The sequence below is a fragment of the Arachis hypogaea genome, chromosome 15 (genome assembly GCF_003086295.3).
Source record: "Arachis hypogaea cultivar Tifrunner chromosome 15, arahy.Tifrunner.gnm2.J5K5, whole genome shotgun sequence".
NCBI lineage: Eukaryota > Viridiplantae > Streptophyta > Magnoliopsida > Fabales > Fabaceae > Arachis > Arachis hypogaea.
In genome coordinates, this window is record NC_092050.1 from 139,119,029 (window position 1) to 139,191,117 (window position 72,089).

Below are 72,089 nucleotides of genomic sequence, written 5' to 3' on the forward strand. Positions count from 1 at the left end.
TGACATCAATAAAAAACCAAATAATAGAAGAATTTGCAACAAAAACAACAGCTTATGATAAGATATTATATATAATGATGATTCTATATAAAGAATTTTTTGGAAAAAATATTATAGATCATAAACAAGAAGTCTATAATAAAGAATATCAAGAAGCAAAAAATCATTTAGCTAACATTCAGATATATGATCTATGTAATGTGGAGTCTTATATATGTGAATATAGAATACATTATTACAAATTAAAAGAAGAAGATAAAAATCATTATCTTAGTATGTATATAACAAAACTTCCATATCCTGCTAATGAATTTATTATGGGAAGATTTATAAGAGAAATAAATAGAGGAACAAGTGAAAATAATTTTGGTGGAGCAACCTCTGCAATAAGAGAGGAAATAAAAGAACGTTGTATGCAAGAAGCAACTCAAAAAAGATTTGCAAATATAATTAGAATTTGCTGTCAGGATAATGAAGAGATACCTCAAAAATATGGTCTTAATAAAAATTTTCAAAGAAAAAGAAAATATCAATTTAGAAAAAGAAAATACTATCCAAACTGGAGAAAAAAGAGGTATTTTAGAAAAAGAAATAACAATAAAAACAAAAGACAAAAAAGTGATTATTGCCCGAATAAAAAAGAAAATTGTAAGTGTTGGTATTGCCAAGAAGAAGGACACTATGCAAATGAATGTTCGAAAAAGAAGGATAAAAAGGATCTTACTAAACAAATAGAAATTGCTAAGTCCTGTTTCATGGAACCATTAGAAGAATCTGATGATAACTTAGACTATATTTTTGAATATGTCTCGGAAACAGACTTAGAGACTGAGTAATAATGCTACATTTATTACTATAAAAATAACAGAAAAGTTTATAAATGCTTTCATAGATTCTGGAGCAACGCAATGCTTTGCTAGTTCAAACATAAAACTTGATTGGAAAAAATTAAAGAAACCATTAAGAGTTAGAATAGCTGACAAATCAATACATAAAATTAACCAAAAAGCAGAGATGGTTGAAATTTTTATTCAAAATTATAGGTTTATTGTTCCATCTATATATATGTTAGACTCTGGAATGGATTTTATCATAGGAAATAATTTTTTAAAGCTATATCATCCATTCATTCAAGAATTAACATATATAGTTTTAAAAGCACCACACGATTCTTCAATAAATCAAAAATCAAAACGTATAAAAATACCAACTACCACTATAGATAAGATCTTAAAATTTAAAATATTTTCTATATTAGAGACATGTTATTTAAATTTATACTTTCAGATAAATATCCCAAAAAATAGTCTTGAAATAAAGATAGAAGAACTTTTGGATGAAATTTGTGCTGAAAATCCTTTAGATGTTAAAAATACAAATAACGAATTAGTAAGTATTAAAGAGATAAATGTTCCAAATAAAATTCCTTATTCCGCAAGAGATAGAGAAGAGTTTTCATTAGAATGTAGAGATCTTTTGGAAAAAGGAATTATAAGATTAAGTAAAAGTCCTCATGCGGCTCCAGCCTTTTATGTCGAAAATAATAATGAAATTAAAAGGGGAAAACGAAGAATGGTTATTAACTATAAGAAGATGAATGAAGCAACTATTGGTGATGCTCATAAACTTCCAAGAAAAGATTATATTTTAGAAAAAATCAAAGGAGCAACTTGGTTTTCATCTCTTGATGCAAAATCAGGATATTGGCAGCTTCGTTTAGACGAAGAAACAAAGAAATTAACTGCTTTTACTTGCCCAACAAAAAAATCAACAAGTGTGTTACTCTATGAATGGAATGTATTACCATTCGGATTAAAACAAGCCCCAGGTATTTACCAAAGATTTATGGAAGAAAATCTAAAAGAGTTAAATGAATTTGTTTTAGTGTATATTGATGATATACTAATTTTTACAAAACAGGATAGAGAAGATCATCTTCAAAAATTATTAATAGTTTTAGAAAGATGTAAAGAAAAAGGATTAGTTCTTAGCAAAAAGAAAGCAAGAATAGCAAAACAAGAAATAGAGTTTCTTGGATTAATTCTATCCACTCAAGGAAAGCTAAAATTTCAACCAAATGTCCTAGAAAAGGTAAACTTATTTCCTAATAAAATAGAAGATAGAAAACAATTACAAAGATTTTTAGGATGTATAAATTATATTTCTGATTAAGGATTTTTAAAGAATATAACAGAATACACTAAAAGCTTATTTCCAAAAATAAGTACTAAAAAAGAATGGAAATGGGATGAAAAAGATAGTATGCAAATTCAAAGGATTAAAGAATTATGTGAAAAACTTCCAGAACTTTATATTCCAGAAGAAAATGACTACTTAATAGTAGAAACAGATGCTTCAGACATAACCTGGTCAGGATGTCTAAAAGCTAAGAAAGCTATAAAAAGTTTGGAACAAGGAAAAGAATCACTAGATTCTAAAGATTCCCTAAAGGAATTACTTTGCAGGTATATTTCAGGGACTTTTACTCCAACAGAACAGAGATATACCACTCATGAAAAGGAAACTCTAGCAGCAATTAAATCTCTTAAAAAATGGAAAATTGATTTACTACCAAAAGAATTTACATTAAGGACAGATTCAAGCTACCTAACAGGTTTCATACGATATAATTTAAAAGTTGATTATAATCATGGACGATTGGTAAGATGGCAATTATTTTTGTTACAATATCCAATAAAAATTGAATATATTAAGGGTGACAAAAATGTTATTGCAGATACATTAACAAGAGAATGGAGTTCGTCTACAACGCATTAGATCAAGAAATTCAAAAATATGAGCAAGAGCTCGAAAAATGCAAGCATTGTCAGCAAATAAGGACACAGATCCAATCCCTCAAGAAGGCCATCGAAGCAATGAAATCAACACAATAAGCAAAAACATCATAGTTTAGCCAGCTAAGCATGGTGGACAAATCAGGTGAAGAAAAAATTTCAGAAAATAAAACAATTGCTGAAATCATTAAAAAATTCACCCAAGATAAAAAATATTATGTAATTTATAATGGCCCCATGAAAGGAGTATATGATGCCTGGGAAAAAGCAGCACCATTCACACACCAGTCAAAGATAATTCATAAAGGAGGGTTCCTAACACTGGAAGAGGCAAAGAAATCCTTCAAGGAATATGAAGCTCTCCATCCAGAGCAAACCCTAAAAAGAGCAGATAAAGCTCCAATTCAAACCCAGAGAACAGGGATAATAAGAAACATTCCTACAAGGGCTGAAATCAAGGAAAAGAAAAGGGTCTGTAGATCTAATCTCAGAGAAACCCTTAACATAGTCCTGAATTGGACTGAAGAAAAAAGGGCAATTTTGGGATATTATCCTGTTGCCAAAGAACAGCTAACAAAGCTAGTTATATTTCCAGATGCTTCCCCATCTGACACCTATCAGTTTTTCCAGTATGGATTAATTGATACAATCTTAATTTTTAATGATCTAAAAATTATTAGTGAGTTTCCTGCAGGATTCGTTGATGCAGTAAAGAGATTTAAAAATATGATTGACAATGTAAATCCAAGGGATATATCCCTAAAATTTACAAACAGTCAACCTATTTTTAATGAAGAAGAAGAATGCTTGGTTCCAGCACACCAAGTAATATTCATGTCCGTCTTCCCAGGAAATTTTCAACCAATTGATCAAATTCAAGATTTAACAATTTACAGTCATGAAGGAAGGCTAGCCAGCACATTAGCAAGGGTCTTTGAAAGAACTCAAAAAATAACGAAAGAATCTCACACAAGGATTAATTATAAAAGTAGAAATACTCTACTTGTGTCCAGTAAAAGAAATGAAATTGAAGAAAGAGAGATGAGACTCTTGGTAGAATTTGAATCAGCATTCTACAACTTATCTGGACTTTTAGAAAAGCTCCCTGAAGGGATAAAGAGGAATCTCTGCTATTTGATAAAAGACAGAGAAGACCACAAGTGCCAGCTATGTGCCTCAGAGTTATCTGAAGAAAGCAATAATGAAACGGAATCAACTGACATGATGAAGGAAGAAGACAATACATCTGACGGTCACATGATAAAAGAAGAGGACAGCACATCTGAAGCATCTCTCAACATTATTGCATAGTGACGTAAGCACTTAGGTCATAGAGCACCAACAATGTAGCTGGTGAAAGAGAACAAACAATGACGTAAGCAATGACGTCATAAGAAGGGTAAGGATGGGAATTGTCCATCAAACCCAACTATTATAAATAGGCTGCTTAGGCAATTGTAAAGGCATCAGACAATAGGAAGCAGGAGGCTAAGAGTACTCATATGCTAGGAGAGCAAGGAGGAAGCTGCCGAGGCGATTCTATAGTCTGAGGAAGAATCCCCTTAGGGAAAAATAGTTCTAAACTCCCCTCTGGAGTTAGTATCTACAATCTCCCCTCTGGAGATAAAAACCCCTTATGTAAAATATACTGAATAAAGGAAGTTTTTCTCCAGAAAGGTACATCTTCATTCTAGTCGTTCAATTATGAATTATTTAGAAAGTTTAGAATTAACAGAAGAATCTGATTATTATAGATTAACTGCTTTATTAGATAATGAAAAGCAGGCTGTTCTAAAAACAGAATTAAATCTCAAATCAAATGAAAATTTTAATAAACAAAATCTTTTAAAAGAAGTTTTTAACAGAAAAAATATAATATACTATGGAAAAATTCAACTTGAAGCTCCTATAAAAATAAAATCTGCCAATGGAGAACTTGAAATAGCTTTGATAAATAATGAAGAATTGAGTAAACAGATTGAGAAAATTAAGGATCAACAAAAAAGATCTAAAATTGGATGGATTCATATTAATTAAATCTACATATATGAAAGGAATTAATTCACCAATAAGTTTAACAATCTGTGACAAAAGAATTACTGATGACCCAATAGATCAAATAATTGGAATTGTTCATGGAAATTTGGCAAACGTAAATGTTAAATTTAATGCCTATCTTGGATATGCTATACCTTTATCAACTGAAAATTTTGGAAGATCTGTAAGTTTGGCTTATAAATTTCATAGAAAGAATCTAATGGAACAAGATGATGAACCATTTTCAATTACATATGCAATAAATTATGCTTTAACAAATAGCCATCATAGTATAATATTTAAAAACAGAGAAAGAATTTATGTCGATGAATTATTTCAGAAAATTGTAAAAACAGAAATACCAAAATATAAAGCTATTGAAAACTCAGTTCTATTACTAAAAGAACCATCAGAAAAATTGGTTTCATCAAATTTTCAAATAAGAGAATCTAAAATTAATAGTCCCTTAAGTTTATCTAAGTTAAAGATTAAAGAAGAAGATTCTGAAATAAAAGAATTAACAAAAAAGGTCAAAAAATTAAATAAAACCCTAAATACTAAATTATGACAATAAATAAAGAAGAAATATATGTAACTTATCAAAATAAGAAACAAGAGCTCTTTGAAAGAGAAAATCGTTTGAATTATTTGCAGAGCATTTAAAGCTCTAAAAATAATCTATGACAAGTTAAAAAGAGAAGTTGAAGAGTTAGAAAAATTAATAGAATCTCTAGAAAAAAGTGATGAAGCAATGATAGAATTTGTAGAAATTCTAAAATAAATAATGAAGCATACAAAAATTGAAAGACCAGAAAATAAAATAAAAAGAAAAAGAGCGAAAAAATTAAAAAGTAAAATAAAGGAGTATAAAAAGGAATTAAATAATCTTCAGATCGAAATTGATGACCTTATAATAAAAAGGATAGAAATAAGAATAAATATAAACAAGTTGGAGTTAAACTTAAAAAATTTATAAATGCCTGAAAAACCATATTATGACTTAAAAGAATTAAAGCTGTTAAAAGAAAAAATGGAGAATGAGGTTGAAAAATTAAAAAGATATTTAGAAACAACGGAAAGTGTAGAAATAAAAGAAGTTTTTGAAAATTTGAAAAAATATATTAAAGAAAAAGACAAACAGATAAAAGATTTTATAAACAATAATTCATGCAAAAAAGAATATTATAAACTAAAACAAGATTAAAAAACTATAAAAATGAAATCAGAATTATAAATACTAGTAATAATACCAATTTTCAACATCTTTAAATCTATACACATTATAAACATAAAAGAGTTAAAAATTGGTATCAGAGCCAAGTTAACGATTAAGGGTAACACTTTCTCTTTAAGCAACACTTTTAGTGATACACTTTTAAACCAAATAAAAACAAAAATCTGTAAATCTGTACCAAAATGCATCTGTATACTAGATGGACCTTAAACGAAGACTAGACGTAGAATTAAAAACTTGTAATGCACTCAATCCATATATACCTATATATAATAATATAAACTTAGGTTGCCTGCTTATTCCCAACATATATTTAAATATTATATATAAATCTCAGCTCATATTTCATCATTATATATAAACAGTTTCATAGTATTGTATTGAACTTGACTAATTCAACACAGAATGAATTTTTATAATGGGTTTATTTAATTATAACAATTAGGTATTAACTAAATCTGATGAGAAGAATTTCATGAATTTCTCGACAAGTGTTCAATTGACTCCAACAGAATATTAAACAGGTTTTAGTCTTGAAAAACCTTGTACAATTGCAATTAATTCTAGAGAAATAAAAATTTCAAAACGAAGTTAACTATAGAAGCCTCACGTGCGTATGATTCCACCGATTTCGTTCGTTTTTATCTTATGATACATTTTATTAGAAATATAATTATTCATATAATTTTTTTATAATTAAAACTTTTATAATAAAAAAAGTCTAAATATCAATTCTTGTTGTTTTTCAAAAAATGAAAAAAAAAATCAACATTAGACCTAAAAAAATGGAAAAGAAAAAAGTTTTTCTAAAATCTATTCAAAAAAAAAATTGTATAAAAAAATATATTAAAAATATAATTATTCATATATTTATCTTCCCTCATCAACTTAAAATTTAAAAAAAAAATTATTGAAAGAGTTAAAAATATTTCACCTCATCGATATGAACATCTAGAAGTCATAAAAATTATTCACAAATATAACTAAAGTATTATCACATGGTATATGACGGATCCTCTTATAATTAATTAATCAATTAATTTTGAAACTCCATCATTAGAGATAGAAGTTGGTCTAAACTCTCTTCCCCGTAAAAGAAAAGATATTGATAATCAACTTTGCCATTTTATTAAGTAATCAACTTTTCTTCGGGATCTTTTACCTGTGTGTGATAACAATATTAATAATTACTATTAATTGGAAAATATTATTATTCATGCATTACATTGCAACAATAATGATATAATATTTACCTGGAACAATATTGCTCATGTATATTTAAAGAAATATTTTTGGTAAGTAATTTTTAATATTTTTTATTATCATTTAACTAGCACAAATTTTAAATTATTTTTAAATAAATAAATTTTATTAATTTATGTGTATTAAACTTAAAAAATAAAAATATAAATTATATTTATTTATGTATATAAATTCTGATAAATATAAATACAAATTATATATTTTTTATATATAAAATTTTTATAAATATAAATATAAATTATTATTAATTAAATATTAAAAAACAATAATAATATTTATTAGTCACATAAGATTGTTCATATTTAAATGACCTAGTTTTCTTATCCCAATATTCTAAAATATGTTCTCCTTCGTTAAGCTAGCATGTAGTGGTTAATAAATATTAGAGTAAAATACCTAGATAAATCAAATGCATCATAAAATTATTTGGATCATCCAAAATGAAAATTGATACCTATATCATTCAAAGTTTAAATTTATGTAAATCAAATTATGTTAATTCAAATTACAATTTGTAGCAGAAAATCGAATTAAGTAGAGTAGATTTAGTAAGTAACGTTGTATTTAGAGTAAATCGAAATAGGCTATTTTGATTTATGCAAGTATGGGATAAATTGAATTAAGTGAAATAGATTTAGCACATAGTTTTACGAACCCATAATATTTTGAATTAGGCTTGTTCAAATTAGCCAATAGTTTGTGTGCCCATAGTAAATTGAATTAGGTGGTTTCGATTTATCCTATACTAAATCTAACCAACCTAATTCGATTTACCCTTCAACAACGTTAACGCCTCTATATAAATCTAGCTTGCCTATTTCGATTTATATGTGCATTGTCTCTATATAATTCGAATTCACTTCATTCGAATTACAATTTACCACCCATACCCCACTAAATCCAGAGAAAGCGATACAGCCAACCTTGATGGGAGACGTCCCGGACCGAATCTATTGCTTGGATGAAATCGCACATATCGCTGGCAGTGTGCATGAGGAGGTTAATAATATAAAATATTTATTTTGGTGCCCTTTTATTTGTTTATTGTAAGAAATAAAGAAACTATGTTTTAGTTTTGCTTAAATCAGTTATATCTAGTTTATTAGCATAATTAGAATGTGTAAACATGAAGTATTAGTTAGAGTTTTGATTTAAGGGTTGACATGTGTTAGAAGCTATTTATTAATACTATACTGTTTAGAACATGAATATTATATTTGATAGAATATGTAGATCTTAAACGCGGTAATAGTATTGATAGAATGATGGTAGTGTGTTAAAGTATACCAATAAAAAATAGATGTCAGAAAAGAGATTATGAGAGTTTAATACAAGTATGGTTAAGGTAAAAATATAATAAAAAATTCGTCTTAGATAATTTATTTTTGGTAAAATTTTTGGATTGTAAAAGTATTTTTTTTCATGCACACAGTCCCAACGCTGCATCTCGAGTATGAGGAGGCAGCACGATATGCTGTTAGACAAGAGGATCATGCCGTACGTCCAAATAGCGGGGCTGGCCCATCTCCCAAACACATCATCGACTATCGCTACAGTATCAACCCATTTTCCCTCACGAGTGCGGTCCAGATCAGCAGCGAAGGACGGGGAGGCCACCAAACCTGCATGAGTCTCAATTACGGGCAGAGATGAAGAGGCACCAATAAGCCTCAAACTCTACCAGGCGGTCGTGGCTGAAGGCAGAGGAATGCGGTTAATTAGAACCTCCTGTGCTAGAGATTACATCTACAAGCTTGGCCAACAGCTCACGGGTCCTCACCTCCGAAAATTGTTGACGACAATGGAACAAAATTTTTAAATTTTCATCGCTGCCTATGATAAATGAATCATACTTCACATCATCCCGCAAAACCGAGATCGAACTTCTGTGGGTATTTTCCCCTCTAATAAGTAGTAATACATTCTTTTATAAATAAAGAAAAAGTATAGGTAGACAATGAGAATACTAATTAAATAATGTGAATAATAGATATATCAGATGTTTAATTTAATAAGTATGCAGATGATTATGTTCACTATTTTTAATTGGATGGTTATTTCTTTTGATTCGATATACTCATGCACAGTTAATAATGGCTGGATGTTCAATTCACTAGGTGTACAAATAGTTATCCTAATATTAAGATTTAGAAGATAATTTGGAATAGAATATTTTTTTTACGTTATTGGGTCAATTCTAAAATCTATTATTCACGTTATTTACAAAAATTATTATTTACCTAGTAAAATCGTAAGTAAAAATGTGCTTTCATCTTTTGCATATGGCAGATGAAGTTGCTTGTTATTACTCATCCAAACATATATTAATTTTTGTATACAGTATAAAAGAGTTTTCATTTTTATAAAGATCAACCATTCTATCAAATTATTAGGATTATTTTTAAATAATATTTTTTATTAAGTAAGACGTAATACACTATTTATTAATTAAATAAATCTTAATTTTTATTTATTATATTTATATTAATAATTTAAATTTAAAATTTAAAATTTAAAATTCAAAAAGCGTTTAGCTCTTAACTTTTTTTCAAGCATTTGGCATTCGCCATCAAATTAAAACTCCAAAAATGATATACACGTTAAGGATATCACGTCATAAAAAAAAAACACCAAAAAGTTCTTCATATGATATATATAGAACACAAATTTATTAATAAGCACTTATGCTCAATTTACATAAATATTAATATATAAAAGCACAATTGAATATATAATAATAAAAGGAAAAATCTAGGGACTAATAATTTTTGTGTTTTGTGGCCAGCACTTAACCATAAAAAAAAAGTGAGTGATCTCTTACTATTGGATGTAATCTCACACCATTAAAAAAACTATTAATGACTAATTAATGGTTATAAAACACAAAAATTACTGGCCCCTAGAATTCCTCGTATTAGAATGTGAAATTCATTATTGAAAGTGTCCTGCCTTCTACTTCCTCCGCCATCAAAGAAACTAATAAGGATATTGAATAATAACATGACCATTTTATTAATCCATCAAATTTCCTATTGTCATCACGTATTAAAACAAAATTAATTCTTTTTAAGATTCTTTTACCTGCGTTGTAACAAAGTATCATTAATCGTTAAATAACTTTATATCTTTTCATAAGTCATTTAGATCATGAATTCATCATGATGAATAATTATCAGGTTTGATGATGATGATTCATAGCGAAGTTACAAATCATTTACTCCTCAAAATAGTTATATAAAAAAATTTACACTATAATGTACATCGTAATTAAACTCTCCCTAAGTCTTAATAATTAACCGTAAAAAAATAAAATTGTTTATAAACTTTTACTGATGACACACCTATCTATGTTAGGGTTGTTACGAATACTTCAAACTAAAGTATATATAGTATAGTATATATCAAAAAGTCCAAAGTCTATATAAAAAAAAAATCAAACTAAAAAAGCAAAAGAGAGAAAAGGGAGAGGGAGGGGCATGTTACCAATATGCCATGGCGTGTAATAAAATATGCATAAGTGCGTGTTTGTGTTGATCTTATTCAATAGTGGAAAGCGTGTGTCACTTAGTCTAAACTCCAAACACACCCCAAAATAACAAAACTAACGTATTTTGATTCATATTTGTTTAATTGTTTTACCCATTCCCCTTCCGTCCCCTTTGACGGTTACAAGTCTCCATTTTTTTCAACTCTTTATCTTCAATGGTCAATATTCAAAATATATCATATCATCTCACACACACACTAACTATTACAAATTAAGAGTTTAATTGATGAGTTTTATATTATCGTTTAATCATATATATATTCTTTTAAATGATTATTTATGTCGTTAATATATAAAATATTTTTTTTTACATAATAATATCTAATTGAATATGCATTAAAATTTAATTCTTAAATTAAAACTAACCAAAAAATATATAAAAAATATCCATTATGTGTCTTACTCTTCTTCAATTTGAATGCTTCTGGTTAGAATATTTCTTAATTCTTTTCTGTTCTTTTGGGTTATGGTCTAACCTTTGAACACACATTGTATGAAAGCAAAGACCCATGACTCTCAACTTATATAGCTACCAAAAAACACACACACATGAGATACATGACATATATGATATATCTACAGGTGTATATATATAAAGAGAGAGACAGAGAGAGAAACACCAACTATCCCAAATTGCAAGACCCATCAAAATATTCTTGCAAAGTTTCAAACTTTGATCATCAAATAGCACAGAACCAATAAAAAAAACAAAGAAGCACCATTGCTACTACTATTTCTAGCTTGATTTCTATTATCAAGTTGGTTGTGTTTGAACCCTTTGAGATGGTGCTAGGTTGGAGTAGAAGGAGGAAGAACAACAATCACAAGGCTAATGGAAAACCAAGCATGGAGCTAGTGATTCCAAACCATTTCAGGTGCCCAATTTCCTTAGACCTAATGAAAGATCCTGTGACATTATCAACCGGCATAACATACGACAGAGAAAGCGTTGAAAGATGGTTTGATGATGGGAATTTCAAGTGCCCTGTCACAAACCAGATTGTGAAGAACTTTGACATGATCCCAAACCATTCTCTGAGGATGATGATCCAAGATTGGTGTGTGGAGAATAGGCAGCATGGTGTTGAGAGGATCCCAACACCAAGGATCCCAATTAGCCCAACCGATGTCTCTGATCTTCTTCTGCAACTTAAGGAATCTTCACTGCGCTTGGAACAGTTTACTTGCCTTGAATTGATTCAGAAGATGGAGAGATGGGGTGCCGAGAGTGAAAGGAACAAGAGGATTATAGTTGATAATGGAGCACCAGCTGCATTGGCATCAGCATTTGATTCATTTGCAGGTAAATAAAATAAACCCTTTCATGCATTAATAGTAGCACTTCATTTTATATCTTTTCATGAGTTTAATTTTCATGCCAGTGTAAAATGTTTTATATAGTCGTGTAATCATATTTGTTGTTTCGGATGACCATTCACATGGTCAATATAAAAAATAATCATTTTTGCTTATGTGATATTATGTAATTGGATGCATGTGTAGAACTACTTTACGCATCAAAATTAAATTCATCTTTTTCAAGTTACATGACCAACTTGGATTCTTATTTGTGCAGGTGATTCGGTTGAGAGAAATGTGGGTGTTCTTGATGAGATCCTTTCAGCACTGAAATGGATGTTCCCACTTCAATTGGAGGCTCAGAAATCATTGGGGTCCATTGCATCATTGAGCTGTATGGTTTGGTTCTTGAAGCACCAAGACCTCCCTGGAAAAGAAAAATCCATTGTTGCATTGAAGGAGCTTCTCTCCTTTGGTGACAGTAATAATGTTGAGGCACTTTCAAAGATTGAAGGGGTCAACGAACTCTTGGTGGAATTGGTCAACAAGAGAATTAGTCAAACAATAACAAAGAACTCACTGAGGGTGATCTGGTACATGGTTTCATCATCAAAATCTGAATGTGGTGAGAAGATGAAGATTTCATTTGTGGAGTTGGGTTTTGTGAATACCCTTTTGGGAGTCCTAATTGATTCAGAAAAGAGCATTTGTGAGAAGGCTTTGGCAATCTTTGATTGTCTTTGTAGCAGTGAGAAAGGGAGAGAAAGTGCTCTTGGGAATGATCTAACTATTCCTGTTTTGGTGAAGAAGGTTCTGAGGATTTCTTCACTCAGCACTGATTACTCTGTGTCTGCAATATGGAAGATGTGCAAATTTGGAGAAAGAGGTGATGAAGAAGGGAAGGTTCTTGTTGAGGCTCTTCAAGTTGGTGCATTCCAGAAGCTTCTCTTGGTTTTGCAGGTTGGTTGTGGTGATTCCACAAAGGAAAAAGCCACTGAGCTTCTCAAGTTGATGAATCCTTATAGGGCTGAATTGGAATGCATTGACTCTGATTTCAAGAATCTTAAGAGATCCTTCTAACACTTTTCATACACAACAATACATAGAAAATTAGACAAATTTTATCTCAAAGATATCATTTGTTTCTGTCTATGTTTGTCACATTTTTTTTAAAACAAAAATAATTTACCAAACATTAAGTATCTCTGAAACACCTCTTTGAACCAAAAGTTTGCTTTAGGATTGCCATTGATTTTATGGATTAAATGCATGGATCTGTGTAGTTTGTATCATAGGATTCAAAGGATTATAGATAGGGAACATAGAGAAAGATTATTCTTTTTGTATATTGTAATAATTACGCTAAAATATTATATTAGTCTCCAATGTTTGAGCAAAGTCCTAATTTGGTTATTAAGTTTCTTTCAGTTTCGAAAAATTTTGAACGGGTTCAATGTTGTCTCACCGTTAAATTTGATATGAATAATTAACATATTGAAGAGCTAATAATATTTTATTTTAGAATATAACTAAATCAATCTATTAATGATCACTAATATAAGTTTTTTCTTTGATTCTAGAATATTGATGATTGATTGCTAGAATTTAAAATTTGTTTACAAGCAAGAGATCGAAAAAAGAGATATTGCAAAAAGTTTTAGTTGTGTTTTTCTAATACAAAACAAAAATCTACTAATCTTCTAAATTCGGATCAATTGTCCCAGATCAAAAAATAAGTATTCGCTATTAATATGTCTGAGCTAAAATTAATTGAGGTGGATAAAAACGGTTGCCTAACTTACTAAAAAACTCTTTTATGCCTTAATAATCATGTTATTAACGTTTACATTATTTACTTTATTAATTCTTTGTGTTTAATTATAGGATAATATTAAATTTATTTAAAATTTTTTATGATAAAAATAAAATATTTTTAAAATATTAAAAACTAAATTAAAATTATTTAATTTAAACGTTAAAAATTAAAATAGTATTTTATCTTCATAATTATCCGTAGTAAGATGAAGTTTGATATATATCAAAATGTGTTTGTGCGTGTACTTGAATATTCCCAAAGGAAGATTATCGAGTTTGAACTTTGAACCCCCAAAACAGGGCTCCTACTGTGGGGGTGAAAAAATGAGAATGCAGGCGTAAATATATTTGGTAAAGTTTTTATTTTTTAAAAATAATTTATAAAAGTTAGTTTTTAAAAAGTAATTATTTAAAAATTATAATATTAATATTTAATAAATTATTTTTTAATGGATTAGGTACGATTTTAGTCTTTAAAGTATATGTCGAAAATTTTTTATGTCTCTAATTTTTTTTTTATACAAAATCGTTCTTAAGATTTGAAATTAAGTTTTAAAATTATCATTTTTACTCAAATCTTAAAATTTTGGACCAAATTACTCATAAAAAAAAATTATATAAAAAAAAAAGAAATATAGTGTTTCTGTTCCTGAAAAGGGGAAGAAGAAGAGGGTAAGAAAGAAGAAGAAGAAGTTGTTCATGATCCACTTCTGTCTCTGTTTCTGTCCCTACTTCCGTACGATTTTGGTCCCTAAGATAAGGATGATTTTAAAACTAAGTTAAACCTTAAGGACGATTTTATATGCAAAAAAAGATTGGAAGCGAAAAAAATTTTCGACCTATACCTTAGGGATTAAAATCGTACTTAACATAAACTAAATTAAAAACGACTTTTAATAAGTATAAGCAATAATAATTTTATTTGGTAAAATAATTTTTAAAATTTTAAATATTATAATAAATATAAATATAAGAATTAAATTTAAAAACTAATTAACATATGATGTTATATTAGACTTTTTAATTTCAATAAATATAATTGTACAAATTATCTTTAAAAAGATCTACTTTAGGCAAGCACGGACCCATGCTTATGAATGGGGGCACTTGCCCTCAGTGTCTTTTGATATTTTTAAACCAATATATATATGCCTCCATTTTAAATTTTAAATGACCCAACTACAAATAAATTAAGCTCAATTATTAAAAGTCTAAGCCCATTTTTATCGTTTTATGATTTTGATTATTAGTTAACCTTATTAAATTTAGTCTTCTTCTGTTTTTAAATCTCAGCCGTCTAATATAACTATGCAAGCAATTCAGCAATTAATTTGAATGAAGAAAGTATGAGGGTAGTATAAAGGTTCAACAACTAGAGAAATGAACCAATTCACATGACAGATAACATAATTGAGAGGTAGAGTTGAGGAAAGGAGAGCTTCCTGCAGCAGAGAAGAAGGGAGAATTGGTCAGAATGGCCAGAAGTAAGAATTAGCAAGAGAAGGGGAATTTCAGAAGGAGAGAGGGTCAGAGCTTATAAATTCCATGCCATTCCTTTGGTGCCTTTCTTCCTATATATTTGTTGTCATTCCAGGGGCGTTCATTGCTTCCATTTTGCTAGTTGAGTTGTTATGCCAGCTGTCCCATTTCTCTTTCCTTCTATCAACAGTCCCCCCGTTCAAATTGACCTTGCCCTCAAGGTCGAAGTTGGGATGCATCTGCTTCATATCTTCATAAACTTCCCAAGTGGCATCCTCCACAGGCAAAGCTTGCCACTTGATCAATACCTCTTCATGCCAGCGGTTATCCTTCTTGACCATACGGTGTCCTAAGACTAGTTGAGGTTGCAATTCGAGGCCCTGGCCATCCAGCAACAATGGTGAAGGAATGCTGGATTCTGGGGTCTGCCGGTACACTTCTTAAACAATGACACATGGAAGACTGGGTGGATTTTAGCAGTTGTCGGGAGCTGCAACTTGTATGCAACTTTTTCGATTTTTGCGGTTATTGGAAATGGGCCAAAATAGCGCATGCTAAGTTTTTTATTCCTGCGCAACGCCACCGATTGTTGTCGATACGGTTGGAGCTTCACATAAACCAAATCACCCACTTGAAACTCCAATTCGCTGCGCTTCTTATTAGCCTTCAGTTTCATGTGAGCTTGTGCTCATTGTAAATGGCTCCGAAGGGCTGTCAGCACATGGTCACGCTGCTGGAGGAGTTCTTGTACCGCTGGTAGGTCCGTGGCCTCAACATTGTAACGAATAATAGGAGGGAGATCTCTCCCGAATAGGGCCTTGTATGGAGATATACCTGTAGCTGAATGGACTGTGGTATTATAACTAAATGCCGCCCAAGGCAGTAAATTGCACCAAGCCTTCGGGTTCTGCTGAGTATAGCAGCGTAGATACATCTCGAGACATCTATTGAGGACCTCGGTCTAGCTATCAGTTTGCAGATGCCAGGCAGAGGCTTCGAGCCAACTTGATGCCCTGTGCATTGCACAAGTGTTCCCAGAATTTGCAAGTAAATACCTTGTCTCGGTCGGAGATGATGGACTAGGGAACCCCATGGATGCTAATGATGTGCTTGATGAAAGCATCAACGACCTTAGAAGCTGAGAAGTCTGATGGAAGGGGAATGAAATGAGCAAATTTTGAGAGACGATCGACCACCACCATGATTGTCGCAAAGCCATGAGATGGGGGAAGACCGGAAATAAAGTCCATGGAGATATCTTGCCACACATGGGAAGCAATGGGGAGAGGCACTAAGAGGCATGGGGTTGGGCGGGTGGAGTACTTTGCCTGTTGGCAAATGGCACAAGATGAGATGTATTCCTTGATAGAAGTTGCCATGTGTTTCCGAAAGAATTGACTTGCAATTCTAGCCAAGATTTTCTGAATACCCGATGTCCACTGAAGAACTGAAGATTGATGGTTTAGAGGTTATAGAAACTCTCGTTGTAAGTATAGTTACTAAACCAAGCAATCAACCTTTCTTACAAACGTTTTGTTTGTCGCAAGTAACAAACCCCTTTAAAATTGATAACCGAGTATTTAAACCTCGGGTCGTCTTCTCAAGGAATTGCAGGGAGGTGTTCTTATTATTGGTTATGGAGATTGTAAATTGGGGTTTTGGATCAAGGTAAAAAGTTAGTTAAGTAACAAGTAAAATAAAATAAAATAATAATAATAAAATAAACTCTTGGCAAAGTATGAAGAACTGGAAGTCCTATCCTAGTTATCCTTATCAATTGTGATGAGAATTGGATTCTTCCCCCACCTTATTAACCTCTAACTATGAAGGTAAGTTAAGTGGACAAATTAATTCGAATCCTCAAGTCCCAGTCTTTCCTTGGGAAAAATTAGAGTTATTGGATCTCGAAGCAATTCTTGAAGAATTCCAATTTTCAGTCAACAATGAGTTTGATAACTCAAGAGTTACCAATGACTCAACCAAAGCCAAAAGAGAAAAATCCAAATTATTTATATAATAAAAAGGAGCAATCATAAGTCTGAAATACCTCAAAATATATTAAATAGAAAATAAATCTAAACATAGAGAGTCATAAACAAAATTGAGAAAAGAAATAAAAGAACATTGAACCTGGGATTGAGAGTCACTCCTAAAACTAAGAGAAGTCCTAAATCCTAAATCTAAGAGAGATGAGAGAACCTCTCTCTCTAAAAATTACATCTACTCCTAAAATTGTGAATGTGAAAGCTTCCTTATGAATGGATGCATTCCTCCACTTTATAGCCTCTAATCTGTATTTTCTGGGCCGAGAACTGGGTCAGAAACAGCCCAGAATTCGCTGGTCTCGAATTCAAATGCGCTGATTTCCGTCACTGCGACGCGGCCGCATGAATTACGCGGTCGCGTCGCCTAGCGTCAGGGGAAATATAATATATTATATATCAAATCGAAGCCCCGGACGTTAGTTTTCTAAAGCAACTGAAACTGCGTCGTTTGGACCTCTGTAGCTAAAGTTATAGCGGTTTGAGTACGAAGAGGTCAGGCTGGACAGCTTAGCAACTTCTTCATCTTCTTGTATTCCTTCCACTTTTGCATGCTTCCTTTCCATCCTCCAAGTCATTCCTGCCCTATAATATCTGAAAACACTTAACACACATATCAAGGCATCTAATGGTGATAAGAGAGGATTAATAATAAGCAAATATAAGATCAAAGAAGCATGTTTTCAATCAAAGCACAAAATCAGGAAGGGAATATAAAACCATGCAAATATTATGAATAAGTGGGTAAAGAGTTGATAAAATTTACTCAATTGAACACAAGATAAACCATAAAATAGTGGTTTATCAACCTCCCCACACTTAAACACTAGCATGTCCTCATGCTAAACTCAAGAGAAGCTATAAAGGTGAAGAGGAATGGTAGGATGTATGAAATGCAATCCTATCTATATGAATGCAACTACATGCAAAATATTTCTACCTACTTAGTTTAAAAGTAAACAAGTTCTTCAAGACAAATACAAACCAATTTTCACTAATTCAAATCGTACAATAAAAAGCAAGTAAACTTGTAAGAAGACAGCTCATGAAAGCAGGGAACATAGAATCAAGCATTGAACCCTCACTGGTAGTGTATATCACTCTAATCTCTCAAGTGTATAGGGTTATTCACTCTACTCTTCTCTAGTCATGCTTTCTAAACCTTGTTCTTCATCTAACCAATCAACAAATATTTAATGTACCAATGCAAACATCATGAAGTCTTTTCAAGGTTGTAATGGGGCTGAGTTAAGGGTAAGGATATATGTATGGCCAAGTGAGCTATAATATGAATCTTTAATTAACCTAAGCTCTCACCTAATATACATATACTCTATATACTTTTAAATTCATGCCTAGCTACCCATAATTCCCACTTTTGTATAATTCCCATACTCATGTACCAAATTTTTCTTTAATTTTTATCACATGTGCATTGATCTTTTATTAAACTTAATATTGGGGTAATTTTGTCCCCTTATTTACTTATTTATTGAGTATTTTTGGATTTTTCTCTTTTTTCTCTTTTTTTTCTTTTTTTTTTTTTGGTAGAGAAACAAACATAACTTATCAATGCACATGGATTTTCTATTATTTTTCTATTTTGATTTTTCATGAGTAGGTTCCCAAATTCCTGATATTCAAATAAATTAGAAACATTATATTTTTCCTTTATTAACCCATGTTCCCACAGTTTCCCCATACTTAATTAACACACTATCTTAAACTAACCAAAGATTCAATTGGGATATTTAATTATTTTTCTGCTTTAAGGCTAGTGATATGGTAAAATACAGAACAAGAGGGGGTTAAAAGGCTCAAAGTGGCTGACAAGGGTGACTTAAAGGGTAGGCTTATTTGGGATAAGTGAGCTAAAATCAAATAATGGCCTCAATCATATGCAAACATGTAAATACACTAAATAATGGACATATAGGTTGGAACAAAATATAGATTACAATCATAGAGAAGGGAACACACAGGAATAAAATATTTATGGTTAAATAATGTAACTATGTAAATAAGCTCAAAGTCTCACAGGTTGTGTGTTCTTTGACTCAAAAACCATGTTCCAAATACAACTTCAAACAAATTTAACACATAAAAATTTTTAAAAATTTTTATTTAAATTAGTGAATTTTTTTCAAAAATAGGATCTTAAAAAGAGATTTATTATTTAAACCAAGTAGTAACTAAATGCACAAAATCAAATAAATATGCAATCAAATATGCAGATGCAACAATGAACAAATAAAGAAAATAAGATTATTGGTGTTGAAAAGAAAGTACTAACCCACGGAGATCGGTATCGACCTCCCCACACTTAAAGATTGCACCGTCCTCGGTGCATGCTGAGATGTGCGGGTGGACGGGTTGCTCCAACTGACGCTTGTAGATGGAGGTGCCTTAGTTGGAGATCTCTTGGTTCCTTTCCTTGCTGGTGTCTTGTCAGTGGCCTTCTCTTTTTCTTTCTTGGCACCCATGCCTAAGGAAGAAGAAAAGAGGAAGAGTGTAAAATATAAAAAACTAAGACTGGAAGGGAGGAAATTTCAAGTAATAAGGAATGTCAAAGGAAAGATGATAGCCCAACTACATGGTAGCTACAACATGTAGGAAAGACAACAATAAATATCAAAAAGGGGAAATTCAAAATAATAAGATGCAAGAGGATAAAAACATGCAAATAGCAGGCATGAGAAGTATAGCTCAAGCATCAAGTAATAAATGTGCTAAATTAAAGAGCATGTGTAATGATGACAATTGTGAATGATAATCCCAAATACATGTGGAGCACAAGTGTTGTGAAAAAGAGGCATGCAAGTGAAAGAATAAAATAAAATAAGATTTAAAATGCCATAAAAGCTTTTTCACAAATGCAGGGTGTGCAAGTTAAAATAGGAATGAAAATAATGTAATCCAAATATATATGAGAGCTATGGATAAATGTCAATTGTCAAATCTCTCCTCAGAATAGCCACATGCTCAAATAAATTAAGGCACTTATCCAAATAAAACTCCAACACCAACATAAAAATGCATGAAAAAGAATTGAAAAAAAAAAGGAAAGAACAAATAAATGCATTAAATTAAAGGGATGGAAGAGTAGAAGGGAAGAAGAAGAGAAAGAAAGAAAGAAGGAAAGATAGAAGAAATAAGGATTAGAAGAGAAAAGATAAGATAATTGGCACTAATCTGGATAGGTTGTGCGACGCTGGCAACGCGGTCGCGTGGGTGACGCGGTCGCGTGGTGCGCAATAAGGTCAGACGACGCGGACGCGTGGGGCACGCGATCGCGTGACTTGATTTGTGCTAGTGGCACGAGTGCAGCCTCGCGGTCGCACAACTCTCTGTTTGAAACTTGGTATTGCCAAAATCCAGGGTGACGCGGTCGCGTGGTTGACGCGATCGCGTGAGTGGCCATCATGGGGATATGACGCGGACGCGTGAGGCACGCGTTCGCGTGGTGAGGCTTGGGCTTCCAGCCCAACTCCAGCTCAACTTTCGGCCATGCACCTGGTTGACGTCGATTTTCAGGTCACGCGGCCGCGTGGGTGACGCGGTCGCGTGGGAGGCCATTATTCCCAGGTGACGCGGACGCGTGGGGCATGTGTCCGCGTGGGTAGAATTGTGCCATTGGCACGCCTCCAGCCACGCTCCAGCGTGACTCTCTGTTCGTTTTTATTTTTCTCCCCTCTCCTTGCGACGCGGACGCGTCGCTGATGCGGTCGCGTCGCGTGGCATTTTTTTTATAATATGAAAAATGAAGAATGCACTGTTAATATGAATGTGATGCAAAACTCCAGGTTCAATATAATAAAATAAAATAAAATAAAACTAGAAAACAAATAAAACTAAATAAAAATAAAAAAGGAACAATCATACCATGGTGGGTTGTCTATCACCTAGCACTTTTAGTTAAAGTCCTTAAGTTGGACATTGGATGAGCTTCCTGTGTTATGGTGGCTTGTGCTTGTACTGATCCAGGAATCTCCACCAATTTTTGTGATTCCAATGGCCTCCGGGATCCCAAACTAAGCATGTAAAGCCCTTAAGAAGCTTCAAACAGATTCTTAGGCTCCCGGGATGACAAATGCCAGAACAGATTCCAGGATCCCAAACTTTACTTTTACACCCATTTTTGTCTCGATCTGCATTTTCCAACCGGGTGAAAGGTGATCTGAATTCTCACTGCAGCGACCAAACAGCTTCCTAGACCCATTCAGTTGAGCTTTATACCAACCTTTGCGTTTGAACTTAAAGCTTCCAACCATGATGAACCTTGCAGGATAATTCTTACCACTAGCCATCTTCCTCTTACTCTTAATATCATAAAGAGCTCTAAGTTGACCATCCGTCTCCAGTAGCCCATATTCAAGTGGGGTTAGAAAGCTAAGGGATATGAATTTTACCCACTTGAATGTTGTGAAGGATGATGGCAACTTAGGGGGAGGTGTTTTTAATGAAATTACAAGCTCCACTCCCTTGTGCTCTTCTCTGATAATTACCACCTCTTTGCAAGCTTCTTCAATTTCAACCTCTTTCTCTTGGCAGCTTTCTTCCAATTCAATCTCCTCTTCATTGCTTTCCAAGGGCATGGGAGGTTGTGCTTCTTCTTCTTGAATCTCCATCTCTTGATCAACCTCTTCCAAGTCTTCAACTGTGATATGCCTTGGGGGTTGTACACCCTCCTCAGCATCAATTTCAAACGTCTTGGAAGGGGGTTCTATGACTGGACTTTTCCATGGAGGTTCTGCATCTCCTAAGTCTTCAACCCACTCTTCTTCTTGAATAATGACAGCTTCTTCTACTTGTTCTAGTACGAATTCATTCTCTGTCTTATCCACTGGAGTTTTTGGTATCTCCTTCATGCTACGCTCTTCGTTAGACTATTCACATGGGGCTGTGGCTGATCCTTGTGTATTTGAGCGCCTAGAAACCCATTGAATTACTACTTGCTCCAGTTGTCGAATGGTTGCCTGAAATCGATCCATTGTTTCCTTGAAACGATCCTGTGTCTCTTGATGCACTCGGCTTTCATAAATAAGATCATAGTGCTCTTGGATTGATGGATATGGAGATGATGAATATTGAAGTGGTGGTTCTTGTGAGTAATTGGGTTGGAATTGGGGTGGTTCTATATATGGTTCATATGGCTCATAAGGTGGTTGGTATGGTGGTTGAGGGTTAGGGTCATATGGAGGTGAATGGCGGAAAGGGGCTTGTGAGTTCGGTGGTCCAAAGTTATGTTGAGGAAAGGGTTCATAGGCATATGGTGGTGGTTATTGATAGTCCATTGGAGGTGGTTGTTGCCATGAGGGTTGATTAAATCCTTGTGGCTCCTCCCATCTTTGATTCTTCCAACCTTGATGCCTGTTCTCATTATAGTTTCCATTCCTAACAACAACATTGGAATCAAACTTGAAACCAGAGGGGTGAGAATTCATAGTAATTAATAAAAATTAAAAACAAAAATAAATAAACAAGCAAAAGAATTTTTTTTTTTGAAAAATATTTACAATAACCAATAATAAGGCACACGTTTGCAATTCCCCGGCAACGGCGCCATTTTGAAGAACTGAAGATTGATGGTTTAGAGGTTATAGAAACTCTCGTTGTAAGTATAGTTACTAAACCAAGCAATCAACCTTTCTTACAAACGTTTTGTTTGTCGCAAGTAACAAACCCCTTTAAAATTGATAACCGAGTATTTAAACCTCGGGTCGTCTTCTCAAGGAATTGCAGGGAGGTGTTCTTATTATTGATTATGGAGATTGTAAATTGGGGTTTTGGATCAAGGTAAAAAGTTAGTTAAGTAACAAGTAAAATAAAATAAAATAATAATAATAAAATAAACTCTTGGCAAAGTATGAAGAACTGGAAGTCCTATCCTAGTTATCCTTATCAACTGTGATGAGAATTGGATTCTTCCCCCACCTTATTAACCTCTAACTATGAAGGTAAGTTAAGTGGACAAATTAATTCGAATCCTCAAGTCCCAGTCTTTCCTTGGGAAAAATTAGAGTTATTGGATCTCGAAGCAATTCTTGAAGAATTCCAATTTTCAATCAACAATGAGTTTGATAACTCAAGAGTTACCAATGACTCAACCAAAGCCAAAAGAGAAAAATTCAAATTATTTATATAATAAAAAGGAGCAATCATAAGTCTGAAATACCTCAAAATATATTAAATAGAAAATCAATCTAAACATAGAGAGTCATAAACAAAATTGAGAAAAGAAATAAAAGAACATTGAACCTGGGATTGAGAGTCACTCCTAAAACTAAGAGAAGTCCTAAATCCTAAATCTAAGAGAGAGGAGAGAACCTCTCTCTTTAAAAATTACATCTACTCCTAAAATTGTGAATGTGAAAGCTTCCTTATGAATGGATGCATTCCTCCACTTTATAGCCTCTAATCTGTATTTTCTGAGCCGAGAACTGGGTCAGAAACAGCCCAGAATTCGCTGGTCTCGAATTCAAATGCGCTGATTTCCGTCACTGCGACGCGGCCGCATGGATCACGCAGTCGCATCGCCTAGCATCAGGGGAACTATAACATATTATATATCAAATCAAAGCCCCGGACGTTAGCTTTCCAACGCAACTGGAACCGCATCGTTTGGATCTCTGTAGCTAAAGTTATAGCCGTTTGAGTGCGAAGAGGTCAGGCTGGATAGCTTAGCAACTTCTTCATCTTCTTGTATTCCTTCCACTTTTGCATGCTTCCTTTCCATCCTCCAAGTCATTCCTGCCCTATAATATCTGAAAACACTTAACACACATATCAAGGCATCTAATGGTGATAAGAGAGGATTAATAATAAGCAAATATAAAATCAAAGAAGCATGTTTTCAATCAAAGCACAAAATCAAGAAGGGAATATAAAACCATGCAAATATTATGAATAAGTGAGTAAAGAGTTGATAAAATCCACTCAATTGAGCACAAGATAAACCATAAAATAGTGGTTTATCATCCACCTAACGGTGAATCGTGGAAGTGCCGCATAATGTGTTCACCAATGAAGAATTGGTTGGGATGATAATGCGGTTGTCCCAATACCAGAGCCCTTGCCTGTTGCGCAGCCGGTCTAAGGATACTGCTGACCCAGATAATTCTGATTTGGGGTCAAAATCTCTGAGGCCCTGTCGGATTTGAGCCATCAACTCACTCTCCATAGTAGTCAAAGACATAAAGGCACGAGATAAGCCATCTGCACCTTGATTCTTGGATCCTTTCTTATATTCTATTGAAAAATTATAGCCCAACAGCTTTGACATCCACCGTTGTTGCTCTGGAGTTTGAATGGTCTGTTGTTGCAGCTCCCGCAAGCTTTTATGATCTGTTCGAATAATAAACCTATTGCCAATAAGGTAGTGGCGGAACTTGGCCACAGCCGAAATGATGGCATGCATCTCCCGAGCGTAAGCTGACCAGTTTTGGTTGGAAGTAGGGAGTTTTCGGGAGAAATATGCAATAGGGTGGTTGTCTTGGCTGAGGATAGCACCAATTCCGGTCCCCAAAGCATCGGTTTCCAACACAAAGGGTTTCGAGAAATTCGGTAGTGCCAGCACCGGCGCTGTTGTAAGTGCATATTTAATGTTGATGAATGCATCGTTGGTGGCCGCAGACCAAGTGAAGGTGTCCTTCTTTAGTAAGTCTGTGAGCGGCGTAGCCAAGGTTGCAAATTGGCGGATGAACTTTCTATAGTAACTAGCAAGGCCCAAGAATGCATGAAGTTGCTTCACCGAGGTTGGCACATGCCATTCCCTGATAATTGTGACCTTTGAACCGTCCACCTGGACCCTATTTCTCGATACTACATGTCCCAAGTAATCAATGCTCTGCTGCCCAAAGGAACACTTTGACAACTTAGCGAAGAGGGTGTTCTCCTGAAGAATGGACAAGACATGCTTCAAGTGTTGCAAATGAGAATCCCAATCAGGACTATAGACGAGTATATCATCGAAGAAGACTAGCACAAACTTCCTTAAGACCGTCGCAAAAATGGAATTCATGAGGCTTTGGAAAGTCGCCGGTGCATTAGATAACACGAATGGCATTACCAGCCATTCGTATAATCCCTAGTGTGCCCGGAAAGCTGTCTTATGACGATCATCTTCGCGGACCCTGATTTGGTGATAGCCCGATCGGAGGTCCAATTTGGAGAAGAATTGCGCTCCAAAGAGCTCGTCCAATAATTCGTCGACGGTTGGCATGGGAAATGAGTCTTTTATGGTCACAGCGTTGAGAGCCCAATAGTCCATACAAAAACGCCATGTCCCGTCTTTCTTCTTAACTAACAAGACTAGGGACGAAAAAGGGTTGGTGCTGGGCTGCACCACGCCTTCTGACACCAACTCAGCCACAATACGCTCAATCTCGGCTTTCTGGCTATGTGGATACCGGTATGGGCGCACTTTGACCGGGGAGGAGTTGGGAAATAGGGTGATACTATGGTCATGGGTACGCGGTGGCGGGAGGCTGTGAGGGATCTGAAACACTGCAGTGAAGTCGGTTAGAAGTGAGGCCAGTTCAGGTGGCATGGTGGAGAAAAAATCCAATGGAGAAGGAACAGGGGTCCCGAGCGGCTGGGCTTGAAGAGTGTATAATTCAGTAATAGCAGACACTGAGAGGAGACGCCGGAATTGGCTAAAGTGAGCCTGGGTTGGACCTTGCCACTTCTTGCCTTGTAGGGTGACTAACCGATCCCCAGCCAAGAATGTGATGAATTTATCATTGTAGTTGACCAAGTGAGTATCTAGTGTCTCCAACCAACTGTCACCCAAAACCAACTCCTTTGAAGTAATTGGCAGCACAAAAGCTAATATATAGAGAGTGTGACCTTGGATGGTGACTGGAACATTGCGCACTTCACCTTCACAGTGTAGTAAGGCACCGTTGCAGACCTCCACTGCAAATTTTGGGGCTGCAAAGATGGGGAGAGCAAGCATAGTTGAGAGGTCAGGGTGGATGAAGTTGTCAGAACTGCTGCCATCCATGAGAATCCGAAGTTGTTTCCCTGCAATAGAGCCAGTGAACTGAATCGACTTCCTAGAGGGTACTCCTGACAAAGCATTAAAGGATAAGTGGTGAGGTTCCTCCGTGGTGGAATCCTTATCAGGGGTGGAAACGGGTGGGCTAAGGGGCTCCTCTGGCGAGTCTTGGTCCGGTGGGAGTTCCTCCACTGACTGGATGATGAAGTAGTGTTTGGAAGAGCATTTGTGGGAGGGGGAGAATTTTTTGTCGCAAGTAAAGCACAAACCCTTGTCATGGCGAAATTGAATCTCAGCGGGGGAGAGTTTACGGATGGGATTTGATTTGGGCGGGGTTGGGAGGAGCGGGGGTGCTGAAAGCGTGCATCGGGTTGGGGTTGGGGTGTCCGCGTGGGCGTTGCTCGCCAAAGTGAAAGGGGGTTTCTGGGAGTGAGTGAGGAAAGGCGTGGCTGGGGTTCAAGATCTGGATGAGGCTGGGAAGAACTTCTCGTCGAATAACTTGGCCAGGGCGACCGCCTGTAGCAATGAATTCGGTGAATGCGATTTGACTTCGCGTTTCAGATCTGGGTGTAACCCACCGACAAAGCAGTCAAGAAGAAGAGCATCATCCATACTGTATGCCCTTGCGGCAAGATCGGTGAAAGTGTTGAAGTATGTGGTGAATGTGGAGGATTGTTTCAACTTCAGCAAATCCTCGCGGGGGTTGTCGAACTGGGACGGGCCGAACTGGATCTGCATCACGGTGGATAAGGTGAACCAATCTTGGATCGGGCTTGTTCTTTCGAGCAATTGAAACCAGGACAGAGCCTTGCCTTCCAGGCTCACGGCAGCGAGGTCAACCTTCTGGTCCTCCAGGATGTCGTGGATCTTGAAGAAATGGTCTGCTCGATAGATCCACTGGAGAACATCATCGCCGCCGGAGAAACAGGAAAACTCAAGCTTCACGTGTCGTGGGGGCGCGAAGATCGAGTGCGGCTGATTTGCCGACACCGATCCCTCCGCACGTTGAGCGGCATGGGCTTTGAGTGAAGCCAAGGATTGATTGATGGCAGCAAGTTGTTCCTGGTGGGCCTCGGAGCGTTCGGATAGTTTGTTGATAGCGGCTTGCATTGTTTGCAGCCGAGTATTGTCGGCCATGAAAATCACAACGAGAGCACCAGTTGATATAACTATGCAGGCAATTCGGCAATTAATTTGAATGAAGAAAGTATGAGGGTAGTATAAAGTTTCAACAACTAGAAAAATGAACCAATTCACATGACAGATAACAGAATTGAGAGGTAGAGTTGAGGAAGGGAGAGCTTCTTGCAACAGAGAAGAAGGGAGAATTGGTCAGAATGGCCAGGAGTAAGAATTAGCAAGAGAAGGGGAATTTCAGAAGGAGAGAGGGTCAGAGCTTACAACTTCCATGCCATTCCCTTGGTGCCTTTCTTCCTATATATTTGTTGTCATTCCAGGGGCGTTCATTGCTTCCATTTTGCTAGTTGAGTTGTTATGCGAGCTGCCCCATTTCTCTTTCCTTCTATCACCGTCACTCATTTATTCTCTTAAACCCTTTTCTTAGTTTCATATTTTCAACCTTCTTTTTCTATTCCTTGTCTAGTGGTCATCTTCTCTTCATCAAAAGGTAAATTTTAAATTCTCTATTTTGTTTTATATAGCTCTCTATGACTCTATGTATCTTTCAATTTCATTGTTTCTCTTTTTGATATTTTCAATTGCAAATATTAATTCAAACAATTATAGTTTAGGTATTAATCTATTTTTTTATTCTCTTCATGAATTTATATATTTTATTTTATTCTCAATTTAGTGATCCTTATTATTTATTTATTTATCTTTCGTTCTATTCTATTATATGTAATTATATTGCATATAAATTTTTAAAGTGAATTGATCAATTTACTAATTTAGAATATATATTTTTATTTTTAGAAATAGTAATGGAAAAATATTTCAAAAGAAAGCTACCACTAGAATTTGAAGTCACTCCATTAGTCTCTTCAAATAAAAAGAAGTTCTTAGAATTCAATGTGAAAAGTCTGGTAGCCGGATGATTGTTTGGTTACATATATAAAAAGAGAGACATTCAATCAAGTTAATAATGAAACAATTATTCAACACTTTCAAAATATGAAAACAAAAAGAGACGTACCTTCAAGATTTAAAGCGAAGAACGTTAGCAGCTAATGTAATTTTTGATTTTTTTGTATTAGAATAATTAATGTGCACTTTTATATTTTTAAATTTAAATTAATATATATTTTAATAGTAATGTGTATTATTTTTGTCTTCCAACATAAATTTTTTGGATCCGTCATTGAGTCTTTAAGTACTTTTTTTTAAAAGTATTCGTATCTTTTAAAAGTTACAAACACATAATTTTTTGAATTTACCAAATACAAAATGAAAAATTTATAAAAAAACACAAATATTTTTTCAAAAATTTTTATTAAACTAAACTTAACAAAGATAATTCTAATTCATGGTTTTACTTATAACTATGCTCGATGTAGATTAAAAATCAGTTACTAAATATAAAATATATATTAAAAATAAATTAAATAACATATATATTATTTATATATAAAAACTGTATTAATATACATTGATTGATTTTGTTTTACTTATATATTCAAAGGGTGGAGATTTTCATGCTAACATAGAAATGGTTATTAAGTTTGGCTAACTTAATTGACTGTAAAAAAATTTGATGGTTTTGTCAGAAAAAAATTAAAAACTATTTTTTATAAAATAATAAATTTAATATTATAATAATATCTAAATTTTTAAAGTATTTAACATTGTTTCGAAAATTAGATTGAAAACCAAGAGTCAGTCCGGTTAACCAAAAATTAGTTATTGAATTGATTTGGTTTAAGATAAAAAAAAAAAAAAAAAAACAGTATGTAATAAATTAGTCAAAAAATTATAAAAACAGTACAATTAGTTAACCAGTTGAACCGGTCCGAATTATTAATAGTTAAGTGGTTTTAAATAATAAAATATGAAAAAAATTTATCTTTTTAAAAAATTATATATTTTTATATATAAATATATATTTTATTATATCCAGTTTAATTCTGTTTAAATTTTAATTGAACTTTTAAATTTATAGTTCTATCGGTTCAATTACTGATTCGATTTTTAAAAACTTAGCATTTAAAATAAGATTTAATTTTTATATACAGTTAGTGTACAAAAAATTTATATAAACAATGAATAATATATCGTCGTATCAACAAAAATAACTAATTTTCACTAAAAAAGTTGTCTACCTAATTTTTTCGACCATGGTAGCTAATAAAAATAATATTGTAACTCATAAATTTGATATTATCAGTTTTTGGTATAATTTTTTTAAATTACATTTTATATTTACTATTTTACATCATATGCATTCAATTACCCGTGTTAGCAAAAATAATTATAAAAAAAACAGATGTAATCAAACTTTACATCTAAATGAGGAAGAGTTTATATTTAAAATAATATATAATAGAAAACGGATATTATTAACTAGGAAGTGACAATATCCATTCTCAAAAATAATTTGAGATATTTGTTTTTCTTCATGAAATTCTCATGTATGTATGTGGTTCTTGAGATGAGGAAGCACAGATTGATGTATGGTGGTTACCATGGATCAGAGATGCAATTTGGACAGTGATTTAAATAAGTTGAAGCTGCAGTCTCTCTCTCTCTCTCAAAAGAAAAGAACCCTTGTGAAAGTGTGAAACTTGAAATCAATAGGTCATTTTCATTTCCATGTTTTCAATGCAATGGAGAAACGTCCTCGCTAGAAATTGAGTCCTCTAATAATCTTTTATCACCAAATTATAGTAAGCAAGATTTTCTTTTTTTCAAATAAAAAATTGGTATTTGTTAATATAAATAATTTAATTTTAATGTATTAACAGAATATATTTTATACCGTCATTTAATTATATCTATTTTTTAAAATAATTATTCATATGATCGATGTAAAAAATAATTATTATTGCTTACATAGTGTTATTTGATTAAATGTACTGTAAAATAATTTTATATTGACAAATTAAATTTTATATAAATAAAGGTTATGAATAAGACTATTTGGAACAATATAACAACAATAAAATATTATTTTAATTTCTAATAAAATATCATTTTCAGATATGTGCTTCAAATTCCATTAAACGTGTGAAATCATTCTTCAATATATCAAATATCATTTATATCAGATTCACCTTTATTCATTCAAGCACATTTAACATTTCCATTATTATTATTATTATTATTATTATTATTATTATTATTGATTTTAAATCATTCTTACCAAATACCGAGCAATGCATCTATAAACGCATTATGCCTAAACCAAACCCTATTATAATAGAATAATTCTCCTTATACAAGTGATTTTCAATACAGGTTATTTATATTTACATCGTTTTACATTTTTTTTTCTTTTTCTTTTTTTCTTTCTTCATGTTTCCTCTTCCTCTTCCTCTTTTTCTTTTTCCGTGTCTCTTTTTCTTTTTTTTCGTAATTTTTCTCTCTCGTTATCATCGTCATCAACACCACATCTTCCTCCCTCTTTTTTATTGAAATTTCTTCTCCATTTTTCGTTTTCTCTTTCTCCTTCATCAAAATCACCAGAAAAAACGAAAAAACATTATTCAAGGTACTGTTTTACTGTTCTTCTAAATTTTTTTTTAGATTGTCTCTGTCACGTGCCTCATCCTTAACCAGCAAAACATTAAAAAGATTTCAAGAAGAAATATACTGTCTCCCCCTATATTGGGTGTATTTCTTAAATCTTTTGGGTATATTTCTTAAATCATTTGGGTGTATTTCTGTAATCCTTTGGGTGTATTTCTGTAATCGTCTGGTTTATTTCTGTAACTGTTTGGGTGTATTTCTGTAATTCTTTGGATGTATTTCTGTAATCGTTTGGGTGTATTTTTGTAATCGTTCGGGTGTATTTCTGAAGTTCTATAATCTTCAAAACAATTTCAAAACTTGATTTCAGAAACCATAAAAATCGAAAAAAACAGAAGGAGATCGAAGACAAAGAGAGAACGTTTTTCCATACAAATCATACAAGTCATTTATATTCACGCTGTTTTCACGTTTTTTTTTTTGTGCCTCTTTTTCTTCGTCTTCTTTCTCCGTGCTTCCTCTTCTTCTTCTTCTTCTTCTTCTTCTTTCTCTGTGTCTGTTCTTCTTTTTCGTAAAAAAAAAAGAAACGAAAATGAAACACGCGAAGATGATTCAGTAACGCGTGTGTTAGGCCCAACTTGTAAGACTTGTAAACAAAAATGACTTATATATATAGCACTTCTCATTATAATATGTGAGAATGTAACTTAAAATAATCATTACATACAACACTACTGCAGCGGTTGCCCTTAGTTGTGAATCCAAGAGTATGTAATATTATTTTTTTTTAAAGTATTTTTTAATTCGATAAATTAAAAATTAATTCGTCATAAATTGGAGTTGCATTTAAGGATTTATTATTAGTTAATAATAAATTATTGTATGTATAAGACAGAAATTAAATCCTTAATATTTATTTAAACAGACAAGTAAACTACCTACTAGATCACCCAAAATCGATTAGACAATGTAATATTATTATTTAGTGTGAAGATGTACCACACTCCACACTTAAATGGAAACTGGTGGTTTTGCCATTTCATTCATACTTCATATCTTATTTTATCAACAAATTAAACGACTCTATACAATTCAGAATGTGAATCACGTGATAAATTATGTTTATATAAACATGATGAGCACAACACAATGGTTCAAGAACATGATTGAGAAAACTTTGGCAAATGAGAACATTTGTTTGTTTCACACTGCCACTGCTAAATGAGCAGTGAAACCTTGTTTAAAACAATAGCTACTTTTAGCAGATACAGCCACAACATATAATAAATAAGTAACATACAACGTTGGAAAATTAATATTTTATATATTTTATAATTAAAATCAACTGACCTGAAATTCTTCCTATAACGTTACCTCTAATACGAAGAAAATTGTTGCATACAATATAATAAATTAGAAAAAGTCTAGACCAGTATTTTTTTGGTCAATATTTTAATAAATTAGCTAATTTTATAACAAAATACTGAACCAAAAAAATCCAAAATTTAATTTAGAAAAATCTAAAATTATAAAAAATAATTTAAAATCTAACAAAAAAAATTTAAAATTATTAAAAAGAAGTAAAAAAATATCTAAAACTTAATAAAACAAAACATTCAAAATCATAAAAAAAAATTTCAAAACTTTTAAAATTTAAATAGACAAAATCCAGAGGTATTATTTGTTTTCATTTACTTTTTAATATACATTCATTACAAAAAACATCTAAATATCTAAAATTTAAATATCAAAAACTAGGTATAAGAAACATTTGAAATAATGTCTTCGTTTTTAATAATTTACTTTCATTTACTTTTAATTGTAGTAATAAAATGATAATGGAGAGGTATCATAGTAATAAAAGGAATTTACATATATATAGTGTTTATTGATTTGGAAAAAAGCGTACGATAGGATGTTAAGGGAGGTCTTATGGAAGATTTTGGAAAGGAAGAGAGTAAGGATAACATATATTCGTGCAATTAAAGACATGTATGATAGTGCTACAATTAGTGTGAAGACTCAAGGTGGTGTGACAGAGAAATTTTCTATTGGTATCGAATTATACTAAGAATCATTAGTTTATACCTTTTCACATTAGTCTTGAAGTACTCATAGAGCATATCTAAGAGCCTGTGCCATGATGTATGTTTTTTGCCGATGATATCGTCCTTATGAGAGAGTCAAGGAAAGATCTAAATAAGTTGAATTTATGGAGAGAAGCTCTAGAAGTGTATGGTCTGTAAGTTCGGCCGTCGAAGGAAAAACTCTAATATACAAGTGAAAATTGGAGAAAATATCCTCCGAAAAATTAAAAGTTTTAAGTATCTTGGATGCATCATACATGATAATAGAGATATTGAGCATGATGTAAATCATAGGATCCAAGCAGGCTTGTCAACACGGCAGAGTGCGTTAGTTTTATATGTGACAAAAAAGTGTCTTTAAAACTTAAAAGTAAATTCTATCGCACTGCTATCAAACAGGCTATGCTTTTATGGTACAAAGTGTTGGGTGGCCAAAGGAAATCACGAACATAAGTTAAGTACGGCAGAGATAATAAAGATGTTGAGATAGATGAGTGGTCATACGCGATTAGATAGACTAAGGAACGAAGATATAAGAGAGAAAGAGAGTTGGAATAGCACCTATTGTGGAAAAGATGGTAGAATCGCGTCTCAACAGGTTTGAACATGTGAGAAGAAGACCGACAGAGCACCTAGTCAGGAGGGTGGATGAGATGGAAGATGGACAAGGGGTGAAAGGTGGAGGAAGACCTAGGAAGACCATCCATAAAGTGGTTTAACGAGATCTACATATAAATGGTCTCTCTATAGATATGATACATGATAGGGTTCAATGACATTGTTTGATCCATGTAACCAACCCCACCTAGTAGGACAAGACTTTATTATTATTTGTACATTTCTAAAAGAATATCTGAAATTTCTAAAATTTAAATATATAAAATCTAGGCATAAGAAACATCTAAAATTATGCCATTTTTTAATAGTTTATTTTTATTGTACATTCTCATAAAAAAATTTCCAAACCTCTAAAGTTAAAATATCTAACATTTAGGTATAAGAAACATCTGAAAGTGATGTTTTTTTATTATAATTAAAAGAGTGATGTTTTTTTATTATAATTAAAAGAGTTTTTATTGTGTTTAGATTTTAAATTTTTTGTTAGATTTTAGATATTTTTTAGAATAATTTTAAATTTTTTTGGTTGAATTTTAGATATTCTTCTTAAAAAAATTTTAGATTTTTTTTGGTTTAATTTTAGATTTTTTTTTGTTAGACTTTAGATAATTTTTATTTGATTTTAAATTTTTTTTATTTGTTTGCAATTTAACTAATAATTAATTGTTATTGGCTAATATTCTAGTTAGCTACCTTAGCATGATTGAATAAACGAAGGCTATTTCAGATCTTGCGCGTATTTACTCTGATACGTGTATCCTAGTAAACAGAGACGCGTATGACTTGGAAATTTTAAGGTTCCGTTTAAATCAAGAAAATTATTGTATGCTTTTATTCAAATTACTGCCAAAAATAACAATAAGGTCCACACGTGAAAATAGTCCACCGACCCAATTGACATTAGAATTCGCCGTTTAGTTTATTCTGTTGTTATTTACTTTGAAGTTTGAACAAAGTGTGCTGCCTTTCATTTCTGGATGGGTTTATTGACCCACCATTTAAGATTTCCAGAGGATTGTAATTTATTTAATGCATAGCTAGGGCGCGTCTCATTCTCGCAATTTAAAAAAGTGTTATTATAATTTGATATTTTTTTATATAGTTGAAACGAAGCTAAAAACTTAGATGCTATTTTGTTTAACTTATTTGACAAAGGCTTTTTTCTCTTTTGGCATTACCGAATATGTAAATAACTAAATACTGACTGATTTTTTTTTCCATAAAGAAAGGATCCCTTTTTTTTGTTAAAAGAAGGTAGAATTAAATGCATCTATTTTTCAAAATATTTTGTTGCTAATGTCTTTTATTATTATTTTTTTTTTACATAATACTATTAAAAAACAATCAAAATATATAACTGATGGACTTTGGTAAAAGGTTAAAAATTTGTGAATCGTCAAATGATCTACACAATTGAGACATGGGGGATGATCTACAAGACTCTCTATGTCTACGTTTTCTGTCATTGTAATAAACTCATACCATGAGTATTCAACTATTCATAGAGGGATTCATGAGGGATTTTTTTCCTGTTATAAAATATAAAAAAAATTAATTTTTATAACAAATTATTCTTTCCCTGTATTCTAAAATTTATTCTTTTAAAGGTGGCAATAAGTTTACCCAATACATCAATAAATTTGCGGATATTAGACAAAGTTTACCCAAATCAATGATGAACTCTGTAAAAACATGAAGTTCGTCCATATATTTGACGAATTTTAGGCAATTTTAAACTTTATACAATTTTTTCTAACTATATAAAGATGTGCCTCCCTTTATTTCATTCACAACAATCAAAATTCACTCTCAACTCTTTTCATTCTCAAATTTTACTCTTTTCTCTTCTCATCTCATCTCATGTCAATTGTAAGATTTATAAACTATTTTTTTATCAGTTATTTTTTTATATAATTTACTAAATATTATCTATTTAAATTTAGAATAGATTTTTTTTTTGTAAAAATTAATGTTAAGTATTAATATAGAGATAATTATTTAAAAATTATTGTTAAATATTAGAGATATTTTATTAATTATTTAAATTTGCTATGTAGATTTAATATGTTTTAATTTTTGTATTTTGTATTTTTAATTATTTAGAGGTATCGATATTAATTATTTAAGTATTTACAGTAATTTTTTGTATTTTTTAAATTATTTAGAGTTATTGGTATTAATTATTGATATTAATTTTTTTAGTTATTTAAGTATTTAGAGTTATTGTTAGTTGTAAAATAGTTGAAAGTTATTGATATTAATTTTTAAATATTTTATTTTAACTATTTTGATGGAGCAAAACTTACTAGGTTACGAGGACACCTTTTATAGATTAGATTAGGCGAAGTATATTGTTGGCAAATTTCGACAACTGGTATAACATTTAAGTGATATCTTTAATGAATATAAAATTTGTATTATTTTGGGCATGAATTTTATGTAAGTTTTTTTTTTTAAGTTTAATAGGGTGTTACTAACGAGACGGAATTTACTGGTAAGACCCAGCGAGCGTATCAGAATATACCTCAAACGTGCTGGTTTCGAGCATGTGACCTACATAGTTGAGTGGACATGATTGAGTTTTGATCTCCGCGTTTGTCAAGAAATGACGGATAGAGTCTTATACTTTTCACCTGCCCTGTGGGGAGATGACCATTACTCTACAGGACGTAGCATATCAACAGAGTCTTAATGTTAATGGAGATTCTGTTAGTGGTTGCGTTAGTGGATAGAAGCAGTCCTATGATGGACGTTCCATGGAGAACCTATGTCAACAGCTGCTAGTACATGTACCAAGCCCCAACCACAGACAGGCGCACTTATTGTGGTTCAGAGATACTGTATGTCGGAATTTGAAAGAAGATGCGACGGAGGAGCAACTACTATAGTACACCCAAGGGTACATCATTCAAATCTTAGGGGGCATCTTGTTTCTAGTCGCGTCCGACTCTTGTGTTCACATGAGGTAGCTACTTCTTTTGGAGGATTTGGAATGTTGTGGCCAACTGTCTTGAGGTTCAGTTGTACTTGCGTAGTTATGTGGTTGTACCACCAAATGTGTCGTGCCACTGATTATAGGCAGCGAAATTTAGATGGATGCGAGGGGTTGCTTCTGTCTTGGAGATATCATCACATCCCTGGTTGTTGACATGACGAATTTGAGCAGTGGCAATTTTCTTTGATAGAGAGTTATTATATGCATTTAAAAATTTATATTTTATCGTCATATAAGTCAATGTTTATGGTTGTGTAAATTTTAATATATCCTTTTATTGTAGGTAGTTAAGTCACAAGCTGCATAATAAAATTGTAGAGACCAGGTTTCGGTCTTGAAAACGGGTTTTGAACAACATTGGAATTTATAACATATATAATCAGTTATATTTTTAGTTAAATATCTTTGTATCGTGCATCGACTTTATATTTTCCTTATCTTGATATTGAGTATATTGTCTTGGCAATGTGCACAGGTCAACTGGATTCCATATGTGACTCATGTATCTTGAACATGGTTCCATCGACAAGCTGAACCCTTAATATATTTTCGTGTGTCCATTGTTGTACTTTGCGATCGTGGAGTGGCATCAGGTGGATCGTGTTGTCAAGCAGTTTAGTGGTTTGCAGTACATCCTCACGAAACCACTGAACATTATTGAGCTGCATAGACATGATGGTAGACTTGATAGGGGCGAATAGTACCCTAATTATTTGGGCAAGTGGTACCCTCATCCATGTTGTTACGAATCCTAGTAGAAACGGGACGACCTCTCTTGACTCTCATTAGTCAAGGACTGGGTCGAATATGAGGACCATCATATATGTTGGACAGTCATCCTTGTGACCAATCGGTCTAAACTTCATTCTGTAAACCTTGATTACAGTTTTCATGGGATGCACATGATCTTTCCAATCAAGTCTTGCGTGTGAGCATGTTGCTAGAATATGACGACAAGGTAGGTGAAGGGCTTGGAAGTATCTGTAGTCGCATTTACCTTCATCGAGCAATATTTGATAATTCTGTTGTCTAGATCCTGGCATTGTTGCTAACTCCTCAGTAGTTAATGTTGATCTCAATAGCCTTCATTAGCGTTTGTGAGAATTTAGTACCCACTTGAAACTGTGCTTGAGCTTCTATTCCCTTCTTTGCAAAAAGCTCACCCAATCGGAAGTAAGTTGACTTGACAAGAGTAGTATTCAACAGACTGCAAGTAACTATCATGACAACGTTGATGCACTCATATATATTTGTGATCATGTGCCCAAACCTACGACCTTCATCAGCATAATGTGTCCATTGTTCACGTGGTATTTCTTCTAGCCAGTTTGTGATTGTCACATTCTTCACCCTCAATTTGCCAAAGTAGTGAGCGAACTCCCTGCGTGATTTCAAATATGCTGTATTGACGAATACATTATTCAATTCCTTGTTCTTAAAGTATGTCATGAAGTTGGCCGCAATATGTCTTGTACAAAAGGGAAGGTATGCGGGGGTTTCCAACCACTTTCATCGGCATTCAGCGCAACATTAATGAGCAAATCTCCTTCGTCTCTCTTCGACCACAACAAATGTAATAGGTAATATGTTTGAATTGCCATCTTGGATGATATCCATAAGCAGAGTACCGCCATATTTTACCATACAAGTAAGTGCCATCAATGGAGATAAGTAGTTTGTAATGCTTGAAAGCTCTACATAAGGAGAAAACGTCCAAAACATCTGATAAAACATAGCACTATCATTATCACTTTGCTAAGATTGTGCTACAAGTTGCACCCAAATACCTAAATCACTATAGTTGTTAGAACATATTAAAATACAATGAACCATATGTAACTGAATGCAATGTAATGAATCTTATCGAGTAAATATATCTATATTGAGAATAAACTACCTAGGAAGTTCGTTGTATGATTTCTCCCAATCTCCATATATCTTGGCAATGACTTTTTACTTTGCAAGCCAAACTTTTCTGTAAGACGCTTTGTATCCAAAGTGATTTTCAACATATCCTTGAAAAACTCTTATGCAAATCGTTGGATTTTCTTTGACCATTGTGAATATGTGTTGAGCTACCATCTTCGAGTAAAACATTCCATGGTCCTAGCCTAATGATGTTTGCATGCAAGAATGAGGATCGCTGTATCTCCTAACCTCCCATTTTTTTTGCTTTCAGTGATAAGAAATGTGTATGCTCCATTGACAACCCGACCCAAACTGAGTGCATTGTACAACATATTTCAATTAGTCACTTTTTAATATCTTATACTCCACAACCCTCCTGATGCTATATATTTTAACTACCATAATGACTTCTTTGTTTTCAAACTGTTAGACCAATTTCAAACTCATTCGTTGGATCATCCTCAAGGCCTCCCTAACCAAAAGACCAATCTCAATTCATTGCTTCGAGGTTCAACGTGAAATAATGAGTAGGTTGATCGTACAATCTATAAATAGCAGGCTATATCAGCGCGACTTGTGAGATTGTGAAGTTGTTTATCTCTTCATCCTCCTCGTTAGGTATATCTACGGATTTAACCTCTACTTCTTCACCACTGGACACGGGGTTAGCTTAATAAGGACCCATTATTAAGTCTCTGATCGCAGAACCATCATGACTTTCAAAATCCGCTTCCAGAATATAAAGCTTGAATACTTTGTTATAGGAATTAATGATTTTTTTATTTTATAACAGAAAAAAATCTGGTTCATGAGCCAACTTATTTAAAGGTTGAGTCATGTAAGTTGTCATTTCAGATAATCCTCTATTAGTCATGTTGCGATTATCTAGATTTTGAGGATTGAATCCCGCTTAGGTGTAAGATTCTCTTGTCGAGGTGTGATGCTTTCTCACCATGACAGGTCGGTCTCGATAGACAGAGCAAATTGATATTTTAAATAAAATTGAAAAAGTAAAATAAATACGTAAAATATAAAATTGTAACAAAATTTAAATCGTAAAATTGTTGGACCTAGTAAAAATTTTGCAAAATCGATCGAATAATCTAAAATATTAATATCAGAAAATTTTAAAAGTTAAATCGAGATTCTGGTTACTCTAGTCTTGAATGAATTATATGTAACTATCGACTTTACTTGTGCTTGAATTCTTTTCGGCTAGACGTGTCTTGGACTCTGAGTATAAGGCTAAGGTTGGGCCTATATGTCATGGGCTCTTTCTTTATTAAGCCCAAGTCAAAACAATATTATTTCTAACCAAGTTGGATTGGTCTAATGGTTAACTCACTAAATCGCTATGCAAATATCGAGGGTTCAAATCTGCATTGTGCATACAATAATTTATTGGCCAACGATAAACTCTTAAATAGAGGTCAGATTTTTGATGGATTAGTTCTTGACATACTGAGAAAACTGTGGAAAACAAAAAAAATATTATTTCTAATTTCTATTGTTTTGGTTGTAATTGTTTTGGTTGTAATTTTAACAGATGGCTAATGTAAAAATGTTTTTTTTTTTTTAAGTTCCAATCACATAATATAATCACAAGAACGCTTTCATTATTTCTAAAACTTCACATATAAGCATAGCACGTACTCTTATAAAATTCTCAAATATGGGGTTCGTTTGTTTATACTTCTAGGATAAATGAAATATTTTTTGTCAAAAAATAAAAACTTTTTTTTAAGTAATTTGTTTGTGACTTTGTGCTAACAAAACAAAAGCATAAAATAAGCAATTTTCTGCAGTTTTTTTAGAAGCAGGTAGAAATCTACTTTTGCTAGAAGTAGAAAAAGTTGAAAAAAACATATTAATAAGATTATAAATTTATCTCCACATATTTTAAAAAATACAACTATATTCATTTAAAAAATATAAAACCCTACCGGAATACAAATCCAATAAAATTTCTACATTGCACTACTCTAAAAATGAGATAAAATTATATTATAATTTTTTGTGATATCTAAACATTTCATTTTATTTTGAAATAGAAATTGTACTAATGTATATACACATGTATATGTAAAAATTGTGATATATATATATATATATATATATATAATTAAAATAAATTATTTTGAATAAAAATATCATTAAAAATATAACTTAATTAGTACATTCTACTAAAATTTTTATATAATAAAATAATATACCTTTAAAATTTTAAAAAATATCATATTATGCAAAATAACTTTTTACCACGAGTACATGACCATAATTGTAAATTTATATAAAAGATATTTATATTTTTGTCGTATCCAAATAACGAACTGCTTCTGATTCTAATGAAAAATACTTCAATAAATATACACAAACAAAAAATATTTTTCTACTTCTGCTTTAAAAAAAAAAAGAGCTTCCACCCCCCCACAAAAAAAAAAAAAAAAAAAAAAAAAAAACTAGCATAAGCATATAGTTACATCACCAAGCATGTATTCTCTTGTATAAAAAGTTCCATTATGACTTGACTAGGATCTTAAGTAAGATCTACCTTGAAAATTTAAGTGAATAATAGAATTTGGTGCTAAATAGTAAAGCTTCAAGTAACAGAAACTCACAATCCACATTAGACGTCTTTTAAATTAAACAAAAGTGAAAAAGCACACACAAAAAAAGGTTGTAATATAAATTTCTAGAGCTGAAACAAATGCTATTTTGACAAGAGTGTATAATTTGGTACATCAGACTCAACTATAGACTATAGCTGCCTCCACCAAGCAATAAACATATCACAATATGAAGCTGCAAAAGGAAGCTACTTGGACTTGTACCTCTTCTCCACTTCCTCCAAATTCTTGAGGTCCTTTTGGTACTTGCATATGCGGTAGATAGACCTGTCACAATATCCAATTATTCACATAACATGATCTCGCTATATGTTCAATTTCAGGATGGATTAGAAGTTTCCGTGGGTACAATACTCGGCTCCACTTAATCAAAATTATGAAAGTCGTCACATAATAAGGAAATGTAAAATTTTGTGTTCATTTCCTATTGAGACAGTAACAAAGGAAGGACTTGTAATTAGGCATATCAACGATGCTCATTATAAAGCACAAGAACATGGGTGATCTGAGTGTCTAAGCCGCTTATGAATTAGTTAAAACTGAATTTGATTTGGGTAACTAATTCGCGACAGCTCAGATTCGTTCGATGCTTCCACTCTCGTGCTTTTTTATAATACTCTCCCTATTAACTAGGTCAATTCCATTACCAAAAGAAAAAAGAGATCCAAATGTAAAATTGGTGATGGTGCTTTACCAGTAGAGAAAACAAGCTGCAATGCACAGTACCACATTTCTCTGAGCTTTGTATATCTGAGAAAACAAAATCAATTAGTAGTCCGTAAGTAAAAAATGTAGTCAAGTATAAGGAAAGAGAATCAAATCTGGCAAATCTTATTTTCAATTGAGTAAATCAAAAGAATATTACATAGTTTCAAACCCAAAAACTGGTATAAGGCATATATTTTAATTTTTAAATAGTTGGAATTTTGAGATTTTTTGGGAAAGCAGGGAGGCGATAATAAAAGTCACAAAGTATATTGACGAGACTACAATCATCTGCATAGCAACGATAGGAAACAAGGGATTGAGACAGTTCCAATCAGGCATGCAACGAAAGTCTGTACATTGTTAATAGAATTTGCACTATCAGAGAACGTCGTGGCTTATTGAAAGAGAGAAAGAAGAAGGCAGGGGACTGAACACCAAAATGCAGTTAACTTCTTAAATCTGATTTAAAATAAAGAAAGCATATTGTACCACTCAAGACCAATATGGATTTAATTTCTTGTTGCACTTTTGTTGTTAATGTTTATTGTCTAGTGTCATTTACAGTTTGCAGCAACTGATTATTGTATGTTTACTAGAAAGCCAACATTAAGTTTGTCTTCATAGATGGTAATGGTAAGATTTTTGTCTTAAAACATATGTAGAAAGTGTGCATTCAAAATCTTCACATATAGTATTTATTTATCTTTACATTTGATGACTTAAAACACATTTGTTCCCAATCATTTAAAAAGGCTACAATGTTTTGATAGGTGCTGTAAACAAAGCTATATGAATTTAAAGTGATTTATCTCACAGTCAATATATACCTACTGCATGATTTACAACACATTTGAAGATTTCAAGAAGTGGAACCTTTTGGCATAAAAAGTATGAACAACAACAACTAAGCCTTATCCTGCTATATGAAACAAGACGAAATTGAACAGATCAAAGCAAAAACCATTGATTGATTTTGATCATGATCTGCTTACATTAAAAGCTGCTTTCGGAACCTGCCCATGAGTAAGGATCCTACTTTCCAACTACATGCAATATACGGTACCAGGAAGCCGGACTGAATTGAGTGAATTTGGATACACAATAAAACCCAAAAACTAGATTAAATACAATTAACATGAAAGTTTCAAGTAATATAAATTAAACATGACGGTTATGAACTTTCTCTGAGTGCAACATTTTGGTTTAAACCACCGATAGATATTCAAAATGGTGACACGACATAGGACTGTAGACCCGAAGGGTGTGGTTGGGAGTTGGGATCTCAGATGGCGTGATTAAGGAAGGGAATGGCTTGATGAGTAAAGAGGACAAAAATGTTAAGAATAAGTATAGATAATTCAATCACAAATAAACATCCATAAAGGGGTTAAAATCCAGTTAAATGCAACAACTATTCTGGTGCTTTATGTGATTAGCTTTGTAACATTCAGAATCACAGAAGTCTCCAAAGCAATATTAAACAGCTGGCAGTAAAATGTGTGCTTTAAACTACAATCCCATGGTGTGCCAATCTATAATTAACCATTGAAATTAGCAATTTGCGAATAACGTAAGCCAATTTGACCAACAGTTAATTCCTCAAGGGTTTTGCTAACTAGGAATCAGCCCACTAGTAAAGTTTCTAAAGTTGAAAGTTTGTATTGAAGGGGTATTTTTCAGAAGTGTTCAAAACATTCAATGTATTCAAAGCTCCACTACTTTTACTTTCCATCATTAGAAACACTAATTAGTACCTTTACGACACTGGTTAGCTAAAGCCAATTACTAATACTTTTGAATCTCTATATTCTTGCAGCATTCATTAACTAATTATAAGTTTGATACACTTCCCTATCACCCATAATCACCAAAGGTAAACTATGAACATTCAGTGGCCATAATTCAGGGAGTTCTCTAATCAGGCTACTTTGACAGTAAGGCTAAAATAAAAATCACCGAAATCTAAATCATTCTACGTTCACAACTCAAAAGGGCAGAAGAAAGTCCCAAACAACATATTTCACTGAAAAAATACTTACAGATTTCTCATATCGATCTCTCTCTGCAGCAGTACAAACATCAGATGTACACATCAACCTATGCTCATTCTTCCAGTATATATCTGCGAACAACCACAAAATCCAAATTCACTGAAAAAACTAACACAATAAATTCCCCCAAAATCACCACATGGATCTCCCCCAAAACAGTGGCATGGTTGAATACAACTAGTCAACTACCAACATAAATCATCCCAAATAGAAAAATGAAAAAACAATATATCTAATTTTTGTTCTATGACTAATTACACGCAACCCTAGATCAAAGAAAAATTGCACAATTTGCAAGCACCCTACCTAACAAAAAGTGGAAAATTGAAGATTTTGAGGCACACACATGAAATTGAAGAAAGGAGTTAAGAGAAATTGGAAGAAGAGCATACCGACAAGCTGGAATCCAGCGAAAGGAACAATAAAAAGCGCAGGTTGGAGAATGAGGGAAACAAAATAAACCAAACGGTCCCTTAAGAGCTTGGGAGTGGGAAGTGTAACGAGAATGGCGACGGCAGCCTCAGCAGCCACCACGTAGGAGAGAACCAACCACTGCAACGCCATGTGATCACTCTCTTTCTTTCTTCTTCTTCGTTGCTCTCCAGACTCTGATTCTGATTTCGTTTTCTTCTCCTTACTCGCTGTCTTTCTGTGCCAGTCTTTCGATGCCTCTACATTTGCAGGGTTTTATACATGATATTTTAATTAGAGTGAATAAATATAATTAATTGAACTAGAACGGATATTTTATTTCTTGCCTTTATAAATAAGAAAGAACATAACAAAATGCAATAATGCATACATATTAAAAAAAATAATGATTGAAAGTTTTTTAGTTTATTGAAGATGGTATTTACTAAAATATGTTAGTAGAATGTTTAACTATATAAATAAAATTTAGTACTTTTTTGCGCGTTATTATTTTGATTAAAAAAAATATTTTTTAATATTTTTTTTATTTTTTAACATGTTTGGCAAATTTCTAATAATAAAAATAAAATCACTAGAAAAATAAAAAAAACATCTTTTTTTAGAAGATGTAATTTACTTTTTTTTTTAAAAGATTTTTTTTTTTAAAAAAGATGTTTTTTATGTAATAAATAAACAAAAAAGTACTTTTATATCCTTATACCCAAACATAATTGATAAATAAAAAGATCTTTTTGTATGAGATACCCAAACATAAAATTACTTTTACTTTTTTATAAAATCTTTTAAAAAGAATAACTCAACAAAAGATTTTTTCTTAAAAATTCACCCAAACAAACCCTAATAACAACAAACAAAAATATGAAATATGTATACTTTTACAAATAAAAAATGTGCAAACTAAAATGTGATTGACATAAAAATTAAGGATTATCACGAAATTATAAACTAAAGCAAAATATATATTCTCTACGAAAATTTAAAATTTGTATATTATATCTATGAATATATTTAATTTAATTGAATTATAAGTAACAACTGATCAAAAAAATCCTGAATGATTTATCCAAACAAAACAAAAATAATAAAAAATACTCGTTATTTAAGGTATGTAATATTATTAAGCTTCTCTCTCATCAATAAGCATACAAGCTTGCTGAATAAAAATGTTAAATGCTGCCTCTAATTTCTTTCTAATAAATAGTGACACATGATTATAAATAGTCGATAATTTTTTGTTGTAGGAGCCATGACTTGGAATATTTACAAAGATATCCTACACACATATTTAATAAACATAAGAATTCTGAATAAACTTAGAATTATATATTTCATGAATCAATTAGGTATATAGCTAAAATCTTGTAAAAAAGATGAATTAAAAACCGTTATTTGTGTGTGATTCATTTCCATTAAATTGAGAGTATGGGTAAAAAAAAATGAACAAAAAAAAAAGAAAGAAATGATAATAAAAATTAATTATTAACAAATTGAATATAAAAAGTATGCCAACAAGTAACAGACATCTGAATACGTTGAATTCTAAAAACATTATATATGAAGGGAAAAAGAATATACTTTGTTTGCGAAAGAAGCAACAGATTCTAAAATTTCATCATGGGATAAAGTTGTACAAGAAAAATGAATATCATGCTATTAACAAAATAAAATCAAATGATTAAAAAATCCATATAAAAATGAAACCTGGCAAGAAAAAATGCTACAATAACAAAATGTATACACAACATATGAATTATACTAATAAAAAAAAAGTAATGTTACATACACATCAAAATCAGCTATCAGTATAAAATACATATTAAAATATAAATACACATTGAAAATAAATCAAATTACACATATATTTATACATAAATACATTAATAATTGATTTTAATGGCTGATTTTAATGTACAAATAATATCTTTTATAAAAAAAAAGGCTAACTAATAAGACAATTGCACGATTTTCAACATCTACAAACAATTTTGTGAGCGAAGCATTAGTTGAAACTCTATACACATTATAGGCAGGGCATATACTCATCATCGATGAGTTTCGGGTCTACCATGAAAATTAACTTCTAACCCATTAGTTTGGATAAAATCTTTAAACTATGTGAGTATAAGTTATAACTCGGTGGATTAGAATACACCAAGTCATTTACATATATAAGAATTACATTGTATGAACATAAAAACTTAAAACATAATTAATGAAAAAAATTAATTAAAATAAAAATAAACGGTGTTGCCCACATTGTCGGTGTCATTGTCAATGAGGTTAGCTTGTTTTTATTTTTCTAAGTATTAGAGTTTTTGTAAAATAGAATCTAGTATGTAGGGTATAAGAGTTATAATTTATAATTTAACCTTTATAGTTGAGTATTAGACTTTGAAATTTAGGATCTAGAATGTAGGGTATAGAAAATGGAATATAAAAATTTTTATAATTTGATATTAGACTTTTGGATTATAGAATGCAGTATGTTGTAACGTATAGGACATGGACAATTTGATACCTTAAATTTATAGTTTAGGGTGTTAGATCTAATTCGGATAGAATGTTAGACTTTGTTGTGATTTTGTTGCGGATGTTATTTAGTGTTTATGCATGTATGAAGTAGAATAATTTTTAATTATTTAGTGTTAATGCGTTTAGGGTTACTTTTAATTTTTTAATTAATTAATTATTTAATAATTTAATTTCGGTCTTAAATAATTATTTAATTATGTAATTTTAATTATTTAGTGTAATCATTTAGGGTTTATTCATGTATCAAGTAGGATTTAATTGCGTTGTGGTTATTTTTACTACATGGTGTAATCGAGTAGGTGTATCTACAGCGTTCGGTGGCAATAGAATATGTCCATGCATGAACGAATCATACCTTATTTAGAGAAGATTGGTTTGTACCACTTGGCCAGGCTGAACAGTCGTTGATTTTGGTTGGATGAGCCTATGGTCAGTGTATTCATTGAGAGGTGGCATCCCGAGACGCACACTTTTATATGCCTTTCGGAGAGTGCACCGTCACGCTGCAAGATGTGGCGTTTCAGCTTGGGTTGCCTGTCGATAGGAAGGCCGTTAGTGGGTGCCTGTCTGAGTTTGAAAAATTCATGGAGGGTGGCCGACTAGCTTGGGAATGGTTTCAGGAGTTATTCGGTGAGTTTCCACCGCCGAATAAGGTCAAGCAGATGATAGTCCTGACGAACGGATTTTTGCTAGTAAAGAATTCACAATAAATTCTCGTTGCTAGTATAGTTTCTAAACCAACAAAGAATCCTTTCATAAAAAAACTTGTTTGTCACTTAAGCAAACCCAATAAAAATAAACTGAAGTATTTAAACCTCGGGTTGTCTCTCGAGGAATTACAGGGAGGTGTGTTACTTATAATTGGTTATGAGATTGTATCTTTTTGGGTTTTTGAAACAAGGAGTAATGAAATAAAATGGCAAGAAAGTAAATTAATACTTAAGAAAACTCTTGGCAAGGTATAAGAACTAGACGTCCTATCCTAGTTATCCTTATCAATTGTGATGAGAATTGTTCATTGCTCACACTTAGTTAACCTCTAACTATGAAGGAAAGTCAAGTGGACAAATCAATTTGATTTCTCAAGTCCTAGTCAACTCCTAAGGAAAGACTAGCTTTAGAGGGATCCAAATCAACCAGCAATTTTCAATTAACAATCAACAAAGAAAAAGAAAACGTAGTACATGTTCCTAACGCTAATCCTTCCATAGGAGAGGATTAGGACTTGCGAATAAGAGTTAGCTCAATGGTGCATGAAATCGCAATCACACTTTTACAAATCCGCACAACTAACCAGCAAGTACACTAGGTCGTCCAAGTAATACCTTACGGGATAAATGAAGATGACGCATACGCGTGAAGCACGCGTACGCGTCGACCAAAATTGTGCTAAACGCACAATTCCAATGTCGTTTTGGCGCAACTCTCTGTTCAAAGTGAGGGGGGCTAGGTGTGACATGCGACGCGTGCGCGTCGCTCACGCCCACGCGTGGTGTGCTAAAAATGAAATTGATGCGTATGCGTGAGGGACGCGTACGCGTGGCTCGAAGTGTGCCCTTAGCACACCAGCCGCACGATTCCATCACAACTCTCTGGTCGTTGGATGGAGGCGCCGAATTGGTGTCGACGCCCACGCGTGACCTACGCGCATGCGTGGTGTGGCTCTTTTTTTTAAATTCAAAATGCAGAATGCAGAATGCATATGCTGATGCAGACATTATGAATGAACACTAAAAAAAATATAATAAAATAAAACTATGAATAAAACTAAGACTGAAAAAGAACGATCATACCATGGTGGGTTGTCTCCCACCTAGCACTTTTAGTTAAAGTCCTTAAGTTTGACAATTGGTGAGCTCCCTGTCATGGTTGTTTATGCTTGAACTCATCCAGGAATCCCCACCAATGTTTGCAATTCCAATAGCCTCCGGGGTCCCAAACTAGGCACATAAAGCCTTCGAGCAAGTTAAAGCAAGTGACAAGGTTCCAGGAGTGTGGATTGTTAGAATGAATTCTGGGGTCCCAAACCTTGCTTTTTCACCCACCTTCTTGTTGATCATCATTTTTCCAACCGGGTGGCAAGCAACCTGAATTTTCACCGAGATACCCAGTCAACTTCTGAGACCCATTCAATCGAGCTCTACACCAATCCTTGTACTTCAATTTAGAGCGTGGAACCTTATTAGACCTTTCCTGCCAACTCCAATTACTAACCATTTTCCTCTTACTCTTAAAGCCACAAAGAGCTCTAAGTTGACCATCTGTCTCAAGTAAACCATATTCAAGTGGGAAAGAAAAGGTTAATGTTAAGGATTTTACCCACTTGAATGTTGTATTGAGTGGTAATGGCTTTGGGAGAGGTTTTCCCAATGGTCTTGCAGGCTCTACTCCCTTGTGCTCTTCTGTGAATTCTTCCACCTCCCTGCAAACCTCTTCAATTTCAACTGCATCCTGATCAAAATCTTCTAATTCTTCCCCATCACTCAAGTCATAAGTTGGAGGTTGAGAAAAGTATACCTCCACATCATCTTCATATTCACTTGGGGAAGGTTCTTCAAGCTCAAGGGGTTCAATTGCAGATGCAAGTTCATCACTAGGAGGGCTTGATTCATGATCATTATCACCAAGGGAACCTGCTTCTTGATTTGTTCCATCCAATTCTTCATGAGGAGCATGCCTTGGAGGTTGTGCACTATCCTTCTCAACATCAATTTCAAACTTTTTGGCAAAATTCTCTAGAACTCTCGATTCCCATGGAGGTTCAGCATCTCCTAGGTCTTCAACCACTTCTTCTTCTTCGATAATTACGGCTTCCTCCAGTTGCTCTAATACAAAATCGAACTTCTCCTTGATGTCGTCCCTCACCAGTTTTGCAGCTACGCCTTCATCTTCAAGCCGATCCCTTCTCTCTTGTTTCGTATCAATAGCATTATTGGGATCATGTTGCTTTTGGATTGATGCATCTATACGAGATATAAGAGTTTGGAGGGTAGAGGTGAGATTAGTGAGAGTAGAGGCAAGTATGGTTTGAAGCTGTATTTGTCCTTAGCGAATAACACAAAGGGTGTTGCTATCCAATGGAGGTTCATAGTAGGAAGGTGGTTCTGGAGGGTAATTATTTTGGAGTTGGGGTGGTTGGGATGATGGATAAGGGTTAGGGTCATATGGGGGTGAATGGTGGAAAGGGACTTGTGAGTATGATGGGTTAAAGCTCTGTTGAGGAGGAGGTTCATAGGTATATTGTGGTGGGTGTCGGTTGTCACGAAGAGGTCCACCATAACCATTACCTTGGTAAGCATCATAGAATGGTTGTTGATAATACCTTGGAGGTGGTTGTTGTCAAGAGGGTTGATCAAATCCTCGTGGCTCCTCTCATCTTTGATTGTCCCATCCTTGATCCAAGCTCTCATTGTAATTTCCTCTTCCTACAACTTGATTGTAACCAAACTCATAGCCAATGGGGTGAGAATTCATAGTAGCAAGAGAAATAAAAACTAATAAAAATTAATGAATATAAACTCCTAAAACTAGAAACACTAACAAAGAAACAAAAAAGCAAAATTATTCACAATATTTACAATAACAAAAAATAAGGCATACGTTTGCAATTCCCCGGCAACGGCGCCATTTTGACGAAGGGATTTTTGACGGTTTAGAATTTCACAAATAAATTCTCATTGCTAGTATAGTTTTTAAACCAACAAAGAATCATTTCATACAAAAACTTGTTTGTCACTAAAGCAAACCCAATAAAAATAATAATCGAAGTATTTAAACCTCGGGTCGTCTTTCAAGGAATTGCAGGGAGGTGTAGTTATTATTGTTTATGGAAAAGTATCGTTTTGGATTTTTTGAATGTTGAACAAGAAAAGTAAATTGCAGGAAATAAACTAATGGTTAAGAAAGGCTCTTGGCAAGGTAAGAGAACTAGAAGTCCTATCCTAGTTATCCTTATCAATTATGATGAGAATTGTCCATTACTCCCACTTAGTTAACCTCTAACTATGAAGGAAAGTCAAGTGGACTAATCAATTTGATTCCTCAAGTCCTAGTCAACTCCTAAGGAAAGACTAGCTTTAGAGGGATCCAAATCAACCAGCAATTTTCAATTAACAATCAACAAAGGAGTTTGATAACTCAAGAGTCTCCAATTACTCAACCAAAGCCAAGAACATAAAAATCTAACTTAAAACCCTCCTAAGCATTTTATCAAACACTTGGAAGGCATAACATAAAGACATAGGAAACTAGCAAGGGATATTAAATCTAAACAACCAATTGAAAGTGTCAATAACATAAATTGAAGAAAGCAATCATAAATATGGAAAACCTCAAATTGCATTAATAAGAAAATCAAATCTAACATTAGAATTCATGAACTAAATTGGGGAAATAAATAAATCAACAAGAGAAAATAAATAAACTAGAGAACTAGAACAAATAAGAGTTGAAGAGAATTAAATTAAAGGAACATTGAACTTGGAATTGAGAAGAAATAAACCTAAAACTAAGAGAAATCCTAAAACCTAGACGCTCTCTCTAGAAAACTACATCTAAAACCTAAATTTGTGTGAATGAATTCATGAATGAATGATTCCCCCACTCTGCAGCCTATATTCTGTGTTCTCGGGCTTGGAATAGGGCCAAAAAGGAGCCCAGAAATTGCTCCCAGCGCTTTCTGCAAGTTTCTGCACGTGGCGCATATCACGCGTTTGCATAGGTCACGCGTGTGCATCATTTGGCGAAATTCCTTGTCACGTGTACGCATCAGTCACGCGTACGCGTCGCTTGTCTTTTGTGCTAGGCACGCATACGCGTCGCCCATGCGTGCGCGTCGCTGCCAGCTCCTCAAAACTTCATTTTCTCGCGTTCCTTCCACTTTTGCATGTTTCCTTTCCATCCTCTAAGTCATTCCTACTCTATACAGCCTGAAAGCACTCAACATACAGATCATGACATCGAATGGTAATAAAGGATAATTAAAATTGACAGTTTAAAGGCCTAGGACACATGTTTTCAACTATATTACAGAATTAGGAAGGAATTGTAAAATCATGCAAATTATATGAATAAGTGAGCAAAGAATTGATAAAAACCACTCAAATTAGCACAAGATAAACCATAAAATAGTGGTTTATCAAGTCCACTTCATAAGTAGATGACAGTCCTACGAGTGTGGTCGGGCTGTCTGGATAGGCCACATTGCTTCGGTCTACTTGGGTCAACCTCATCCATGTTGTTGCATATTCTGGTGGATCGTGGTCGCCCTTCTCTTGCACGTCTCATATTAGGGTTAGGGATGACAGTCAGACCGTCATATAGGGGCCAAAGACCTTTTGGAATACAAGGTGGGAAGCCCATCCGGTACACATTGAAGACCTCAGACATGCTACATATGTCATCAACATATGTAGCCCAATCTAGTCGCGACTGAGCACAGCATGCGACTGCATGGCAACAGGGTAGTGCAAGGCCTGAGAGCGACCATAGTCACAGGTACGATCTCTAAGGGAGACTCAATACGTACCCAACGAGAAGTTATCTGTAGGAGTATTCTTAGCCACGGTATACTCAGACTGATGCCTGTTGAACAGTGTAACTGTGAAGCATCTGGAATCCCTCAAGTTCCGCTCAAAGGCTTTCACAAGTACTTGGCAAAACTGGTGCCCAAATCCCAGTTGCGCCTCAGCCATCTAACCCTGAACAACAAACAGCTCTGCAAGCCGTAGATATGTCTACTTTACCAACGAAGTGATTGGTAGATTCATCGTTTCATCATCTGAATCATCATCTCGCATCGCATTTTTTACTCGATCCGGTCCACACTCAACTGCAAAATCAGGAACACCCTGAGGCACACTAGCAATACCAACTGCAACACATGGAGGATCACCCAACAGACAAGTAGGCGCTATCACAGGCATCGACGTTAAGGCATCCCCCATTGTTGTCGACTGAGGATTCGGCGCTGATGCCCCAAAGCTGTCGACGCCATCTTCCAACTTGGCAAACAACTCGAATATTCTAACTTCAGGAAAAACTTCGGCTACAATGAAACAAGACCTGCATATCTTCATCAGACCCTATCACAAATGTCTCATACTTCACACTGGTTGACACAACAGCAATATGAATTTTGTAGAACAATTTTTTTATCCAGTTTGTCCCACACACCCCCAACTTCTGTAATATGCTACTTTTTATATCGGCCAACGTACTCGACGATTGAATAAAAAAACTAAGCGGTTTCCTATCCGTAAATTTAACACCGTGCCTTTTTCTTTTCTGAATTTTTCCAGAGCAATACACTAAAGCTAAGAAACTCTCCTCACCAGCCATTTGTGAAAAATGGCATTCCACAACTATCTCATTGCCTTGGAGATATATATATATATATATATATATATATATAGGCAAGAACCACATGCATATGGTATACATAAATCGCTACTGCTTGTAGCGGTTTATCAACAAATCCATTCGTTCAGAAATCGCTGCCGCCTATAGCGGTTTCTGCTTGCACTGTGTTACACGTAAACTACGGTTCTCAGTAGCGGTTTACGTATTCCTCTAATTCGCTACTACCAGTAACTGTTTCTATAGAGTAAGTAAATGTTGCAATTGCGTCTTTTCTTTTACAAAGTTGCAATCTGGTAAAATATTTCTCTAAATATTTTATTTAAGTGAATTGCCGTTTAATGTGTATTGAGCAACCAAACCATCCAGATCGACCTCAATAGTCTCCAAAGTCTCAGCAATAATAGATACTCTAGTTTTCAAGGGTGGTAAATGATCATGAGGATGAGAATTTTGTATTATATCCTCATAAAGTGGTGAGAATATGTGTTTGAATAATTCGCTACAATAGAAGAAAATAATAATCAAAGACAATGGTAAGAAAAATTATAAAAAGTTATAATTATCTTGATTAAAGAGAAAGATAATATGGTAATAGTAAAAAATAAAAAGATTCAACAAACTAACAGTGAAAATTGGATCCATCTTAAATTTGGAAATAATTTCTGGTTCCTGACAGCAGTTAATGACTTTGAATGAACCTGTGTATGGAGCATACCCCACTCGCTTACATCCAACTTTAAAAACCACCTTTTTACTTACAATAGTATCAAATAATAAAGGATATGGGGTCTACCCATAACTTGTAAAATCAGATTTAAAATTCGAAAAATATATTAAATAGATATGCAAAAGTTTTGTGAAAAAATCAAAAAATAATGGGTACAAATTAATAAAAGATTAAGTAGTTTGCAAAAGTACCACAAAGTCATTCTCAAAATTTTGGAACAATCAAATAGCTTGGTTTTAAGTAATACAGCAGCAGGATGATCATACAGAATGAAAAAATATTTGCTTATATTATCTTCAACATGTAACAAAAGTCTGAATTTAGGATTCACATGAGAGATTTTATTAGGTACTTAGAAAAAAGGTATAATTACTATTAATGAAACCAAAAAATTACAAAACAAAGTGTTCAACTATTTATGAGGACTAACTTTTTAAGTGAATTTTGTATATCTTTTTCACATTGAAAGAAAGTAAAATCTTTTTCTGATAATTATAAAGGATGTCTACAAATACAAAAATAGAACCACCAATCGTATTGATTATAAATAGTTTTAACTTTTCCAACCACATTGAAATAGCCCTCATACATTAAAAAAAAAGGGTTCAACCAAATATAGTAGACTAATTAAATATAGAAAGATTGCAACAGATAAAAAAGAATTAAAGGAATAAGTGATTATGGTACACCACTGGAAAATAATAAAAGTAAGACATATATAAAATTATGATCTCACTAATTGAAAATAGAAAATTAACCTGATCATGTTCCCTTAATTCAAGAATAGTTTTATTCTTATATAAATTAACAAAATCATCAACAATATTATCAGTAGTAAAAATTTGGGTGAACCAACGCTGAAAAGGAGTCAGGCTGCATTTATAATGAGGATCAACAGAACAATTACTAATCAGGTATTTTTAAAAAGTCTAATACTAAAGAGAAAGTATATAACATTTGAGAAATCTAACCTATATATGAACTCCACAACTTGAGGGATGTCAGGATTAACAATGACATTTGTGCAATTTATGATATTTTTCAAGCCAACTTTTTCTTTACTCAGTAGAATTAATTAATATAACATGAAAAATATTCATTAGAAATTGAGTATTTATAGATTAAACCGAAATAAAATGATACACCTAAAAAGATATAAATAATAAGTATGGAATAATAAAAATTTTAAATTATATTTAGAAAACATAACACAGAGTATAAGAAACCTCTATATAATTTAACTCAAACAGATTGAAGAAGAACAATGGGTGGTTGTCTAATAGATTTCATCAAGCTTGAGTGCATGGTTGCCAAAAAGTCTCTAAATAAGTTACAATGAACATAGCAGCTGGAAGATATAAACAATATGAATAAGGATTAGATATTCACTTATTATGTGTATAACAGTAACAAAATTAATTATAACAAAGACAAATAATATATGAAATTACAAAAGACCTATTAACACTATAACAAAAATGTTGATTATCGTCAGATTAATCGAGTAAATCCGTTGGTAATTAAATTACCGTTGGATTTACTGTCGTCTTGTAGTTGACGGTATAAACGGCGCCGGAAACCCCTTATCGGCGGATTTTTTTCGTTTGACGCTAATTATCAGTGGATTATCCGTCGATGTTTTCAATTGATTTGTCGAGTTTGAATTTATGATTACTGTCAGATTAATTTGACGGTAACTTTGGCGCCATTTCACTTGAAATGGCACCAAAACCTATTCGACAATAAATCCTACAGTAGTATTTTTATTTATTATTTTTTTGGCACAGTTTAGCCACAACTAAAAGTCAAATCAAATTAAAACTCGTATTAACAAAATTGTTATCAGAAATATAAAAAGCAGAAACCAACAAACTATTTTATTAAAAGTAAATGGTATGAATATAATAAAATATTATAGAAGTAGAGTACTGTACCATAAATAAACAAAAATGCATAAGACCCTAACTCCTATAGATCCTGATAATCGTCGCCGTGGGCATCGTGGTTGATGCGTGAGCATATTATACCCTTTTCTAGTTATTTTTATATTATTTTTAGTTAGATTTTATTTACTTTTACTTGATTTTAGTGCAAAAATCACATTTGGATGCTACTTTGAGTTTTTCTTGTGTTTTTATGATTTTAGGTGAAATTTGGAGCAGTTTGGAAAAGCCTAAAGCAAGAAAGAAAAATGCTGGCAGCACCCTTCCTGGGTGTTGAACACCCACCTGGTGTTTGGTGCCAGCAGAGGGCACAAGCCAAAGACGCACGCTTCCTCTCTTGGCGTTCAACGCCCATTCCTGAAGTTGAACGCCAGCAGCAGCCCGTTTCACACCTCTTTAGGCCTCCAAGTGAATTTAGCACTTAGTAGTTTTATTTTATTTTCTTATTGTACTTTTTAATTACAAATAATGTCTTTTAGGTCTAACATTTATTATCTAGGTTAGTATTTAAAGGAAAAGATTAACCCTAGCAAGGGTTCAAACATAATCTTCTTCCTTTTGCACTTTTCAGAACCCTGTTTTCTCTGTAAGTTATGAGCAACTAAACTTCCTGGTTAAAGTTAGGAGCTCTGTTTATTTCTATGGATTAGAACTACTATTCTTCTATTTTAATTAATGTTTGGTTCAATTCTAAGGTATTATTTTCATTATTAATCTTATGAACTTGGTGGAACGAGAGTATGACCCTTTTCTACATGAGTTTTTGTGATTCTCGATAGAATTATCTCGCTTGAACTATAGCTTGAAAACACTCCTCCTAAATTGCTAATTACATGAACCAATTGGGATATGTGACATAAAATCCTATTAGCTTTAGGTAACTAGAGTTTTTGTGGCATTAAACTAGTTTTCTGAACTTAACCCTCTAATCGAAATTGAGTGACCACGAGAGTGGTGTTTGATGAGGATTAGAGGAGATTAAATTACTAAGAGATTAGGGTTTAATCACTTATAGTTTGCCATAGAATGAATCATTCATTGTTAAAATAGTTGGTAAGACGTTTTAATCCGGAAAAATAAACATCTCTGAAACCTTAACTGTTTTCTCACCATTGTTTTACACTAAACCATTTAATTGCAATCTTTACTTTCTTGTTAATTGTTTATGCGTTTACAACAACAATAACTATCTTTTACTGTTTGCCTGACTAAGTCCAATAGGACAACCATTGCTTGCTCAGTCCGACAATCCTCGTGAGATCAACCATCACTCACCTGAGGTATTACTTGGATGACCCGGTGCACTTGCCGGTTAAATTCTGCGAGTTCTAATCTCGCGGACTAGTGGTCCCCTACTGAGGCGGCGGAGTAAGTGCTGCCATCGGTGCCCCACCAGCAACGCCGCTGCCTCCAGCACACATCTGCTGGCTGTACTCCTCCATTTATTATCGCAACCGATCGAGTTGCTCCAGCTTCTCCATCAGGTCCGAGCTAACGGCAACGTGTGCAAAAATCTCTCGATATCTCTTCTCAGACTACTCCACCTGCTGGTGAAACTCTTGTGTTATCTTCTGCACCTCCCCCCTTAGGTCGACAACTTCCTGAGGATCAGCAGGGCTAGTGGCAGAGACAGAGGCAGAGAAAGCCACCAACGCAGAGGAGTAGAGGACACTGGCGAAGAACAAGCCCAACTCAAAGCAGCGATTCTTGTGGGGTTCAGAGGCGGTCTCGCACCAAATCTGTCCAGATCCACGACTGAGATCTCGGAGCCGGCTTTATCGGCTCCACTAGGCGGCTGAAATTGAACTCATGACTGCATGCCATCAGGTCAAATTGCTGCATCTACATGGGGGCATAGCAGAAAGAGGCACCCAGTTTGGGTTTGGGACCATGATGAATTGCGGGTCCATCGACGGGATAGTCGAGGTAAAGGGCAACGATTGGGCAGCCCTGGGAGATTCAGTGGAAGTCGCCCTCTACCATGACCATGTGTCCCATTCGACCTACCTCTGCTGCCTGTCGTCATGTCTGTACATCAAATATATTAATAACATAACAAACGTCAATAAATAATAATATAAGAAGAAACTCAAGAAATAACAAATAATTTGAAAACTGGTTTGGTTTAATAAATCTAAAAAAAAGGAAATTACATAGTGTTTTAGTTTCAAAATAATTGAATTAGGCTTTCAAAGCATTCTAACTTTATTCTATCTTATTAATAACTTGGTTTGGTCCTTGATATTTTATGCTATTATTCAATTTGGCCCTTCAAATTTCAATTTGACTATAATAGTCTCTCAGATCACGTTTCAGGCACTATAATAATCTCTAGATCTCTTTCAGTGCTGAGTCGGTTGTCATAGTAATGATGTGACACTCCGTTACCACACTAGAATGTACAATGGCTAAGTGACGACGTGGCCAAATTAAAATTGTGACCTAATTCGATCCCTCCATTTTATATAACCCTAATTCTTCTTCTTCTTCTTCTCCTCTTAATGAAGCACTCTCTTCTTATTGAAGCACCAACTTTCTTCTCCTTGTTTCTTGATGTGCTTAATTAAAGATGAGGCTCATTTTCTTCAAGTGTCTAAGATTTCATCTTTACTCCATATTTGTCACAACACAGTGTTTTTTTTTTCATCTTCACGAAAAATTATAAATTCACTTTCATGCCCATGCAATAACACCATTTTTCTACTTTCTAGTTTTTTTATAGTTGTATTTTTATCAACATCTTTTCTCAAACAGGAGTGAAAAACTTCTTAAGTTCTACACATAAAACTAATTTTATGTCTATGGGATAAAAGAGAAGTAGTGTTGCAATAGAAAACCCAAGTACTATACTAAGAGAGTGAGAGGGTCATAATAAATACAAGGAATTACATTTAAGAGAAAGTATAGGGAATCAATGGAGTATCTGTACAATATGTACAATGGGTTGTATTGTGTTCGATTCAGTAGGATATCAGATGTTTATTATTCCTGATACCCGGATGGTTATTTTGGATATTGTGGGTGTATTGTGTTTGATAAATTAGTAGTATTTTATTTTGGATATTCATTTTTAACTCATATTGGGCCAAATAAACAGCCCATTGTACACATGGTACAAATACTCTATTGGCTCCCTAGCGAAATTCTACATTTAATGATTTAAAGATATCAACAGTTTTTAGAGGAGGAATGTGATTTTTGTAGGACAACGTTAAAAGCAAGAAGATAAGTGTAATTTACCATGATTTAACTAAATTACCAACTCTTATAGACAATAAATAAGTAGAAAGAATGAGAGAAAAATTAAACAAATTGAGCATATACTCTTTCTTTTTACACAAAAAATCTTGCAGAAGCAAAAGAAAATCTCATCACTGATTTTTGCAATCTTATCAAACCCTCAATCAGTCAATCTCCTTTGTAAGTTCCTCAATCTCAACCTTCACTCAAAGTCTCAATAAGTCTTAACCACCAACCTCTTCTTCTAACCACAACATAGACTACAATAACAATAAGAAGACAATATTATTGTCAAAATTATTTTTAAGAAGACTCTGGATATTACCAAGGCCTTGTTTAATGAGATATTAAGAAGAAGAAAAAGAAATGGGAATGAATTAGGATTATATAAGAGAATGGACCAAATTGGGTCACAATTTCAATGTGGCCACGTCACTGAGCCATTTCACACTATCACTACAAAGGGGTCCGGGGCATAGTTTTAAAAACTGGATCGGATTGGTCGGTTTGACCAAAAAACCAATAAATTAGAATCTTAACTGATTTGGTTCAATTTTTGAACCGTTTAAGAATAAGAATCGGTCAAAGTCGATGAAAACTATCTAAAATTGGTTCAACCGAATCATTCGAAAAAAAAATTTCAAAATTAATGACAATGTAATCTGAACATGGATCTTTTTTATGCCTACATGATCTCCTTACCACTAAGCTATGTTATTCCTTATTATTTTAAATGTAAATTATTAATTATATAGTAAAAATATATAATAAATTTTTTAGATATTATTTTATTTTTATATTAACTTATATTTAAATTAATTATATTTTTTATTATTCATAATTATTAATGTAAATGTAATTAAATATGTATAAATAAAAATATCAAATATTTTTATTAATAATTACAATATAATTTTTTTATGATTATATGATATTTATTATTATTTTTCAATAAATACATATAATATATAACAATATAATAAATATAAATTAATTAGTTAGTTATTAAAATAAAAAATATTTATTTTAATAAAAATAAAATTAAAAAAATCTTTATTATGAAAACATACTAGAATTTTATATACTTATTTAATAATAACTATATTATAACTTATTGATTATAATTTGTTGAAATTTGATTGTTTTTAAAATATTAGTAAAGATATATATTTAAAATTTTAATTTTAAATTTTTGACTATTTTATATTTTTTATTTATATGGGATCGATTCTACTGGTTTAACCAGTGTTAAACCAATAAACTAGTAAATCAGTAATCTGACTGGTTCGATTATCAATTCGGTTCTAATAACTATGGTCCAAGACTATTATAGTGTTCGAAGCTCAATAAAAGACTACTATAAAAAAGTTGGAATATATATAGAGAACTAAATTGAGTAATAGCACGAATTTTAAGGACTACTACGAAAATTTACTCAAGCAGGCATAATCATATCAACTATATATCATAATTATATGCCAAAATTAATTATTCGTCTTAATAAAGGTTCTTTTAATTTTTTGTTTATTAAAATAATTGAACAGCATATAATAATTTCCTCCTAGATAGAATTGAAAAGAGAGAAGAATATTTAGATATATAGCAATGCATTGAAACAAACTGAGAGTAAATGGACAAGAGGGAGGTTGAGAACTCATATATGTATATATGGGCTAATTGGCTAAAAAATGGATGAAGCATTCACTGAACTATTCTGCTGCCTGGAAATTATAGATAATTGACATTTTCTTGTATATTCTAGTGTAAGAAAAAATTTTCTGTTCAGTATACTTATACATTACATATATCAACTTATTTGTGATAATCTTTAATTTCTTATTTAATTATATATATACATAGAAGAAATCAGTGTTAGTTTCATTCTTAATTTATCATGTTAACAAAACTATGCCATTTGAGTTGGTTGCCTCTCATAAACCACAAAAGAAACTAACGCATACAAGAGAAATTAAAATAAAAGAAAAACACATACCTACCAAGCATCTCCCAAATTTATGTACGCGCATACATCACTAGCTCACGGGCTTTGTACTGAAATCTTAATGTTAATAAACAGCAAAATAAGTTAATAACATGATATTGATGTATGTGTATATATACTAATTCTAAGAGAGAAGAAATTAAATTAATGTGTATGTAGGGCTAAGAATCTTGATAATGAAAAAACAAAACATTGCCAGAAGATTATTTCTATCTCTTTATTCATCATGATCACACCTTAATCGAGTTAGAAAATTTGAAACAAAACTGAGAGAACAAAGAATAATATAGCAAAAGAGAAGAGACGAGAGAAGACGGAGTGAAGGGAATGAAGCCTGGTCCGAGAAATTGTCACAAAAACTCATCACATGACTTAGACATCTCGAGCCAGGCGGCATTCCCCACACCCTCAATCCCTCACATTCATTGTAATATATGCTATCTAATTAAACAATAATCATCATACACAAACTTTACCCTATAGTACTGCGTGCACAATATGTATATAAGCATGCACGAAAGTGGGAAAAGTGTACTTGTTTCTTTTCTTGGCTTCCAAACAGAACTTGTTGTGTTGATTATTACATGCATTCTTGGTGGGAGGTTGGAAAGATATACAACATACAAGTGTGTGTGCTGATCATTGTTGTCTTGACTTCAGAACTCACCATGTCCATGTGTGTGTGTGGAAGTTGGAGGCTTCTCTTTGTCGTTAAGACTTTCCAACATTGAGTTTTCAAGATATGTTGCTTAAGATTGGTTAAAACTTAAAAAGGTTACGCTCTTCATTTTCATGTTTTATGCATAACCACATCAAACATATCAATTTTTATCCTCCATTATTACCGCAAAAATATATGTGGAAAAATTGAAAATCGATTTTTTTAAGTTAATAATTAGTTAAGGAATAGTATAGGATCAACAATTTTTGTGTTTTTTGGCCAACACTTAACCATCAAAACGAAAGTGACTGATCTCCCACTATTAGATGTAATATCACACTATTAAAAATACTATTGATGGTCAATTGATGGTTATAAAACACTAAAATTGCTGACCCCTTAGCATTCTTCATTAGTTAATACTAGTATTTTTATCCGTAATAACATTACAAGAATATAAATCTTTTGAAACTATGTCGGTTTTGTTATGACATTATAGATTATGGTAGAAAAACTTTATATAATCAAAACTATTTTTACAAAAATATCATAGGGGACAAAAGTCCTTGTCAACTAAGAAGACCAAAGTCTTCGTAGATAAAAAAAATCAAATAATAAATTTTTTAATTATTTATTATTTTCATATGAAATAATTTAATTTTTTATTAATAATTAATTTTAACATTCATTATCTAAAATTTAAAAGAATTTAATTTATATATTTTTATATTTTGATTAAGTGTTAAAGTCTGTTGCACAAATAAAAATAATTAATTTTTATACTTGCTTGTTATTTAAAAAATAATTTTCCTCTCTCTCAAATTAGATATTAGTATTAAAAAATTTATATTAATATTTATAAAATTAATTTTTTTTGAAATAATTGAATTTTGATTCTAATTAATAATCACAACATCAGTTTTCTCTCAAAATTATATGTAATAAATATTTGAAGGAAAAGAAGTGAAAATATAGATTAAAAAGATAAGCGATAAAAATTTAAAATTAAATAAAAAATAAAAAATAAACATATAATAATAATAATAAAAATAATATATTTTATGTGAATAATATTATTATTTTTTTAATTATATTATTTTATTAATTTTATTTTTTGTAGAATAGATAGAAAGATAGAGAGCGATAGAAAATGAGAGTGAAAAGAGAGAGAAACATAAAGAAGAAGAAGAAGAGGGAGAGATGGAGTTTGTTAATTTTAGAGGAAAAATTTTTATTTTAATTGTAATGAAAGAATATCTCGTGATATATTTTGATTCGTCAAATTTATAACATAAAATATAAATTATAAGTTATATATAGAGTGAGAATGGTAGAGAGAAATACAGAACGAGAGAGATGTAGATAAGAGGATGGAGGAATAAAATTTACCAATTTTAGAAAAAATATTTCATCTTAATTTTATTGAATGTTATGTGATACATTTTGGTTGTTAAATTAATAATATAATATAACTATATCTTAATTTCAAATTTAATTATAATTAAAGAATGTTATGTTACATATTTTTATTGTCAAATTCATAATTAGTCATTGATAATGATATCTAAGAGAGATAGATATGGTGAAACAATGGGATTGATAGAAAAATGATCAAAGAGAGAGAAGAGGATGAGAGAATTTTTTTAATTTTAGAGGGGAGGTAAATACTAAATCCGTACCCAAAAGATTCTGGTGCTGACAAAATAGTACCTGACTTTTGTTATTAACAAAATAGTTTCTAAAAGATTTTAAGATTTGACAAGCGTGTCCCCGAGCTCGCCGGAGCAAATCTCCGGCAAGTACAATACTGATATGGCCACTGTATTTTGGTGACCTAGCAAACTATCCCCCAAACCCTAATCCCTCCCTCCCAATACAGACTCTCCCTCCATTTCCCTCCCATCGCAGCCCTCCCCTACCCAACGCAACCCCCTCCCTCTCCCTCCCCATCACAGCCCCCTCCCCAACACACACTCCCTCCTCTCTCCCTCAACACCACCACTCGCAACAACAATTACCTCAACATCAACAGCAACAGTAAGTAGTAACAACAACAACAACCCCAACACACACTTTCCTCTATCTCTCCATCGCAGCAACAACATCAACAGCAACAGTAACCTCAACTGCAAGAGTACCATTAAGAATCACTCCCACCACTATCGGAACCACAACAAAGCCTGGAATATAATAACCTCAACTCCTTAGTCTTTCTCTCTTTCTCTCTTTATATTTATATATGCATGTTATGTGTTTGTGTAAATGTCTGTGTGTGTGTGAATGGATATTGTTATTATTATTGTTATGGTCCTCCGAAAAGAGAAAAAAGGAAGGAAGAAAAAGAGAGAAGGAAGAACAAGTAAGGTTAGGTTCTGAATGTATAGATTCTTCTGTTGGTTCTGTTTGAAATTTTGATGGTATTGTTTCTGCTGTTATTGCTGCTTTTGCTGCTGCAATTAGAGAGACAGAAAAAAAGAAAAGTGTGCGTTGGTGAGGGGACTGTGATGGGGAGGGAGAGGGAAGGGGGCTGCAATGGGAAGGGAGTGTGTATTGGGTAGGGGAAGGGCTGCGATGGAAAGGGAGAGGGAGGGGGAGGGGAAGTGTGCGTTGGGGAGGGAGAGTGAAGGGGGGACTGCGATGGGAAGGAGAGGGAGGAGGAGTATGCGTTGAGGAGGGAGGGATGATGGTTGGGGGCGGTTTGCCAGGTCACCAAAATACGGAGGTCACGTTAGCATTATGTTTGTCAGAGATTTGCTCTGGCGAGCTCAGAGACACGCTTGTCAGATTTTAAAATCTTTTAGGGATTATTTTGTCAATAGCAAAAGTCAAGTATCATTTGTCAACGTCAGAATCTTTCGAGTACCGATTTGGTATTTACCTCTTTTAGAGAGAAAGATATAATTTTAATTATAATAAAAGAGTGACATATGGTATATTTTAGTTATAAAATTAATAATATATAATAAATTTTTTATTTTTGTTGATTCGTTATTAATTAACAAAGTTAATTCTATAAAAAAAACCTATTTACGAATATTATTTTCATGATAAATTTCATTAAGGAAAAGTCTAGGGGGCAGTAACTTTGTCAAAATTTGGATCAATTTCACACCATTAAAACCATCATTGATGGCTATTTGATGACTACAAATCACAAAAATTGCTGGTCCTCTAACATTTTTCTTTATTAATATATTCAAAAGTGAGTGGGACTGCAACTCAAATTATACAATTAGTCGTGTTTATAATATATTTATATGAGAAAATATAGAATAATTTTAAAAATTTAATTTTGATATATTATTTTTATACGTCCATTCAATCACTAATGTTAAATCAATAAAAATATTTATTTTTTATATTACTTGTGTAAATAATTATTTAAAAAAATAAATATAATTATACGACTATATAAAATGCTTTATATTTTTAATGTATTAAAATTGAACTCTAATTAAAAAAAATTCATGTATGTGTACACTTTGAATCTGATCTAAGATAACTTTGAAACTGGTTTTATCCATATATATTTGTTGCCTCCATTTGGAGAAAAGAGAGGTCACTCCTTTTTGGGGGAGTGATGGGGAGCTAGGAAATTAGATGAGTGAGCTTCTAGATATGCTATTATGCCTAATGGGTCCTCTTTATATAAAATTGACACAAAGAGGTAACACGTGCAGGATGATTAGAGTAGCATATAATGTTTGATGAGTGCTACTAAGTACCAAAACTCATCATCATCATGATGGATGAATATGTGTTATGTTGTGAACTGTTCTATTTTGCCCTGTTTTTATGAATATGAAATCATATGATTATTCGGATTTTTTTATTTGAATATTAATTTCCATTATACGCAAAAGTAGAAAGAGTTATGCTGCAAATGCGTACGCATGGTCATTTTGCAGCACAATGTGAAGGAATTGAAGCATTTCGCAATAGGTAATAATAGTACGTAAGACGTTATAAACCTTCTAGAAACATTTCGCAATAGCCTTTAGTGAATTGGCAAAGTCTATAGTATGGATGGGAGTAAACATCCATATGTATGGATTCTGAATTTTTGATGTATGCATCTCATATAGTGCTCCGTGTATATGTTAAAATAGTTTGTAAGCTGAGTTTTGAAAATTGTGTCCGGATAAAAAAAAAGGTGGCAGAACTACTTTTTAGATGAAATGAGGATTATAAGTATTTTACTCAAATTTTTATTTTATTATTAACATCAAATAAATTAATTATTTTTGAGTTTTGTTTTACAATTTTAATTCAATGAGCGAAAATGACTCTTTTTATAGGTGTCTCAAAGTCTCAATTATAATTTCAAAAGTAAAATTAAAGATAAAAAAAAAAACATACAAAATACCAAAGACAAAGTAAAATGCAGAAATTAAAAGAGAATGAAAGAAGAAGATAAAGACGAACAAATAAAAATAAAGAACTTTGATTAAAAATAGAAAATAGAGTACAAGTTTAAGTTCAGACTTCAAAGGAATTACTTAAGATTCCCAGTTTTACTCAGTGATGCTAGGAAGACTGAGAGCGTTTTTGAGTTTTCAAGTGTTTTTCAAGAAAAACCGTTCTGATTATAATGTTTGCCCAAAATTCTATTTATAAACTAATCTAATGTCAACTGACAGTTACTCCTATAATAATTTGCGTCAGTTTTCAAATTCGAATAATCGTCTGCACTTATTTCCTTGACGACCATTCTATATCCTACTTTGACGCTCTATGTTAATAACTGTTCCCGCACATAGCACATACCATAATTTAGACTTAATTCAAATTTTGAATAAAAACTGCTCCTTTGCTAGTGAATTCGAAGCCTCCCCTAATATACTGAATTTAGCTTCCTAATTTAATAATAATATTATCTTATATTTATTTATTTAAAATAACTCTTTTTTTTCTAAGTGATAATAATTTTTTGTCTAATAAGATGCCCCCAAAATTTCTCACTTAAGAATTTGCAATAATTGAAAGTGAAAAAACTTAATTGTTTATTGACATTTATCTTATTTGTGACACCGAAAATCAATTGACACTTTAAACACATATCTGCTTGACAAATTTAATGTCCATTAGCAATAAACTTAACATAATTTCTAAGCCTATAAAGCTTTTACATTAATAATTGAATTGTCAATAGGATTTATTCTTCTGTATAAAGCTTTTAAGTGTGTCAAATGGTATTTGTTCTAATTTCGGCACATTAAATGTGTGTTAATTGACATTTGTCTTAATTTTTGACATTTCACTTGAGAACTTTTGACACGCACTTCTTCATTGTTTCAATTGACATTTAATTGACACAATTTTTTTAACTTTATGAAGTCGTTTCTTTAATATGTTAAGCTCTAGGTGTCAATTAAATTTGATAAAATTTCTAATTCTATAAAATCTTTTTAATGACATTCTAATAGTTTTGACTCTAAACGCTATTAAACTTGTTACGGATCCAACCCACGGATCCATGACCCGGGACCAAACCCAAACCCGATTACCCGGTTCCGACCCGTCTCTCTCTTCTAGAAGGCCCGAAATCGGCCCTCTAAGACTCCTAACCGACTTTCGAATTCAAACGTCTCCCTTATCTTAGGCGAACAAGATAAGATAAAATAGTTACCATTACCTATAAATAAAAGGACCCAGGTCCCTCCAGATATTCATTCATTTCACATACCATATACCTCTTAAATCCATTCTGACTTGAGCGTCGGAGTGTCTTTGCAAGTACTTCCCCCCATTGCTCCAGTCCAGCGATCCGGCATCCGCCTCGACCCGCCAGTTCCCGATCCATCTCTCAACCCGTACCAGAGACATCTTGTACATTGGCACCGTCTGTGGGGAACAGCGCCGGTTGAGCCGGAATGGCGGACGAATTTGAAGAGCATTCCATCAGCCGCCAAGATGACTCCAGAACGCGGAACCTACCCCCGAACACCAAGAAACCATACCCCACGGAAAGATAGCAAGCACCGTTCATGACAAAGAAGACGCTACTATCGTCACAAAAATCCGGCATCCCGAGAATCCGGAAGACAGGTCGGCCCAAATAATCCAAGAACTCTGCCACCGAATTCAGGAACTCAAAGGCCGGATTACCACCAAGGAAAAGCACAACACCGAAAATGGAAGTCACGCGACCTCCAGATCCAGATCCCGCCACGGGAGATCGCCAGAACGGCGACACGCCAAGAGATAGGATAGAAGCACCTCGCGTGGCCAAAGACGCGACAGATCACCAGAATGGAGACACAGCAAAAGATACGACCGTAGTACCTCTCGCGACCCCAGGCACACGTACGACGACCGACGACACCAGGAAACCAAGCGAACGAGAAACGACCACACAATAATGGGATCTACTCCCTTCACAGAAAGGATCTTAAAAGCAAAACTCCCCAAAGGTTTCGATAAACCCACAGACATGAAGTATGACGGAACCAAAGATCCCCAGGAACATCTAACGGCCTTCGAAGCCAGAATGAACCTGGAAGGGACAGCCGACGCAGTCCGATGCAGAGCTTTTCCAGTAACCCTAGCTGGACCGACAATCAAATGGTTCAACGCCCTTCCAAACGGATCCATAACCAGCTTCCATGACATCTCGCGAAAGTTTATGGCCTAATTTACAACCAGAATTACTAAAGCTAAACACCCATCAGCCTACTAGGGGTAACACAGAAACAAGATGAATCCACAAGGAAATACCTCGACCGTTTCAATGATGAATGCCTAACGGTCGATGGACTCACGGATTCCGTCGCAAGCATCTGTTTAACCAACGGGCTCATGAACGAAGACTTTCGCAAACACCTTACCACCAAACTAGTATGGACCATGCACGAGATCCAAAACGTCGCCAGAGATTACATCAACGACGGGGAGGTCAGCCAGGTCGTTGCCGCCAATAAACGGCAACATAGCAACGCCCAACACGGCAACTTGGCGCCCCGGCATAACCACCACCCAGGGAAAATCAGAGGGACCACCCCAAGCCAACAAGCACAAACCGACCGCCCAGAATCGGCAAGTTCTCTAATTAGACACCCCTAACAGCCCTAATTACCGAGATATACCACCAGATAGCGGATCGAGGCATTATCCCAAAAGCCCGGCAACTCAAAGAAAGAACGGGCGGCAGCAAAACCTTTTACTGTGACTACCACCGAGGTTACGGGCATAGGACTCAAGACTGTTTTGACCTCAAAGACGCCCTCGAACAAGCCATAAGAGACGGCAAGCTCTCAGAGTTCGCCAAAATCATCAGAGAACCAAAACGCGCGGTAGTAGACAGGTCACTAGAAAGAGAAAAACGCAACCCGAGAACGCAAAAACAACCCCCTAGGGAAATTCCGGAAGACGACCCAACCATAATAGTAAACATTATCACAGGCAAAGACGTGTCAGGCAAGTCGAAATCAACACTGAAAAAGGATCTCAAAGTCCTGGCCGTCAGAGACCAAGCCCTAACCACCACCGCCGACAAAACGATAACTTTCCTACCCGAGGACTGCCAGCACGGCACCTCCGCCGAAGACGCACCTTTCGTTATCTCGGCAAGAATCGGAACGGGACTAGTTCGAAGAATACTGGTGGACACCGGCGCAGACTCCAACATCCTTTTCTGAGGAGCCTTCGACAAGCTCGGGCTCCACAATGAAAATCTCCAAACATACCGCAATGGCATCACGGGACTCGGGGACAACTTTCTCAAACCGGACGGTTCCATCACCCTCCCCCTCACCATAGGAACAGGCAACCAAAGGATGACAATTCTATCCGAATTCGTGGTCCTAAAAGACTCCACCGCCTACAACGTCATCCTTGGGAGAAAAACAATCAATGACTTCTCTGCCATCATCTTTACCAAATACCTCTTTATGAAATTCATAACGAAAGACGGCTCCATCGGGACCATCCACGGAGACCGGGAAGTCGCGGCAGAATGTGACAACACCAGCTTGGCTTTACGGAAAAAATCTTGCGACGCGGCTGGAATATTCCTAGCCGACCTGGACGCCCGACAAGACGGCCAACCTAGGCCAGAACCAGAAGGTGACATGGAAAAACTACAAGTAGGGCAAACCAAAGATGAATACACCTTCATCAACAGGAACCTCCCATATGACCTTAAAGAAGATCTTTCCTAATTCCTGAAACAAAACAGAGACTTGTTCGCCTTCACACCAGCCGACATGCCTGAAATAGATCCCGACTTAATGTCCCACCGGCTAGCTGTGGACCCCAATGCCAAATCCGTGGCACAAAAGAGACGAAAAATGTCGTCAGACCGAGCGGCCGAGGTCAAAAGACAAGTAAAAGCCCTACTAGAAGCAAACTTCATTAGAGAACTACCCTACACGACGTGGTTAGCAAACGTCGTATTAGTAAAAAAGTCCAACGGAAAGTGGCGAATGTGCGTCGACTACACGAACCTCAATAAAGCCTGTCCAAAAGACGCCTTCCCCCTACCAAACATCGACGGTTTGGTAGACGCCACATCCGGACATCGGTACCTCAGCTTCATGGACGCATACTCTGGCTATAATCAAATACCTATGCACCAACCCGACGCAGAAAAAATGGCATTCGACACCCCCGACGGAACGTACTGCTACACAGTCATGTCATTTGGTTTGAAGAACGCCAGAGCCACCTACCAACGGCTCGTCAACAAAATATTCCAGGACCTATCCGGAACCAAATTAGAAGTCTACATAGACGACATGCTCGCCAAGACCGAATCCGGCGAATAACTCATCAGCGACCTCAAGGTCATAATGAACACCCTACGAAAGCACCAGATGCGACTCAACCCGGAAAAATGCGCCTTCGGAATAGAGGTAGGGAAGTTCCTCGGCTTTATGATCACGCAACGCGGAGTTAAAGCGAACCCAGAGAAGTGTCGTCCGTCCTTAAGATGACAAGCCCAAAAAACCTTAACGACATCCAAAAGCTCACCGGCTGACTCACGGCGCTATCCCGCTTTCTCGGAGCATCGGCTCAAAAAGCGATCCCCTTCTTCAGACTGATGAAGAAGGGAGCCCCCTTCGAATGGGAAGCAGAATGCGAAGAAGCATTCCAACATTTCAAGAAAGTCCTAGCAGAACCACCAGCTCTCGCCAAACCCCAAACAGGGGAGACCCTCTACTTATACCTCTCCATAACGGAGGAAGTACTCGCAGCGGCACTCATCCGCGAAAACGAGAAGAAAGAACAGAAACCCATATACTTTATAAGCAAAGTCTTGCAAGACGCGGAAACTCGCTACTCACACCTAGAAAAGTTAGCTTTCGCACTTCTCACGGCCTCCCGGCGCCTGCGACAATACTTCCAGGCTCATCCCGTGACGGTCCGAACTGACCAAGCGGTCAAACAAGTACTACAAAAACTCGACCTAGCAGGAAGAATGCTAGCATGGTCCATCGAGCTGTCCCAGTTCCAATTCAAGTTCAAACCCCGAAATGTAATCAAAGCACAAGCCATGGCCGATTTTATCGCAGAAATGACCCCGTGAAACTACACCCCCAAATCATGGAAACTACACGTCGACGGCTCATCAAACATCACCTCCGGAGGCACTGGAGTCATACTCGAAAGTCAAAATGGGGTCACGATCGAACAGTCAGTGCGATACGAGTTTCCAGTTTCAAATAACCAAGCAGAATATGAGGCCCTCCTGGCAGGCCTAGCCCTAGCCAAGGAAGTCGGAGCAAAAGTCTTGGAAGTAAATACCGATTCTCAGGTAGTCAGTTCCCAAATTAACGGAGACTACCAGACACGAAATCCCCTACTTCAACGATACCTCACCAAAGTAAATGAACTGAAAGAAGGATTCAATCACGTTACCATACAACATGTTCATAGGGAACGAAATGTCAGGGCAGACTTACTCTCTAAACTAGCCAGCACCAAACCAGGACATGGCAACAAGTCGTTAATTCAGGAAGTCGTTAGATCACCATCCATATCAACAATGACTAACGCTTATCTGACACTCTCCAACTGAGGATCATGGACCCACCCTATCCTACAA

The 72,089-nt window shown here is 33.8% G+C and overlaps 2 protein-coding genes across 2 annotated transcripts; one reads left to right on the plus strand and one right to left on the minus strand.

Moving 5' to 3' along the window:
• The first annotated feature begins 11,139 nt into the window (after positions 1-11,139).
• LOC112750882 (U-box domain-containing protein 21) lies at positions 11,140-13,573 on the plus strand. Its single transcript, XM_025799799.3, has 2 exons — positions 11,140-12,179; positions 12,453-13,573. The coding sequence occupies exons 1-2, from the start codon at positions 11,660-11,662 to the stop codon at positions 13,253-13,255; spliced, it is 1,323 nt and encodes a 440-aa protein (XP_025655584.1). The 5' UTR covers positions 11,140-11,659; the 3' UTR covers positions 13,256-13,573.
• Positions 13,574-41,256: 27,683 nt separating this feature from the next.
• On the minus strand, positions 41,257-44,916 carry LOC112750883 (uncharacterized). The gene is made up of 4 exons (XM_025799800.3): positions 44,540-44,916; positions 44,136-44,218; positions 42,083-42,138; positions 41,257-41,655 (listed from the first exon to the last, which is right to left on the minus strand). Exons 1-4 carry the CDS (start codon positions 44,709-44,711, stop codon positions 41,577-41,579), a joined length of 390 nt encoding a protein of 129 aa, XP_025655585.1. The 5' UTR covers positions 44,712-44,916; the 3' UTR covers positions 41,257-41,576.
• Between the last annotated feature and the right edge of the window lie 27,173 nt (positions 44,917-72,089).

Coding starts and splice junctions, on each gene's coding strand:
- LOC112750882 (XM_025799799.3), top strand. CDS start 11,660: ATGGTGCTAGGTTGGAGTAGAAGGAGGAAGAACAACAATCACAAGGCT. Junction 12,180..12,452: donor AGCATTTGATTCATTTGCAG/GTAAATAAAATA, acceptor TTATTTGTGCAG/GTGATTCGGTTGAGAGAAAT.
- LOC112750883 (XM_025799800.3), bottom strand. CDS start 44,711: ATGGCGTTGCAGTGGTTGGTTCTCTCCTACGTGGTGGCTGCTGAGGCT. Junction 44,219..44,539: donor CGCTGGATTCCAGCTTGTCG/GTATGCTCTTCT, acceptor GGTTGTTCGCAG/ATATATACTGGAAGAATGAG. Junction 42,139..44,135: donor GAGATCGATATGAGAAATCT/GTAAGTATTTTT, acceptor TTGTTTTCTCAG/ATATACAAAGCTCAGAGAAA.